General features: G+C 38.9%; 1 protein-coding gene across 2 annotated transcripts; it reads left to right on the top strand.

Annotated features, from left to right (window-relative positions):
* The first annotated feature begins 2230 nt into the window (after window positions 1–2230).
* LOC103104662 (serine protease inhibitor Kazal-type 1) lies at window positions 2231–37720 on the top strand. 2 transcript variants are annotated; one of them, XM_056811625.1, is made up of 6 exons: window positions 2231–2418; window positions 3890–4016; window positions 29244–29332; window positions 32376–32407; window positions 33795–33901; window positions 37600–37720. In XM_056811625.1, exons 3-6 carry the CDS (start codon window positions 29278–29280, stop codon window positions 37643–37645), a joined length of 240 nt encoding a protein of 79 aa, XP_056667603.1. In that variant the 5' UTR covers window positions 2231–2418; window positions 3890–4016; window positions 29244–29277; the 3' UTR covers window positions 37646–37720. The 2 variants fall into 2 exon arrangements, with proteins under 2 accessions (XP_056667603.1, XP_007474144.1); XM_007474082.3 differs by lacking the exon at window positions 2231–2418 and having other exon boundaries at window positions 3843–4016.
* Window positions 37721–60948: the final 23228 nt, after the last annotated feature.

The raw sequence follows: 60948 nt of genomic DNA, 5'->3' as shown, positions 1-60948 counted from the left end.
ACTGTGGTATAATCGAACGTAATGGACTTCTCCATTAATGGCGGTGTAATGTCCCTGAACAATTTGCAGGGATCTAGGAGAAAAAAACACTATTCATAAGCAAAGGATAAACTATGGGAGTGGAAACACCGAGGAAAAGCAACTGCCTGAATACAGCGGTTGAGGGTTGAGGGGACATGACAGAGGAGAGACTCTAAATGAACATTCTAATGCAAATATTATCAACAAAGCAATGGGTTCAAATCAAGAAAACATGTAATGCCCAGTGGATTTACGCGTCGGCTATGGGGGGTGGGGGGAGGAAAAGAAAATGACCTATGTCTTTAACGAATAATGCTTGGAAATGATCAAATAAAATATATTTTTAAAAAAAAAGTGGTCTGAAAGTAGCTCTTATCTACTCCAGTGTTTTTGCCAAAATACCCCCAAATGGATTCATGAAGTATTAGACATACCTGAACAGCAATAACACATCATGGAAATATAATCAACAGGAATTGGCAGATGATTTATTATAGAGTATGATGAAGAGGGAGGGAGAAGAAGGAAAGAATGATTTTAAAGTTTTTTATCTAGTTGTTTTGAAGATAGTGCTGCTCTTTGCTGAAATAGGGAGGTTGGAGAGAAGGGTTATAAACTCATAGTAAGCACTACATTAATTTGTTCAATTGAATTGAATAGAATGTTAGTGTTTCTAGAAGTAGAAATGGGACTGATTGTGGATTCAAAGGATCTTCCAAGAGGAATCAGTCAACCAGTTGAGATTAAGTACATACCACGTGGCAGGAACTATGTTAAGCATTGGGGATATGAAAAGATACAAAAGAAAGTTCTTGCTCTCAAGGAGGTTACAGTGTAATGCAAGAGTTGCAGTTCATTGGATAGTGAGTCAGTCTTAGAGATTGGACATCTAAGGATTCAAATTTGGCCTCAGACACTTTCTAGCCTGGACAAGTAACTTAACCACCATTGTCTAGCTCTTATTACTCTGCCTTGGAGCCAATATTTGGTTTTGATTTTTAAAATAGAAAGTAAGGGAATTAAAAAAAAACAATCTAATGCAGTAGACAACATTTAAACAAATATATACAAACATACTAATCAAGCAATATACAGGATGATTAGGAAAAAAATAAGAAAAAAGGCACTAGGATTAAGAGGAGTAGAGGAAGACTTCCATTTGAGACTCAAAGGAAGCTAAGAATATGAGGGAGAACATTCTAGGCATAGGGGACAGGCAAAGAAAATGGCCAGAACCAAAAGATAGAATATCTTATTCTTGGAACAGCCAGGAGGCCAGTTTCACTGGATTGAAGAGTATGTGTGAGGTATAAGAAGACTGGAAAGGTTGGAGAGGGCCAATTCTGAAGGGCTTTGAATGCCAAATGGAACATTTTGTATTTGCTCCAGGAGGCAACAGGGAGTCATCAGAGTTTCCTTAGTTAGGAATAGGATGATAGGATCAAATCTGGGTTTTAGGGAAATTGCTTTGATGACCAAATGGGGTGTATTGGAATAAAGTGAGACTTGAAGCAGGAAGACTCAGCAGCAGGCTTTTGCTATAATTCAGGCTCTGAGGTGATGATAGCCTGTGGTACTAGGGTGGGTTCAGCCTCAGAGGAGGAAAGGAAGAGAGTGACATGATATGTTGAAAGGGAAATGCAGACTTTGGCAACTGATTGGATATAGGCTATGGTTGATATTGAGGAATGGGTGACTCCTGGGTAGTGAGCTTGAAGGACCAGGGAAATATTGCTCTCTTCAGAAATAAAGATAGTAAGAGGGCTAAGTGTTTAGTGGGAAAGTAACAAGTTCTCTTTTAGGCATGTTGAGATTAAGGTGTCTACTGGACATCTAGTTTGATATATCTCAAAGGCAACTGGAGATGTCAGCAGAGAGGATAAAACAGCAGAGTTTGTGAAGTAATGCTTATTTTGCCACATACTTGATTGTCTTCAGGTTATACCTTCTAAGCCAAAACAAATTTAAGACCATCCCTTATATTAAAGGTAATTATATCAAATTCCTAAGGTTCTTGTTTTATTTCAGGAGATGTCATTATCCATTTGTTTAAGTCTTGTCCAACTCTTTGTGACCTCATTTGAGGTTTTCTTGGCCACTAGAATGTGTCAACCTGGAAAAACACTGAACCACCATATTTAATAGAACAAATCTTTAATCAGAACAAAGGAGATAATAATGCTCAGATGGCCACCACACTAGAATCACACAAACACCACACAGAGTCAAGCTCTTGGACACAAGGAACACTGTCTCTCTGTGAAAAAACACCAGTATTAGGAATTTCCTTGGCCTAAAGAACTTTTCTATTCTGTTTATCCTTTAGGGAATATGAGGCAAAGGAGAACTGATTGATTACATGGAGGCTAGGGGAAATGGTTGGATCCTGAGAATAAGGTAACTGGGAGAGGCTAGGAGGGTACCTGGGAGTTGCCTAAATATAATAAAAAATACTAAGACTAAAAGGGTCCTTACATCCACCACTCCTTCCAGGGTGCTCAATGGTTGCTTGATGATTTATTGTTTAGTTGAGGACAAAAGTCAATGGTCTGGGGATTTCTTAAAGGCAAGTTCCCATGAGACAAGGGTTAATTCAGGGTTTTATGAAACAATTTTGTCATTTATCCCTTTAGGTCATAGTGATTCTGACATTGACCATAATAAGGTACAAAGTGCAGTAAGGGCAGGAGGGTCTGCGTGGCACTCTGTTACCAATAATGAAAGGGAGAGATTGGGCTGACACATTGAGAATTGACTTTTGGGGGCACCACTCCATCAGCAGAGAAGATGAGCATTGCACTTTGCAAGATCTTAATTACAGAAAAAATACCTCATTTCCTGTATTCTATCACATCTTTCCATTTTTGGAGGACTAAAGTAGACTTCAGTGACCACTGTCTTCTTTTGTAGAAATCTCCTTTGCAATAGAGAGGTTCTTACATTATTTCATTGCTGGAAAGGAAAAAATGAGAAATCTATAACCAAATTCTAAAAAAGTAACTGATTGACTCTGGACATTTGCTAATGTGCCTATAGGACTAAATTATGCCAGCATCTGCTGTAAACTTTCAGTATTTTTGGATTTATTGAAGTTTTCAGGCGGTCTTAAAAATTATTTGATATTGTTGCTTAGATCAATATTAAATGGTAACCTCATTGGCTAGCTTTTAACATTTTATTTTACTATTAAAATCCCCTTGTACCAAATAGAAATATATAAGCCATTCTTGTGAAAACCTTTTCCCCTACCTTTGAACACAATGGAAACATCCCCAAAATAACAACCAGTTTCCATATCACCTTTACCACCCTCCATTCTCTCTTGAGTTTCAGATGGCTTGAAAAAAGGGCGTAACTCAGCTTCTTGTCACTCAGGAGAGTAAGCCAGAGTCTGATGGCAGTTTGAGTTCCTGTATCTTGTATCCTTGTATCTTGTATCTAATATATCCTTATTATTCTCTAGTCAGGTCTGACTCTATAACCTTATTTGGGGTTTGATCCTGAAGTGCTTTACCATGTCTTTCTGAGTCTCATTTTACAGATGAGGAACTGAGACAGATGGAATTAAGTAACTTCCCCAAGATCATACAACTAGTGAGTTCAGATCTGAGTTTGTGAATTCTGTTTTTGGCTGGTTTGACTGAAGTCAGGAACCCAGGACTCCTCACATGCTTTTTCTGGACTGGGATCCCTCTAGCAACTTGGGGTTCCTAGGGGACCCCATATCCCTCTATATGAAGATGAATCTTCCTGATTCTAGGATTGGCATTCTATCCATTGTGTCACCTAGCAACCCCAATGTATTCTTGGACTGCATTAATAGAACTATGGTTTCAGAATGATGTGATGTCTCTACTATTTCCTGAAGGATTCTGAAAAGCTGAAGTGTGTCCAGAGGAAGTCAGTGAGGATGCTGAGAAGATTGGAGACTATGACCTATGAGGCTTAGTTGAAAGAAGTGAAAATATTTAGCTGAAATAAAAGAGAAACTCCAGGTAAAATATGGTCACTATCTCCAAACATTTGAAGGGCTATTATGAGATAGTTGAATGAGAGATCTGATTTATTGTGTTTGGCCCCAAGCAGAAGTAGGAAAGTAGGAAAACTTGGCAACCATCTCAGAGGGGCCATTTTCATCTGCATTCAAGGAGAAAATTCCTAGCAATGAGAGTCATACAAAATGTGTCATGAGCTGCAGTAGTAGGTACTAACATTCCCAGAGACAGAACTCTTGAAACAGATTCCTCTGACCACCTCTTAGGGATGCCGAGGAAGGAGTTTCTCCTTAGGGAAAGGTTGGACCAGAGGCTTTGGAAGCTCCCCACAAGTCTGAGATTTAATAGTATGAGGGTTGAATGACTTCTCATTCTACTTTGTCAGTGTCCTTGGTAAAATAAGTAGAAAATAAGACTAAATGGTGTGCTTCTGAAGCTCTATTAAATAAGCTGATTTAGAGAAGGCTCAGAATGTTGATTCCTTCTGTCATAGGGTCTCCAAGCATGTGTGCACTGGTAAGTAAGTATTTAACAACAGGTTTGGGGGAGGCTGAGGCAAGGAGGGAGAGAATAATGCATGTATTCATATACACCTTAAGTCTATAAAATAATAATAATAATAATAATTAACATTTATATAGAGCTTCCTGGGTCCCATGCACTATGCCAAGAGTTTTACAATTATTATCTCATGTGATTGTCACAGCAACCCTGGGAGGTAGGTTGCTATTCTCATTGCCATTTTATGGATGAGGAACCTGAGGTAAATAAAGATTAAGTCTTTATCCAGGGTCACACATTAAGTGTCTAAGGCTGGCTTTGAACCCAGGCCTTTCTGATTCTGGGATAAAAAATATTAACAAAACAAATCAAACCCTGATGTGTAGTGATGTGGGTTTTTTTGAGATTTTTGAGATCTAAATATTCACACTGAAAACTAACAATTGGCAGTTGGTTAGAGCTGGCTCTAACATCGGTAACCCTTAGAGTTAGCTAAGATAGCTTAAAGAAATTTCCTTTCCCAGACTGAACTTTCTGAGCCGTAATAATTAAATATGAATTTGACAAATATAAGAATTTTTAAAAATATTGTGTTCGCCGTTTATAAAAATAGTTAACTTTCTCAGTCAAAATGACTAAAATCAGGGGGCAGCTGGGTAGCTCAGTGGATTCAGAACCAGACCTAGATACAGGAGGTTCTAGGTTCAAATCTGACCTCAGACACTTCCCAGATATGTGACCCTGGGCAAGTCACTTGACTTGCTATGAAGATCAAAATTTTCTGGAGACTGAATATTGTATGTACCTCTAGTTAAAGATTTTTAGAGATATAAGATGGTTATGTCTACTGATTCGTGGGGAAACTAGGCATGCAAATCTGGGAGATTTCTATACGCTTGTTTCCCAATAGAATCACAGGGGAGTTTGTATAATTAGAATGTTTCTCCCCAGGAACTCTCTTTCCCAGCATCCCAGTTACCTATCTACGTAATGTACTAACATGGGGAAGGCATAACTTTTGTGTACCTCTGTCCTCACTCTGTTCTCCCAGGAACATGGCTATGGAGGTGGGGTTAGGTGAGAGGCAGGAGAATATTACTCAAGTGTTTTTTACCCGGGCTTTACTTTTGTTCCCTTTATTTCTTCTACTCCAAGTGATTATTAGTAAACTTTATAAAATATAATTCTTGGAGTTATTGGATATTAATTTTAATCTTATATGAAAGAGATAAAAATAAAAACCAGCTAATACTAAATAAAATTCTAATTGAGTATCCTATTATCAAACCAAAAACACTATAAAAATGCTTGTTAAGGCCAATATCAGATCTCCATTGCAAGATTTAAATACTAGAAGTACTCATATGACAATTTCATTTTCAGAACAATTTTTAAATTAAGTTCAAAATTCTCAAAATGAAAAATTCAAAAATTAAATTCAAACTTCTTACTTCCACTTGTGGATAATAAGATGCTAATATATCTTTTTAATAATCTATCTTTTGGGGGAGAATGTGATGCTGAGGATCTAAAAACAACTCTTTTTATTCACTTTAACTGCTTATTTAACTACTACACAATGCTCAAATGGATTGAACGTTTCATTCACATTAACAACTATTTAAAGAATTTATTTCAGATCCCTTGAGCTCGTGTCCATTTTTCATATACATGTTTTATGTATATACGTGAATGAATCCCAAATTAAAAACTACATCCATGTGATTGAATGTCTGAGGTATAATAACTAAATTGACAAAACCAAAATTCACCTTACTCAAACTTTACTAAGTGGATTTATACCTTGGTCTCACAAAGTAGAGGCCATATTTTCTCATTGTTTTTATACACACATATTTCCAAAGGCATCATAATGAGTAACGGATAGATGATAATCTTACAGTATTCATCTGCTTGATTGTTTGAATGACTAAACCTTTATAGTACCTCTAACTTCAATTCATATGTTTCAGCATTAGCCCAAGACAATATCATCTTTCATGATAGAAAACTTGCCACAAGAGGAAAAACAAGAGAGAAAAAAACTAAGAAAAGGGAGAAGTACTCCCCTAATTTGGAGTATTAATTAATGCCAGCTTGCAGTTAGAAATGATGCACAGTCATGTATAGGACTTGCCTGGTATAAAACTTAAGTTTCATCCTAGGGAAGACAGGCAAGCACCCTTCTCAGATTTCCAATGATTTGGGACTATACCTGCAGTTACTAGAAGATACTGCATTGGACTTCTTACATCAAAAACCATTTTTTCCATAGCATTTCTTCTAATTACATCGCCATATGCCTTTCCCTCAAATGACAGTTTTCTGTAATCATGTTTAGGGTTGAATATAACTATCTCCTGTTGTTACAACATAAAACTCATCAGGCTCCCGTATTCTTTCCTAAATTCTTCTGACATTTCATTGATAATTGATTACATTCTCAAATTCCACATAGATAAGGGACACATGATAATTTACCCGCAGTTAGAAAAGCATTCTGGAAAATTACTGTAAATCTCCAATTTAACAGGTGATATGTTATATTAAATCTTGTAACAAAATAAAATAAAACTGAGTTGAAACTTTTCTATTTTAGTTGTAATCAGCACTCACAAAGTATTTTGCCAAGTACTTCTTGTGCATTTGCAATAAGCAGTCAGTTTTACAGTTTACCAAACCCAAATCAACTTTCCCACACTCCAGAATACATGTGTTAACTAGAAAAGCCCTGTTCTCTAAGAAGAAGAATAGCTTAAAAACATTGAAATCATAGCATTCATGAAAAGAGTTAATAGGAAGAATAAAACTGCATCACATTACTGGCATAATTTCATTGTCATTCATTTTCTTTATTCATTATTTTCCACATTCACCATACCAAGGTCTATAAGGAAAGTCCTAAAATAAAGTGATGAATGCTGGGTCTGTCTTTTGTCTTCTATGAGAGACTCCTATACCTGGATCACGAGTTCTATATTCTCAGCTACTGGAAAATCAACAGTTAGTACAAAATTAAACCTTAGTAGCTAACATTTAGATTAAATACATTTAAGGCTGTTTTAGAGAAACTTCTATCTGAGAAATACAATACAGAGAAAACCTAGAACTTAAGTTCTCAAGCTTCTATAAGAAGCTTTAAAATTTTTTACGAGCATTATCACAAGTCCTCAATTCTAGCATTTCAATTCCTGAGGAACTTTCCTCCATTTTAATTGGTCCAAAGCAGTGTAAAAAGGGAAATAAGTAACCCCTAATGATGCTATTTGCTAGCTGGGCTATCCTTCCCCTTAACCAGAGGGTCTCAAGGGGTTTGTCCCTGTGATGAAAACTGAGTACAGGGAGAGATAGGATCCTGTGTTCAGATAAGAGACATCTATGGGGTAAAGTATGGACAATTTGCCAGGGCTTAGCGAAATGCCTGGCGCCCCTAGCTGACATTTCTGATACAGACCCTGTCAGAGAGGCTGTCAGCTTTATGTTTGAGGTAACTGAAGCCTCTTAGAACTGCCTCCCCAATTGGCCCCTTTCACCCTCTACCTCCCTTTATATCTTCCAAAGATTTATCTGACTACATTGGAATATAATTTATAGATGGTTTATTGATATAACTAGCAAAGGAAAGGTTTAGGAAAGTGGGATTCAGGAGATCCTTAAGCTCTCTGTCCAGGTTGGTCTTAAGTTCCTGGCTTTGGCCACCAGCCAGGACCAGTCTAGAAAGCAATTCTTCCTTTCTCCCCAGCTCTACTAACTTAAACTAAATGTCTATGTATGCGCTTGAGCATTGTGGTTAAGAGGTTACAGAGACAGGTGGTTTCTTCAGGTTAGACACACAGATTGCCCTCCTGGGATTAATCCCTCTTTGGCTAATCGGAAATGTCTGACCACCAAGTTCTTGATAAGATGAGATTTGAGACAATTAATGAACTCCAGAGACATAGCAGTCAATTTGGGACACTCTTGGGAATCAGATGAGATTTGCAATTCAGGGCTCAGGAAAAGTTGTCTCCCTCTTCAAGGCTCGGGACCAAACCCCCTCCTTCGTCACTTGAAAATCCTTCTCAGGCTCCCTCTGCAACATTCCAAACAGACCTTTCAGTCTGTCAGTCATGTCTTTTGCTGTGTTCCATCTGCACTCTGAATGCACACCTCTATTCCTACAGCAGTTTTCCACATTGAGTTTAAGCAATTGGGGTTTAAGAGCCTAGACTCCAACTTTTCAGCCTAACTCCATTCAGTGCTTCAGCCAACCATCCAGTCCGATTCTTTGCATCTCTTATCTGTGTAGCACACCATCCCCTTTCCTACTTCCCCCAGCCCAGCGATAGCAAATATTTTAGAGATGGGCTGCCACCCCCACCCTAACCTCCAGACTGAGTGCCTTAACTTCCCCTCCCCCTCCCCAAACCTGTGTGCCCTGCCCCTCCCCCAAACCAAGTGCCAGGCATGCCCTGTCTGCCCCCTTATCCCACACAGGGAGGGAGGAAGCTCTCCCATTTAGCTGCTGGGCAGAGAGGTGGATGAAATGACAAATGTCCTCAGCCAGTATAGGGGATAAAGTGTCACAAGGGATAAAGATGGCACGTGTGTTCCACCTTCCTGAGACCTGCATATCTCCTGATAAACAGTTTCTCCAATTTCTAGCTCTTCTCCCAAGTCACCTACCCCTGCCACTCACATGTCAACCTCAAACCATTCCCAAAATCATAGATGTCACCACCTCCAGCCCCCCCCCAAAGTAAGCTGTAATCACAAATCTCCTGCCCCCTGGTTTGTCAAGTACAGCTCTCCCATAAAATCAATAAAACCCTATTTTTTTTGTTCATTTAGTCAGGCAGACTCCCATTGGGTAGCTTCCTCTTGGTCATCTATCTCACTAATAAACCCTTTTAGCCTCATTGAAATACCCTTGAGGTGGGAAATCCTGGGAATCAGCACAGCTTTCCACACAACATGCTACCCTTCCTCAGGTACTTGCAGTCTTTATGACTCAGCAAATCTCTTAACCTTTCTGTGCCTCAGTTTTCTCATTTGTAAAAAAAGAGATAGTTGGTGTTGATGGTCTCTTCAAACTCTAAATATATGTCAGACCTGGTTGTCTTCAGGAATGACTAAAGTGAAGCCAAATTGCATTAAAAATCCTTTCATTGTTGTTTTTTTTTTTAATAGAGCAAAAACCAGGATGTTTCATACAGTTAAGTAATTAGGTAATTTAAGCCCCTGAAATTTGAATGTGCATAGCCATGTCTGTATTACATCCTGTATTCACTCTTTTCATTCCTTCTAATCTCTTTTCTTTTCCTGTTCTCTCTGATACTCTTTTTCAGATCTGTTCTAATACTCTTGCTCCTTCCCCATAATATATTCCTATTGAGATCTTTCCAGAAAATATTAACATCATTCCAGATAAAGGGATGCAGATGGGACCTTGAGAGACTCAGGATGTTCCTTCTTCAGCAGTGAGCAGTTTAATGAGAAAGACCATTGACCATTTATTTCCCTCCCTTGGAGTTATATCCCCTTTTCTTTCCTCTTGCTACTATCTCCTACTCCCATTTTTTTCTTTTAAAAAAATCAAAAGATGAAAATGTAATGACCAAAAAGCTCCCTTCTCCCCAATCCCCACCTGAGACCAAAGCCCCCCTTTCCCCTCCCCCCAGCACCTGCCATTACCTGGAACAAAATCTGCCACAATAGTAAAACTGGTAGGACTCCAAGAATTCCCTGGCAGACCCAGACAAATGATCTCCTCCATTACTGACCATCAGACCTGAGAATTTCCATCCTGCAGAGACTGAAGTTCTATACTCCTTTAAGGCCATCCAATCATCTGGATACAAGTACCCAAACTTTGTCCAAAGGAGACAACCCAGATTACTTAATCCCAGACTACCACCCTAAAAATATTTTCCCCTTCCCCACTCCACTGGGGACCCCTAGTCTTCTACAGATTGTGGGGTTCCCCCATGCTCTCACTTCCTCCCCCCTCCCCATTCCACTGCCATCAGTTTCTCATCTCTCTCTGGTCCCTCCTTTACTTCAATAAAACCTTGTTACATTACTCAATTTCTCTATCTCATTAGTCTCTGGTTGGACCCCTGTCAGCCAGGTCTGAAAATATTATCCTTTGATCTCAATTGTACATTATGTCTGGATATCAGTGAATTATAATCAGGTAAATTTCCTTGTGAATACATGAAAGATGATAAAGAAACCTGATTTGGGGGGCAGCTGTGTAGTTCAGTGGATTAAGAACCAAGCCTAGAGATGGTAGGTCCTAGTTTCAAATCTGGCCTCAGACCCTTCCTAGCTGTGTGACCCTAGGCAAGTCACTTAACTTCTATTTCCTAGCCCTTTCCACTCTTCTGCCTTGGAACCAATATGCAGTATTAACTCTAAGTTGGAAGGTAAGGGTATATAAAAAAACCGAAAAAAAACTTTTTTTTAATGGTGTGAGGGAACTTCTGCTATGCTCAATACAGCACTCTGGACTCTGGATAAAGAGATACATACCTTCCTAAGATGACAAAGGGATTTCTTGATTGTCCTATAAGGTTCAGGCATACAAAGATAATTGTAGACTGAAAATCAAGAGGATGGACTCATTCTGGACATTCTGAAACTGTCTGCCTTTGATATATCTCCCACCTCTTGTCAGGGGCAATGGTGGTTTTCAGCCAAAGCACATGGCTGTGGAGACATGTCCATCTTCAGCAGACCTGAAATTGCCCTTTGAGTCTCTGGGCTGCCTTGTTTTGCCTTTCTTCTTCCTTTACTGAGCTCAGATTGGTAGTCAATAATCTTGTGATATAGATATATCAAGTCCTAACAGTCATTTCATGGATCAAGAGGTTCTGAGTTCAGGTTGAGGTGGTAAACGATCAGAGAGAGAATTTACTTAACAACGTATTTTCATTTTTTTTCTTCAGAGTTATTTTCTTTTCTCTATTGTATATAATAACAATTTTCCACATCACTATTAGGGATTTATAAGATCCAAACTGTCTCCCTCCTTACCTTTCCTCCCACCTCCTGGAGATGGTAACAATTTAATCTGAATTATACATGTATTATCATGTGAAAACTATTTCCATATTGTTCATGATAGTAAAAGAATACTTATAAAACTAAAATCCTGAAAATAAAATGCAAATAAAGTAATAAAAGATAGCATGTTTTATATTCTAACTGAAGCAATTCTGTGTGAACTGGTATGATATTCAGGAATTGATACAGAGTGAGAGGAGCAGAACCAGGAGAACATTGTACACAGAGACTGATACACTGTGGTACAATCGAATGTAATGGACTTCTCCATTAGTGGCAATGCAGTGATCCTGAACAACCCAGAGGGATCTATGAGAAAAAAAACTCTATCCACATTCAGAGGAAAAACTGTGGGAGTAGAAACACTGAAGAAAAACAACTGCTTGATTACATGGGTTGAGGGAGATATGATTGGGGATGTAGACTCTAAATGAACATCCTAGTGCAAACTTCAACAACATAGAAATAGGCTCTGATCAAGGACACATGTAATACCCAGTGGAATTGTGTGTCAGCTGTGGGAAGGGAGAGGTGAGGGGAGGAAGGGAAGGAATATGATTCTTGTAACCATGGAATAATGATCTAAATTGACTAAATAAAATTTTAAAAGTAAATAAATAAAGGACTAAAACAATAAAAAAATTCCCTTCTTTTAACTAACCATAGAAACCAGACTATCCCTAATTATATTCCTAGAGTATCCTGCAACTTTGCTAAAGTTGTTGATTATTTCCACTAGCTTTTTAGTTGATTCTCTAGAATTCTTTAAGTAGACCATCATATAGTTATAGTTTAGTTTCCTCATTTCCTATTTTAATTTCTTCATTTTTTTTAAATTTTCTAATTGCTACTGCTAGTGTTTCTGGTATAGTATTAAATAATAGAGGTGATTATGGGCATCCATGCTTCACTCCTGATCTTATTGGGAAGGCTTCTAATTTATCATCATTGCAGATGATGCTGATGGCTTTAAATACATACTGTTCATTATTTTTATGAAAGACCCTTCTATTCTTATACTTTCTAGTGTTTTCAATAGGAACGAGTTGGTATTTTGTTTTTCAAAGGCTTTTTTTTTGCATCTATTGAAATAATAATGTGATTTTTGTTAGTTTGATTGTTGATATGGTCAATTATTTTTTAAACATTATATTATTTGGTCATTTCTGAGCATTATTCATTGGAGACAAAGATCATTTTCTTCCTCCCCTCCCCCCCACTATCCCATAGCGGACGCACGATTCCACTGGGTATCACAAGTGTTCTTGATTCTAACCCATTTGCATGTTGTTGGTGTTTGCACCAGAGTGTTCATTTAGAGTTTCTCCTAAGTTATATCCCCTCAACCCCTATAGTCTAGGAGTTGGTTTTCCTCAATGTTTTTCCATCCACAATTTATCCCCTACTTGTGGATAGTGGTTTTTCTCCTAGATCCCTGCAGATTGTTCAGGGACATTGTATTGACACTAATGGAGAAGTCCATTACCACACTGTGTCAGACTCTGTGTACAATGTTTTCCTGGTTCTGCTCCTTTCGCTCTGCATCACTTCCTGGAGGTTGTTCCAGTCTCCATGGAATTCCTCCACTTTATTATTCCTTTTAGCACAATAGTATTCCATCACCAACATATACCACAATTTGTTCAATTCCCCAATTGAAGGGCATCTTCTCATTTTCCAATTTTTGGCCACCACAAAGAGCGCTGCTATGAATATTCTTGTACAAGTCTTTTTCCTTATTATCTCTTTGGGGTACAAACCCAGCAGTGCTATGGCTGGATCAAAGGGCAGACAGTCTTTTATTGCCCTTTCTGCATAGTTCCAAATTGCCCTCCAGAATGGTTGGATCAGTTCATAACCCCACCAGTAATGAATCAGTGTCACAGCCTTGCCGCATCCCCTCTAGCATTCATTACTTTCCTTTGCTGTCATGTTAGCCAATCTGCTAGGTGTGAGGTGATATCTCAGAGTTGTTTTAATTTGCATCTCTCTGATTATAAGTGATTGAGAACACTTTCTCATGTGCTTATTAATAGTTTTGATTTTGTTATCTGAAAACTGCCTATTCATGTCCCTTGCCCATTTATCAATTGGAGAATGGCTTGATTTTTTGTACAGTTGATTTAGCTCTTTGTAAATTTGAGTAATTAAACCTTTGTCTGAGGTTTTTATGAGGATTGTTTCCCAATTTGTTGCTTTCCTTCTGATTTTGGTTACATTGGTTTTGTTTGTACAAAAGCATTTTAATTTGATGTAGTCCAAATTATTTATTTTGTATTTTGTGATTGTTTCTAAGTCTTGCTTGGTTTTAAAATCTTTCCCTTCCCAAAGGTCTGACATGTATACTATTCTGTTCTCGCCTAATTTTCTTATAGTTTCCTTCTTTATGTTCAAGTCATTCACCCATTTTGAATTTATCTTGGTGTAGGGTGTGAGGTTTGATCTAAACCTAATCTTTCCCACACTGTCCTCCAATTTTCCCAGCAGTTTTTATGAAAAAGTGGATTTTTGTCCCAAAAGCTGGGATCTTTGGGTTTGTCATATACTGTCTTGCTGATGTCACTTACCCCGAGTCTATTCCACTGATCCTCCTTTCTGTCTCATAGCCAGTACCAAATTGTATTGATGACCGCTGCTTTATAATATAGTCTGAGATCTGGGACTGCAAGGACCCCTTCCTTTGTATTTTTTTTTATTATTTCCCTGGATATCCTTGATTCTTTGTTCTTCCAAATGAACTTTGTAATGGATTTTTCTAAATCAGTAAAGAAATTTTTTTGGAAGTTCAATGGGTATGGCACTAAATAGATAAATGAGTTTGGATAGGATGGTAATTTTTATTATATTGGCTCATCCTATCCATGAGCAGTTAATGTTTTTCCAATTGTTCAAGTCTAGTTTTAGTTGTGTGGAAAGTGCTTTGTAGTTGTGTTCATATAGTTCCTGTGTTTGTCTCAGAAGATAGATTCCTAGGTATTTTATTTTGTCTAAGGTGATTTTGAATGGGATTTCATTTTCTAGTTCTTGCTGCTGAGCTGTGATGGAAATATATAGTAATGCTGATGACTTATGTGGGTTTATTTTGTGTCATGCAACTTTGCTAAAGTTGTTGATTATTTCGATTAGCTTTTTGGTTGAATCTCTAGGATTCTTTAAGTAGACCATCATGTCATCCACAAAGAGTGATAACTTGGTCTCCTCCTTGCCTATTTTAATGCCTTCAATTTCTTTTTCTTCTCTAATTGCTACTGCTAGTGTTTCTGGTACAATGTCAAATAATAGAGGTGATAATGGGCATCCTTGTTTGACTCCTTATCTTATTGGGAATGCATCTAGTTTATCCCCATTGCAGATAATATTAGTTGAAGGTTTTAGATATATACTATTTATTATTTTTAGGAATGACCCTTTTATTCCTATGTTTTCTAGTGTTTTTAATAGGAATGGGCAAAGGCTTTTTCTGCATCTATTGAAATAATCATGTGATTTTTGTTAGTTTGCTTGTTGATGTGGTCAATTATGTGGATGGTTTTCCTGATATTGAATCAGCCCTGCATTCCTGGTATAAATCCTACTTGATTGTGGTGAATGACTCTTCTGATCACTTGCTGGAGTCTTTTTACTAGTATCCTATTTAAGATTTTTGCATCTATATTCATTAGGGAGATTAGTCTATAATTTTCTTTCTCTGTTTTTGGCCTGCCTGGCTTTGGAATCAGTACCATGTTTGTGTCATAAAAGGAATTTGGTAGAACTCACTCTTTGCTTATTATGTCAAATTGCTTATATAATATTGGAATTAGCTGTTCTTTGAATGTTTGATAGAATTCACTGGTGAATCCATCAGGTCCTGGGGATTTTTTATTAGGAAGTTCTTTGATGGCCTGTTGGATTTCTTTTTCTGATATGGGATTATTTAAGAATTCTATTTCTTCTTCTTTTAGTCTAGGCAATTTTTATTTTTGTAAATATTCATCCATATCACCTAGGTTGGTATATTTATTGCCATATAGTTGGGCAAAGTATTTTTTAATTATTTCCTTAATTTCCTCTTCATTGTGTAATATTTATTGGGAAAGGAAATGGGAATTTTGGGAAACAGGGGGATAATGGGAGGTTTGTATGGGGTATGGAGGAGATAAGGGGAGAGAGGGTATATATCTTGGTGATGCAAGGGAGGGAGATGCCCCCTGCTGAGAGGAAACAGCAGGAGTCCAATGAGGTCTGTTTGTCTTTGAATCACTGAAACTGAAGTTCAGCTCCCTCTATGACCAGAAATGATAGTCCACTTATCTGACTGCGAATGCAAATAACATAAATTTTAATAACCCATTGGGTTTCAAGTTTTTACTCAGCTTCAGACCTGAGGCCAGGCCCCAGAGGCTGGCAGAGGGTTCTCCCACTCCCGTCTACTCTATATCAATCCAGTTTTTTTCTTTTTAGAATCTTAGTAGTAGACAAAAAGCAACAAGGTCTGATCTTCAGAGATGAATGGGCGTGAATCTTAGGGCTGAACCAAGAAGAGCATGCCACTCCCAACAGGCTGAACAAGCTCCTATCTCCTCCAACACCCAGAAGCTAGTCCCACATGGCAGGAAGAAAATGTTAGTCACAAGACCCAATTGCCACTCCAAGTTGGCTCCTTCCCCCACAAACTGTCAGTCTTGTTTCCTTTCCACAATTAGAGGTGAGGTCCCCCTTTTCATCCTTGATGCTTTTAATTTGCCTTTATTCTTTCCTTTTTTAATTAGATTGACCAGTACTTTGTCTATTTTGTCTGTTTTTTCAAAGTACCAGCTTCTGGTCTTGTTTATTAGTTTAATAGTTCTATCACTTTCAATTTTATTAATTTCTCCCTTAATTTTTAGGATCTCTAGTTTGGTTTTCTTCTGGGGGGTTTTAATTTGTTCACTCTCAAGTTTTTTTTTTATTTGCATTTCCAATTCATTGATATCTGTCCTCCCTAATTTGTTAATATATGCACTCAAGGATATGAATTTTCCTCTAAGTATTGCTTTGGCTGCATCCCATAAGGTTTGAAAAGATGTCTCACCATTGTCATTTTCCTATATGAAATTATTAATTGTTTCTATGATTTCTTCTCTATCCGATTTTGGAGTATCATATTATTTAATTTCCAATTAATTTTTGATTTGGCTCTCCATGTGCCCTGAGTGATCAATATTTTTATTGCCTTATGATCTGAAAAGGTTGCATTTATTATTTCTGCTTTTCTGCTTTGAATGCCATGTTTCTGTGACCTAGTGTATGGTCAATTTTTGTGAATGTGCCATGTGGTGCTGAGAAGAAGGTGTATTCCTTTTGTCCCTATTTATTTTTATCCATATGTCTATTAACTCTAATTTTTCTAAGATTTCATTCACCTCTTTTACCTTTCTTATTTATTTTTTAATTTGATTTATCTAAATTTGATAGTGCTTGGTTCAAGTCTCCCACTAATATGGTTTTACTGTCTATTTCCTCCTTCAGTTCTCCTAGTTTCTCCATTAGAAATTTGGATGCTACACCATTTGGTGCATACATGTTGATTAGTGATATTTCCTCATTGCCTATACTCCCTTTTAACAGAATATATTTACCTTCCCTATCCCTTTTGATCAGGCCTATTTGTGCTTTGACTTTGTCAGATATCATGATTGCTACTCCTGACTTCTTTCTATCAGTTGATGCCCCAAAGGTCTTACTCCATCCTTTAATTCTAACCTTGTGAGTATCAACCCACCTCATGTGTTTCCATAAGACAACAAATGGTAGGGTTTTGTGTTCTAATCCAATCTGCTATTTGTCTATGTTTTATGGGTGAGTTCATCCCATTCATGCTCAAAGTTATGATTGTCACTTGTGGATTTTGATATCTTCTCCTGGCATTTTGATATCTTCCCCTAGTTCTGACCTTTCTTCTTTAGCTATAACCTTTTGAACCAGTGATTTACTTTAAGTCAGTCCCTCTAGTCCCCTCCCTTGATATGCTTCCCTTTCTAGCCCCTCCCTTTTAATGCTCCCTTCCCCTCCCCCCTCTCCTTCCCTCCCTTTTTATACTGCTTCCCCCCTCCCCCTCCTTAATTTTCCTTTCTCTCTTACCCTGTTGGATAAGATAGAATTCAGGATCCCAATGGATCTAGATATTCTTCCCTCTCAGAGCTGATTTCACTGAGAGTAAGATTTAAGTAATACCACTTCACACTCTCTTCCTCTCCTTCTTGTATGAGAGTTCTTCCCCTCCCCTTCCCATGTGTATCTTTGTATGGGAAAGATTATTCTTTTTAGTTCCCCCCTCCATTTTTTGAAGTAAATCTTAGCATCATAGATGATTCCCCCCTTCCTTTTTTCTTTCTCCCCCCTTTACCAAATCTTCTTGATGCCCCAATCTTTCCCTATGTATTATTCTTCTAACTACTCTTATGATGCATACAGTTTTTGAGAATTACACAATACGTTTTCCCTACATATTAATATATATAATTTGATGTAAATGTAGTCCTTATAGAAGAGATTTTGACTTAAAGAAAAAGATAAGATTTATCTCCTTTTCCCTTTCTTTCATATTTACCTTTTCATGTTTCTCTTGCTTTCTGTGATTGGATATCAAAATTTTCACTGAGTTCTGGTCTTTTCTCAGCAAATACATGGAAATCTTCTATTTTGTTGAATGCCCATACTTTCCTGTGGAAGTATATAATCAGTTTTGATGGGTACTTGATTCTTGGTTGGAGACCCAGCTCTCTTGCCTTTCTAAATATCATGTTCCATGCTTTGCTGTCTCTTAGTGTGTTAGCTGCTAAGTTATGTGTGATCCTTATGGGAGGCCCTCTATATCTGAAGCTCCTCTTCTTGTCTTCTTGTAGGATTTTCTCCTTTTCTTGGAAGCTCTTGAATTTGGCGATTTCATTCTGTAAACCTTAAAATTTCTTAGACTTATGAATGTTGGAAATTTCACCATTGGAAAATTTCATACTTGGAAAAAATTTCCTACTGATAGTAAGAACTCTATTGGAAAGTGAACCCCCTTAGCATGGGAGGATCCTTCTCCTCCCTACTTTAGACTACTTTAGGACAGAAATCTTTTGCTAAACAATGGAAAGGGCTTTGACCTATGCTTAAGCATAGAACAGGAAGTTCTTTGAGTCATGATTGATTTTAGAATTGATACAATAGAGATACTTGGAATGACAGAACCAGGTCTTGGAACTCCCAATCTCCACCCTACTCAGAGTAACAGGATTTAGGAAGGGCTGCAGCAAAGGATCAAGATTTAATTATTTGAGAATATGACCTTCAACAGACATGTGCAAAGCCACAGACCTCTGGGTGGTCCTGGGTTAAACTAGAACCACCATTGGCACAGGGGAGACATCGACAGTGATTGGTAGATGTGAGAACTGAGGGAAGGGAACTTAGATGGTTTCCTTAAAGATAGTGGGGTCTGAGGAGAGGGGGAAGAGGTTTTGCTCTGAGGAGGTTGCTCTGAAGGAAGACTGAGGAGGGGTGGATGCTCTGAAGGAGTCTGAGAGGAGAGAGGTCCTGGAGGGAGAGCTCCTGGAGAGGTCTTGAAGGAGGCTGTGGAAGGAGAACTCAGGAGGAGTCAGGAGGAGAAGGCTCTGGAAACATTTCTTGAAAGAAGGCTCTCTTGAAGGTGGAGCCTGAGGTTGGCATGAGAAGCCTTACCTAGAGAGATCTTGGGTGAGTGATAAAACCAACTGACTGATTTATTCATTCTTATTCCTTTCTTACTTTCTCTCTTTTTCTATTGATTAATCAGTGTATTATAAATTAAATTTCTCTATAAAACCCAGTTGGCTTGGGCATATTCATAAAATGGGAATATATTCCCTGGCAACCATCTTATATTTATATAAACCCAAGACACAGTAGTAAACATATTTCAGCGGTCATAATTGTTATATATTTCCCTTGCTCCCAAACATTTTAATTATCACAGTTTATGGCTCCCACTCTCTTATCTACAACTATTTAATGCTCAAAACTATTTTAAATCTAACACTGTTAAGATTCAAATGGTTAAGTACAAACACAGCAAGAGTTAAGATGTGATGGGGGAGGAGGGTGAGACATCGCCATCCTGTAGTTTTTTGATTTGTGCTTTTAAGACCTGGCAGGCTGCTCCATGATCGCTTGACCTTGGGGGGTTGTGGGGGACTCCCGTGCTCTGGGAGATTTGGAAGGTGGCACACAGTTTTGCAAAGGCTTTAGAAGTATATTCCAGGCCATTGTCTGTTTTTAGTGCTTTTGGCATTCCTATATAAGAGAAGCATGCAAACAGGGGTTGTGATACATCTTTGAAGGCCTCCCCTGTGTGTGTGCTGTGGCCACGATCACAAGGGAGAAAGTATCCATGGAGACATGCACATCAGAGAGACAGCAGAGAGAGGGGTATTTCATAGGTAAGGGGTATTGATGAGAGAGGTCATGTAAGGGGGACTGAGTGGGCAATCATATCTTGCCAGGGCCACTCTGGCCTCCTTAGCTACCACATGTGACTGTCAAGGCATCATAGCCTGATGGCTCCCAGCAATGGGCAGATGCCAAGAGCCCCAGAGGAGCCTTCCTCACCCAGGCAGATCAGGTTCCTGTAGTTCTCCAGCATCACCTCCCAGAACAGCTCCTTCTGGGGAGAGTCCAGGAGCCTCCACTCCTCCTGGGTGAAATCCACAGACAAATCCTTCAATGTCACAGAGGCCTGAAACAACATATGACTGGGCTCACCAAAAGGCCCTGAAAAGGGAGGGGAAGTGGGCAGGAAGGACAAGGGCTGATTCAGACCCCAACCTGGGCTCCCAATGATCAAAGACAAACTCTACCAGGATTTGCTCCCACCCTCAGGCTGGCCTGGATTCTGAGTGAGGACACAAAGAATAGTCACTGACCAGTCAGCCAGCACTGAGGGAGAGTCTGTCCTGTGCCAGGCTCTGGGCCAAGCCCAGGGCATACAAAGAAGGGCCAACACAGAGCCTGGCCTCAAGGAGCCCCCAGTCTAATGGGGAGATGCCATGCACATGACTGGTGACAGCCAAGGTCTGGCCAACACTTTTCTCACCACCCCCTTGGGAAGGCAAGTCCTCCTTGTCCCTATTTACAGATGAGCAAACTGAAGCTCAGAAGGGCTGGGGGGATTGTTCATGGTCACATAGATAGGGTCAGAGCTGTGTCCCTCACTGTCTCCAGGTCTCTTCATAGCCCTTCCCAGCAGACTGTGCTGCTTCCCACTCAACAGCTCAGGTTCCCCAGTGGATATCTTCTCCCAAAGGCAGCAGAACCCAGCAATGGGTACTTGTGAGGGGCCAAGCACATTCCAGGCACTGAGGAACTGGATGGGGATACCAAGAAAAAGCCAAACCAGCCTAAGTGGGGAATGGAAAAGGCCTCTTAGAGGAGGTGCCACTTCATCTAAGTCTCAGAGGAAGCCAGAGATGGTGCTAGAGAGGAATTGGGAGTAGGGACTGTTAATGTTAATTTTAGGATTAAAGACTGAATATATCAATTATAGGTCACCAAGGATTTCACTTATAAAATCCTAAATGAAACACTCAAGTCAGAATGGAGTTTTATGGAATTTAATTACAACAGGAGAGAGAGATTATTAGGGGGAGAGAGGGAGAGAGAGAGAAGGAAAGAGGGAGAGAAGAAAAGAGGTTAACTCAACCTTCTGGCTGAACCAGAGGGAGTTCTAGGCCTTGGAGGGCCAAGACAGGGAAGGGAGTAAGTCCTTACCACTCACGTGACCGATCTGAAGGAAAGCTGTCTGCCGGCCTCCTCCAAGCTCCAGCACCAGGATCCAACTGGCATCTAGCCATTTCCACAGGAAGTGAGTGAACTCCAGAGGCTGTTTTCTACCTCACTTCCTGTGTCTCACATGTGCCAATGGTGGCTCAAGCTTGGCTTAGGACAGCCCAGGGGGGCAGTTTAGTTGTTTCTGATTCATCATTAGCTAGTGTGACAAGGAAATCACTTTAAAAGACTGATATATATTCATTTAAGGTCGCCAAGGAATTCAGCTATGTAATTCCTAAATGAAAACTCAAGTCAGCAGTCAACCTTTTATGGAGTTTAATTACAAACAGGAGGAAGAAAGGTATTAGAGATAGAGAGAAGAAGAGAGAGAGAGAGAGAGAGAGAGAGAGAGAGAGAGAGAGAGAGAGAGAGAGAGAGAGAGAGAGAGAGAGAGAGAGAAAGGGGAGAGAAGGGAATAGGGCTTAAATACCCCTTCTGTTTAGACTGGGCCAAAAGGCCCAAGCCCTTAGATAGCTGAGGCAAAGAAAAGAGATCAGTCCCTATCACTCACGTGACCAAAATGGAGAAACAGTCTCAGGGGCCTCCACCTCCAGCTTTCTTCAGAGCAAACTTCTCAAAGCACCACCTCTCAGAGCAAAAACCTCTCCAACCAACCCCCCCCCTCAGTCCTCAGACCCCTCTATCTTTAAGGAAACCATCCAAGTTCCCTCCCCTCAGTTCTCACATCTACCAATCACTGTCCATGTCTTCCCTGTGCCAATGGTGGCTCTAGCCTTGCTCCCAAAAATTTTTAATTATCACAATTCCTGGGAGTTGTCTTTTGGGGATTTAGTATAGAGGGTGTTTTATGAACCCTTTCTATTTCTATTTTGCCCCCTTGCTCCAGAATATGTGGTCATTTTTCTTCTATAATCTCCTGTAGTATAGCATTGAGATTTTTGTTTATCTCTGGTTTTTCGGGCAGACCAATAATTCTCAAGTTTTCTTTCTCTCTTTTCCTGGTCTGTTACCTTGTCAGTGAGATATTTCATGTTTTCTTCTAATTCATTGATTTTTTGGCTTTGCTTTATTAATTCTTGCTGTTTTGCTAGCTCACTGTCTTCCAGTTGCTTAATTCTGGTCTTTAGGGACTTGTTTTGCTTTTCAGCTTGGTCTGCCCTTCTGTTAGATGCTTTCAGCTCTTTCTCCAATTGTGAAGTCTTGTCTATCAGAGTGCTGATCTCTTTCTCCAATTTTTCTTTCCAGAAGGTTTCCATCTTTTGGATAAACTCCAATTTGAGTTCTTCCAGAGCTTGTGGATAATTTCCATTTTGGGAGACATGTTTTGATTTTGTTTGGATTTTATCCTCTTTCTCTTCTTTTCCTTGGGTACTCCTGCCATAAAAATTTTCAATAGTCACTTTTTTCCCTTTCTTCTTGGAGGCTTGATTTTGGTCCATGTGAGCCATTTCTTTGGTGGTTTTAATCCCCTTTCCTTTTTGGTCTGAGGTCTGAGATATGGGCAGGTTTTCTGTGAATTTAGGTTGCCTCAGACTAGTTCTTCCCAGCCTCCGAGGTTTCTTATCGCACCCGCCCCAGTGCTCAGTGTGCAGGCCCCTGTGTTCAGTGCAGAGCTCAGCACGCAGGCCCCTGTGTTCAGCACGCCTGCCCCCATGCTCTGTGATCTCTTCTCGCCCATGTGCAGGAATCTCCTGTAAAACTGCTCTGAGGGGTGGAACTCTGGTATTCCCTGTCAGTTTCCAGGGAGCCTGGCTTGCCCCCCCCCACTACAGTGAGGGGCAACGCTTTGGCCTTAGGCAGTTTTTACAGATTCTTGAGACTCCTCACTGTTTCAAGTTTGCAGGAGACCCTCCATCTGTGTGCTCTCCAGTGATCAGGTTTCTCATGACAAACCGCCCTTAGAGGTCGTTTCCTAGCAGTCTTTATATCCCAAGGACCCTAGTGTGCCCCCCCCCCCCAGACAGAGACATTCCTCACTCACTTGCTGTCCCAGTGAGCACTCTGATACCCTACTCTGGTTTGGGGGGGGGGGAGAAGGCCGGCTCAGTTCACGTTTTTGTGCAAGCTTTTCCTCCTTCTTATAGTGTGGAAATGTTCAAACCCCATGTACCTTCATTTCTGTGGGGTACTGGAGAGTCCCTCTGTTCTTCCAAAGGTGATTTTTATGATCTTTTGAGGTAGTCTATTTTGCTCGATGCTGGGGAGAGGAAGCGATTCACATCTAGATTGCACCGATGTTTACCCAGAAGTCCAATATGATCAATTATGTGGATAATTTTCCTAATAGTGAACCATCCTTGGGTTGTATGAGTGTAATTTCAATTTGCAATATGCCTCTGTCCCAAAATAACAAATAGTGAGGAGGAAGAGAGAGGAGGCAGGTGAGAAGGGATAAAAGAAAAGAGGAAGGGAGAAGTTATATGTAACTTACCTAGTCCCCTCTAGCCAATCCTCAGCTCTCTGAAAATCTATCCATAAATGGGACAACCCATTTTAATAGAGTCATCATAAAAGGGTATCTTTGACCACAACCTATCCAAGTCTAACCATGTCATCCACCATTAGTAGAGAAATGGGTATTTCTATTGCTTTCATAGTGAGGAAAAAGCAAAGTAACCTCCAAAAGGTCCACTTCAAGTTCAACTAGGTGATTCAGTGGATTGAGAGCCAGGCCCAGAAATGAGAAGTCCTGGGTTCAGATCTAGTTTCAGATACTTCCTAGCTATGTCACCTGACTCCCATTGCCCAGCCCTTATCTCACTTTTGCCTTGGAACCAATGTGTAGTATTCGTTCTAAGATGGAGAGTAAGTCGTTAAAAAAAGTGCACTCAACTAGAGAACTTATCACTTTGATATCTGAAGGAGAGTTTCCTGATTAACCCAGGTACATAAAAATCTAGAATCTAAGTGTAACATTTGCCAATCAGGGAGAGATTTAATAAAGAGAAGCTGTCATCTCACTTGAAGTCAACTTGAGCTCAACTAATTCCAGGATGATTGAGCCCCTGGGTAGTGTTTTAGAACAGTTGGATTCTCAACTGTCCCAGAGCCTGGAGTCTTTGGGGTTCAGAGGAAAGGAATGTAGTTAGGAGATAAGAAAGAGTAGGAAAAGGGCATCCATCTGTGACCAGCCCCAGAATCAGAAATAAATAGGAAGCCTGTATACAATTAGGCAGAACATTGTTCTCCTTATTACCTTGGAAAGGAAATTAAGGCTGAATGAATCAGAAACCCTCTGCTTCTAGACCTCGAATCTATTTTTAAAGATGAGGCCAAGACAATCCCGTTGGAAAATTCTAACACAATCTAATATTAATTGCCAAAATGGTGCTTTTAATCTGCTATCTCCATCTGGTGCAAATAAGGCTTTTTCAGATTAAATCAAACAACCAGAACAGAGTGTGATCAGGACTTATGTACCAGCTGGGGTCAGTTTATTATAGGCTGAGTCACTCTTCTCATATCTACTGGAGAAACTTTCTCAGAATGTCACTGTCTCCAAACATTTGAAGGGCTGTTATGAGCTAGTTGAGTGAGAATCTGATTTATTGTGTTTGGTCCCAAGCAGAGGTCAGAAAGTAGGAAAACTTGGCAGTCATCTCAGAGGGGCCATTTTCAGCCATTCAAGGAGAAACTTCTTAGAAATGAAAGTCATGTAAAAAGTGTTGTAAGTTGCATCAGCAGGTACTAACATTCCCTGTGACTCAGTTCTTGAAGCAGAGATTCCTCTGACCATCTTTCAGGGATACTCAGTAAGGGGCTTCTGCTCAGGGAAAGGTTGGACTGGAGGTCTTGGAAGCTCCCTCCAAGTCTGAGATTTAATGGTATGAGGGTTGAGTAACTTCTCTGTCTGCTTTGCTGGTGTTGTCTGTAAAATAAAAAGAAAACAAAACTAGATGGTGTCTGATATCCTTTCACCTATTGAAGCTCTATAAAACAAGCTGATTTAGAGAAGGCTCATTCCTCCTGCCCTGGGGTCTGCAAGCAGGTGTGTGCTGGTAAATAAATGTTTAACAATTGGTTTGGGGGAGGCAGAGGCAAGAGAGGGAGAGGCTGCATGGATACACACACCTTAAGTCTAGAAAATAATATTTGCTAATAATGATAGTTAACATTTATATAAAGTTTACTGTGTGTCAAGCACTATGCCAATGGTTTTATGAATATTCTTTTATTTGATCCTCAAAGCAACCCTGGGAGGTAGGTTGCTATTCTTATCATTTTATGGGGTTAGGAAACTGAGGTAAACAAAGATTAAGAAACTTATCCAGAGCCACACAGCTATTAAGTGTCTGAGGTTGGCTATGAACCCAGGTCTTTCTGAATCTGGTGAAAAAAAATAACTATTAACAAAACAATAAATCAAGCCCTGATATGTAATGATGACACATTTCTGAGATGGAAACACACACTGAAAGCTAACAATTGGTTATCACTGTCTCTAGCACAGGTAACCCTGTCAGGGCAGTATGAAGAAATTTTTCTTTCTCAGATTGAAACTTTCTGAGCAAAAGATTCAAAAGACATTTCCTCTTACCCCCCCCCTTTCTTCTTCTAAAAATACTTTTATTGATATATTTTGGGGTTTGGTTGTTATTGTTGTTGTTCTGTCTTTAAGTCATGTTTAAAATTTTGTGATTTTTTTTTTTTGCTATACATACTGGAGTGGTTTTCTGTTAGCTTCTTAGCTCATTTTACAGATAAGAAAACAGAGGTATATGGAGTTAAATGACTTGCTTAGGGTAACACAACTAGTTTCTGAGGTTAGATTTGAACTCATATTTTTTTGATTCTAGCACCAGTGCTCTAACCACTGCATCATCTACCTGACCCTTTGTTTTTATATCCTCTTTATTTCCAAAACATATGTCTCTCAGCTTCCTGAGGCAGAGGGCTGTTGTTCGACAATAACAATAGCCCACTACCTCTCCATAAAGAAGAAAATAAATTTAGAAGCAAATTAAGCTTCTTTAAGAGGGACTTAGACATTTCATTTGGGGCCAGCCCAATGCTGGAGCATTAAAATTGCCCAATGCCTCTTGTAGCATAAAAGTCTTTTATAGTAGAAATCTATAAAGGTAATAAAGGGACAAAGGGAGTAATAAAAATTATTAGATGGAGAATAAGTAATGGGACTAGATATAGCCTTAGATATAGATATAGATATAGCTCTCCTCATCACATGGGAATTCAGGTACAAGATAAGGACCAAGACTTTTGACAGCAAATGGGTCCAAAAAAGGGGCCTGGTGGTGAGAATCTTTTACCCAGGAAAGGTGAATCAATTCCAACCCAAGGAACAAGTCTTCTCTAGTTAATGCTGATGTGGTCAAACTCCAGGATTGTAGCTTCAAGACTTTCAGCTTTGGTCAAAAAGCAATGGCATCAGAAGGAGCAGCATTTCTTGAGACTGTGAGGATTAAAATTCTCTGAAGACTGAATATTAATTTATAATTATTTATTAGATAGTAAAAATGGGTTGGAGAAAGTAAAGGCACATAATCACATGATCTAGCTAATGTGAGTTTAGTTTGCCTGCTCACCTCATGTCTCTATTCCATGCCTATTGCTTCCTTCCTAACCAAGAGATTACAAACTTCTTTGATCCATCACTTATAAGCCCTGTGAAGTCACATTTTCTGGGTCTTCCTCATTAGATTGGGTCAGAGGCCAGGTTTCTTGAGTCAAATTGAACAAGAGGTGAGCATCTTCCAAGACACCTGGTAACCAGAAGACCTCTAGCTTCTTCAGATAGTATGCATGCACACCCAAATGTTGGGGCTGACCTAGAAATGGGTTTTCAAAACTTTATTTTCTAAGAGGAAAGAGGAGTACAAATTTATTTTAAATTCTCACAAGACCTACTCAGTTTCAGCTTCAAAGAAAGGCAAGAAGGCCTGAATAGACCAGGATCTAGCAATTATCTGCAAGAGAAACTTGCAAAGCTCACAGAATCTCACAACTTATACTTCGAACCAGACACAGTACTTCAGATATTGTCTGACCAGGGAAATGGAAATTCCCTCCTATTTATTTCTAACACGGCATTCCTGTTTGACACGTATGGTTCTGCCACATTTAAGAACATATGGGGGTTCCAGGTGGTACAATTGGGTAGAGTGTTGGCCCAGCAGTCAGTCAGACTCACCTCCCTTAGTTCAAATCTGACCTCAGAATGTTACTACTATGTGACCCTGGGCAAATGCTCAAGCCCAGAGGCTCCCCGCCCACCAAAAAAAAAAAAGGAATGTATAGGTTTTTGTTTTTTTGTTTTTATATTTGGAGAGTTGGTTAATAGTCACTCTCTCTACAGGTGAGACTAAAACCATTAACTCATTTGAGTTTCAAATGTTTCCATTGTGAGATTCATAGTCAGATCTATATGGAAACTGTAGAAATTATCTAGTCCAATTCTGCCTATTGATAGAATAGATCATCACTCTGATTTCCTCTATGAAAGACTGGGAGAAAGAAAGAAGGAAACAAGCATTTATTAAATTTCTACTATGTTCCAGACCAAGTTCAGTGCTTTACAAAAGTTTCCTTTAGTCCTCACAATAACCCTGGGAGGTAAGTACCATTGTTATTCTTATTTTTTAGTTAAGGAAATTGAGGCAGACAGAAGTAGAGGGGTTTACTAGGGTCACATAGCTAGTAATGTCTGCAGTCAGATTTGAATTGAATTTGAATTCAGATCTTCTTGACCCCAAGATCAGCTCTCTATTTACTTCATCACCCAGATGTCACATGTATAAATATACAAATTATATATATATATATATGTACATATATTTATATACACACATAAATATACAGGAGCATACCCAGATAAACTCAGACAAACTGACCACATTCATACACATGCAATGGAGACCTAGAGGATGGGGCCAAGAATGAGGAAGGCTCTGGGGCACAAACAACCCAGGTAAAATCAACACACACAAATTCATAAAGGAGGAAGGCTAAATAATGAGGCATGTCAACTTGAAATCTAGAGACCCCAATTCTGCCCCTGTCCCATGAGACTTGACCCTAATGGAAGTCTCAGACTCACTATTTCAAATGGAACAATAAACTTTTAGATCTAAATCAAATGTTAAGTATCCTTTGGTCTTAGTTTCTCCCATTCTATCAAAGTCCTCTCCCAGGTATCCTAGGCCTTGGCTGGATCATCACTCTGATTCCTTTTTGTATCCATTGAAAAGCATCTGCCTCTCCCTGATGTCTTGGGTTTCCCCTTTCCTTGTAGCCATGGTAAGGCCAATCAGTCATACTTCCCTGTCCTTAGTTCCCCAAAGGTCATAAAACTTCCCCAAGTTCTATTGTTCTTGGGAGAATCATCTAATGTGGGACATTCTCCCAGGGATAAGTCCCCAGAGCCCTAGGCTGTTCACTCTGTGTAGCTTTTGGTGCTTGGCACTGTGATAGGGGCCAATTACTGGACCTATTTCTCTCCTGATTAAAGACTTGTTTTTTTTTTACTACTTTATTAGTTCCATGTTATTTATAGGTTAACAGGCACAAACACAAGAGAGATACAGGGAAAGAGGAATATAAAGGGCAGGGGAAGCTTGGGGGCTAAGGATGGAGACCTGAACAGATCTACTCACTAGATTCCTCTGGTGGGCTGGAAGAGTAAGTCACCCACAATCCTAGATACACACAGAACAGAAGCTGGAACTGAGTGGGGGCAGGGCAGTGAAATTGCTTGGCCATGGACAATGTCTGTCTCAAGGCAAGTCAGATAAGAGGGTGGAGATCTGGTTAGGGCTGGCCTATGGCAATGAATCACCTGAGGGTATGATGTAAGTCAGCAGGTGGAGCCCACAGGCCATGTGGGGACTATATATGGCAGCCTCCCAAGCTTCTCTGAACTCAGGACTTCTACTCTCTGTTGAAACCTTTCAGTTTCAGCCTCAGCTAGAGCTAAAGAAGACTGATCATGAGGCCCGTAGGCATATTCCTGCTGCTCTCCTTGGCTCTGTGCTGCTTTTTAGGTAAGTTTCCCCTTGAGTACACTGCCCATGCCTTGGAGTCAGTAACCACCAGAAACCCCTTCAACCATAATGCAATTAGACTTTAGCTCATCTTATTGGGAGTTTTTTTAAAGCTTAATGTACAGGGACTAAATGCTGGTGAATGGGCTACATAAAGACAGCTTCTGACAACTTTGCTGTGTGAGAGGGAACAATGAGAATTTGATTAGTCCTGCTTTACAAAGGGGAAAACAGACACCAGAGAAGGGAACTAGCCCACCAGCTAGTAAGGGAGAGGATCCATCTTTGACCCCAGGTGCAAGCTGTACCTCTGAGAACCTGGATCTGGGATATGTGGAAAAGACATTGATACCATAACCATATAAATGAAAGGATGTATGTAAATGATGACTTAAAAGAAAAAATGATACAAAGACAGACAGACAGACACATAGAGAGTGAGAAGTCTAGGTGGTACTGTTGGAGTCCGAAAGACCTAAGTTCAAATAGTGCCTGAGACATTCACTAGCTCTGTTATCTCATTCAAGTCACATCATCTTTCAACCAGTTCCCTCATCTATAAAATGTGGATACTTTGTTGTTTTTCATTCATGTCAGTTGTATCTGACTTTTCATGACTCCATTTGGGGTTTTCTTGGCAAAGATCCTGGAGTGATTTGTCATTTCTTTCTCTAGTTCATTTTACACATGAGCAATTGAGAAAAACAAGGTTCAGTGACTTGTCCTGGGTCACAAAGCTAGGTCTTGTCTGAGGCCAATTTTGAAATCTGGAAGATGAATCTTCCTGAGTCCCAGCCTGACACTATCCACCCTGCCACCTAGATGCCCTAAATGTGGACATTAATAACTCCCAACTTACAAAGATGCTGTGAAGATAGAATGAAATCAAGTGTAAAGAATTTTGAAAAACGTAAGGTGCTACATAAATGGTAGCTATTATTCGTTATTATTTACCTGATCTAATTTGATCCTAACAATCCTGTAGCTGAAATTTTTTGTGGAAAAGAAAGTGGAGTTAAGTGAATTGCATAGGCACATTCAGCTGGTGACTAGGTCACAATGTGGACCAAGATTTCCTGTTTTCCAAACCAATACCTTTGCTTTACCTTTGCAATACTCTGTTACTTGTGCTATTTGAAGACAAATTCAAGAAAAAGCTGAGATTGAGTGGAAAGAGTTCTCAACATTAAAGATATGGTACCAAATTTGGAAACTTGGCTGTAATATTTAGCGATGAGACAATAGGTAAGTTAATTAATCTCTCTGATCCTCAGTTTCCTGATCAGTATCTTGGGAATAATAATCATTGGTCTACTTATCTCGTGAGATTGTTGTGAGAAAGGGTTTTATACACACTAACATCAAAATTTCAGGGGTCACCTTCTAACAAGGATTCTAAGAGAATTCTATTCAAAATTTGAATGTACATTGAATGTTAAAGAATCATAGATCCATGTCCTCAGGAGTGATTCCTCTGGTTCCTAAAGGTCAAGGAGATAAGGAGGTAGCATATCCTAATGTTTTTCTTCTTTGAGCTAAGAGGTCTCCCAACTCACTGGGCCTTTAGCAATAACAAAATATCCTCGAGGTCTTATTTTGTAATCCTAAAGGCTTTCATTCCCTAATAGGGTCTAGGATGGATGTCTACCCTAAGAATTATTATTAATTAATTAATTCTCTTCTCTCTACATAGTTATAAATCTACATTCCAGGAAGCATACTGGTACCCTTGATAGAAAGAGGAACAGCTGGAGGCAGGGTTGGTTTGGAGGTGGAGATTAGCTTTTGTTTTGAATATGTCAAGATTACTGATGCCTCTGGGACCTCCGAAATGAAGTGTCCATTGTACAGTCCATGAAGTAGAATTACTCAGGAAAGAGATGAGAGCTAACTTGATATCTCTCTGAGTCATCTTCATAAAGATGACCGTTAAACCAGGGGAGCTAACAAATGGATAAGAGAGAGAAGGGAAGATAGCCCACATATCCATGAAAAGGATTCAGGACATGGAAGACAAGTCAACAAAGTAAATCATGGTAGAGCTGTAAAACAGGATGGAGGAAAGTCAGGTCAGAGCAATGCTATGGAAACCAAGAGAAGAGAGATATTGGAGTGTTCAGTGTTACTGAAAGTTGCAGAGTAAAGTCAAGGTGGATTAGAACTGAGAAAAAGCCACTGAATTTAGCAGTTTGGGGGATTATTAGTAACATTTGAGAGAGTAATGATTATCCAGCACACGGAGCACATTCTCATTACTCTATTTTATTATTAATACTATTCTATTACTGCTTGGTTTCCTTTGCTTGAAATGGCCTGCCTCCCTATCTCTGTCTGTCAAAATACCAGTTTCAAAACCATATTCCTCTAAGAAATCTTGACCTTTCCCATTGTACTTATCAGATTTTGTGATGCATTCTATTATTGTTTTTTTCCTTCTGGGAAGGTGCCTTGTTTTATTAATCTTTTTACCTTATCCCAGCTTCTCCAAAATTATAGGATCTCAATAAAACTTGATTAAATTAAAAGAAGACTATAGGACGTAGAACAAAGGAGGTAAAACAGACCATACATTGAAGAACAAAGGATAAAGAACATGTACTTTTAGAGTGGAAAGTGACCTTAGAACATGAAACAGCAAAGGCAGAAATAGAAGGAAACCTTACATTATTTAATCCAACTGAATCATTTTAAAGCAAAGCAAAGTGAAATGCAATGACAGAAAGAGACTAATTGGAGGTCACAGAGTGATTACATAGGGCAGTTAAGATAAAGTCCCAGGTGTTCTGATTCCCATAGTCAAGGATTTGAAATAATGGATAGAAAAACACCTGTATCTTTGTTTGGTCAATGGAACTTTTACCTCACTTTGCCACATTTCAGGGGCCTCACATTTGGGGAAAGACCAGTGCAGGGCCAGAGGGGTGGGTGGAGAGAGTGGAGATGTAACTGGGCTCCTCTGCCTCCCTTAATTTTGGTTTCCTACTCCCTCACTATCTGTGTTACAGAGAAGGCAATCCTAACCTTTAAAATTTTTCTTTCCTAGATACTGTTCAAGCTCAAGACCAAACTCGAGATGTAAGAAAAGTTTCTGCTTTGTCATTTAACATTTCTCCCATGCCATGAAGAAGGGGACCATTGATTCACACAGTCCATTCAGCATTCAGCACCTAATAGCATTGAGACATCACAATAACACTGTTCTTTGACCTAAGGTCATTAGTGTATTCCTGAACTTTAGACAAGTCACTTCCTTTCTCTAGGCCTCAGGTTCCTTCTCTGTTAAATGAAGAAAATGGAGAAAGATAATCTCTAAACTCTGACATTATATGTATTCTATGTTCTGTGATCTCTTCCCCCTCTAACGTTCTGTGTATTTTTTTTAAACCCTTATCTTCTATCTTAGAATCAATCCTTTGTATCAGTTCTAAGGCAGAAGAGGGGTAAGGGCTGGGCAATGGGGGTTAAGTGACTTGCCCAGGGTCACATAGCTAGGAAGTGTCTGATGCCAGATTTGAACCTAAGACCTTCCATCTGTAGACCTGGTTCTCAACCCACTGAGCCACCCAACTGCTCCTGGTCCCTTCCACTTATACCAATCTGTGCATTTTGATGTCCCTTTCAGCTGCAACATTTTGGATATGTGTGTCTATACATTAAGGTCTCTTCCCACTTTCATCTTTTATGTTCTGTGCTCTGACATTTTCTTTATTCTGGGTTCTCTTCCAGCTGTGCTGTACTCTATGCTCTAACATTCTATGTTCTCTTCCAGCCTTGATATTCTGTGTTCCATATTCTAGGTAGTCTAATAGCTCTTCCATTCTTTGTTCTGCAGTCTCTTGCAGCTCTGATGTTGTGTTCTATATTCTCAGTTCCCTTTCGGCTCTGTGTACTACATTATTTGTTCTAAGATCTCTCTTAGTTCTCCTGTTGTAAGACAATGACATTCTTGTACTAACTCATTTTAGAGATTGTTTTTTCTTATGGACAACAGGAAAGAACATTTTATTGTCTTTTGTGATTGTGCAAATGTGCTTAGTGATTAAAAAAAAAAACCAAAATGCAACAACAACAACAACAACAAATGAAAACAAACAGAAGGCAGGAAAGAATCTTTGAAAGAGAAAGGGGTTCCCAGCCTATAAGACTCACACCATTCCCAGAGGGTATTTGCCATATTTGGTTTAAAAAGAATTAGTTCTATGTTATCTTCCCCATTAGATTATTTATGGCAGTTTCCCAATGAACAGGGTATCTTGTCTCCCCACTCCTTGATGTCAGGAACTGTCTTTTACCTTTCTTTGTATCTTCAGTGCTAAGTACAGTATCTGGCACATAGTAGGTGCTTAATAAATGTTTATAGCCTGATGACCTGAAATGGTTTGTATAGATCCCTCTGGGTTCTGAAGTTCAGAGCATATGAGTTTCTGTGATATATGCTAATTTTATTTTATGACTGTTTTAGGCTAATTGTAATTACGAATTTCCTGGATGCCCAAGAAATTTAGAACCTGTCTGTGGCACTGATGGCAATACCTATAACAATGAATGCCTTCTGTGTATGGAAAATAAGTAAGTACCACCAAAATATTTTTAGAGATGACATTTTAAAGCCTGATTTGAACTAAGAACTTGAGGGGGTCTTAGAGTTCATCCAGTCCAGAAGTTCTTGATCTGTGGTCTACAAACCCTCTACCAATGGGTCAGTGGAAATATTTCAAGGGATTCATGAACTTGGAAGAAGAAAAAAATGACATCTTTATTGTCACTAGTCTTGAATTGAAAATTCTCATTTCCTTCAATTATGAAAGTAGGTAACAAAAATTATTTTGAAATGGGGGCTTCAGGTTTCAATGAACTATCAAAGAGGGGGTACTGATTTACCTGAGATCTCCCAGAAATAAAATGACAGACATGGGATTCAAACCTTCCTCTGCTAGATTTTAATCCAGGATTTTTCCACTTATATAATCTGGCCTCCAAATACATCCACCTAGATTCTAACAAGTCTCATGAGCTAGGTCAAAGTGACAAAGAGAAAGGAGTGGGGAGATGGAAATTAGATGACCACTACAATGATGTCAAGTAAAAGTTCAGGGGACAGTGAAGAGTCTCTCATGAAGAGTTCCCTTGAGTATATTTTATACTCAATAGGAGATAGGGAAACATCCTGATCTTGTAATCAGGAAGCTTGTTATCTAGTCCTGACTATTAAGACTATTAACCCTCTCTGAGCCTTGGATTCCTCCTAGATAAAATGAGCGATTTGGGCTAGATGATCTTGAAGGTCTCTCCCCCATGCAAATTTGTTGGGCTGCACCTTTATGTTCTAAAATCTTCCTAATAGTAGCTCAATGAGTATTAACTAGAGTGAATACTTGGGCATAAGTTAAAAGTACAAGGATGAGGTTAGGGCATGACTTCCAAATCAAAGTCTATGGAGCTCTATTTTGACTCCCCTCTGCCACAGTATCCTCTGATTGAGATTTTTTTCATTCCTTATCTTAGGGGTTCTCACCCCTTTAGCTGGAGATATCAGACACATGTCCTTGAAATAATAGAGAATCAGGAGGGCAAAATAACATGATGAGTATTCAGAGATTCATTGTTAATCTCCTATTTACTCTAAATTCCAGTCAAAATATTTATTTGCTATTTCCTGCATGTGATTCCATTTTCTCCCTTTATGTCTTTGCATAGGAAGTACCCTATGCCTGAAATGTCTTTCCTTCTCATCTCTGTCTCTTGGGCTCCCTAGCTCCATTAGCATTCTTTTCAACTATCACTTATTGCATGAAGTAGGTGATTTTCTCAAATCATCCTAGAAATTGAGTCATTCTCTCCATTTCCCCAACCAATTACTTTGTACCTACTGAGAATACATTTTTATTTCACTAAAATAGATTAAGCTCCTTGAGGGAAAAGGATAATAATTATATTTTGGGTTTTTTTTTTTCCCTAGTGTCTAGCAAACAGAAGGTTCATAATAAATGTCTACAGAGTTAAATTAGATTAAATTTTAAAGACCACTCAAAATAGAATGGAGAGTATCAGATCTGGGGGTAGTGGTCCTAATGAAATCTGCAGGCCAGGCATAGTAGAGGGCTTAGTGGATTAAGATTCAGGTCTAGAGATAAGAGGGCCTCGGTTCAAGTCTAGCTTCAGTTACTTCTTAGCTGCGGGACTCTGGGCAAGTCAACTTAACCTCCATTTCCTAGCCCTTTTTGTTGTTTTTGTTTTTTGAGGGGGTTTGACTTGTATCAAATACTTAACATTGATTAGCAGTTATTATAAAAGAGTTAAAAATAACATTCAGGTCAGATATTTTATTTTAAAGATGAAGAAATTGGATTCCAAGGAGGATGATTTACTTGCCCAAAGTTATACAAATCATTAACAAAAGAGCTATAATGCAAATAAGATCTGTAGTTTCTTATTCACTTTAAAAGTTCAAAGCAGAGAGATGTCTGTGAACTGTGGAGAAGCAAGGGAGGTGGAGTTGATAAGACTTGAAGGATCATTATATTTTGGACCAAACTATCAGAGCAAAGGAACACCTTGATGAAGGGACAAAGGGAGGGCTGTGCCTGGTGACACTGAGGGCTAAATTGGAGAATGAGGTTTAGGATTTAAACTTCTCCTCTGTATAGTACCCAATTCCAATTTATCCTGCATCTCTACCCTAGCTTAGTCCCCCATCAGAGCCCTCTGCCTTGTTGGAGTCTGGCAGATTTGGGAACTACCTAAGCCTGCTACAACATCTTGGTTCCAAGGTTTTTTACCTCTCAATGAGGGATTATAAAGAATTTCCATTTCCTGGGTCTAACTAGGTATCTTGAGACCTTCCAGATGACTGATGGTTTCAGTTCCTTTACTAACCTTACTAAGGTGAATTTGGAATCATTCAGCAATTTTCCCATGGCCTGATCTTTATCAGTATTTAGAGGAAACAAACAGAAATAGGTAAACTTTGATTTTTTGAAATCCACCAGATCTCAAAGTAAAATCATAACTTCATAGAACACAAAATGTCAGGGTGAGAAAAAGCCTTAGAACCCAGAGCATAAAATGCACCTGTACCTTTAATATATATGTTTTATGGATTAGAAACCCTAAGGATGCTCTGTGTAAAAGTCTAGATCAAAAATTCATGAACCTCTTTGACATTGAACTGGAGGGGACAAGAATACTGGCATTCAATGGATTTAATTCCTGTGGGAACTAGGATTGAGAGAGGAAGAGAGGACAGGAAGAATAGAGGGATGCTGAGGTATTTAAAATAATAATTAACATTTATATAGCATTTAAAAGCAGCTAGATTGGCACAATAGATAGAGTACTGGGCCTGGAGTCAGGAAGACCTAAGTTCAAAGTTGGCTCCAGACATTTTCTGGCTGTGTGACCCTGGGCAAGTCACTTAATCCAGCTTGCTTCAATTTCCTTATTTGGAAAATGAATTGGAGAAGGAAATGGCAAACCATTCCAATATCTTTAACAAGAAAACCTCAAATAGGGTACCAAAGAGTTGGGCAATACTAAAACAACTCAAAAACTGGGAAATAGCATTTACAATGTTCCAATTATTAACTCATTTTATTCTCACACAATCCTGGGATAGAGGTGCTATTATTGTTCCCATTTGGCAGATGAGGGAACAGAGGCAAATAGAGATTAAGTGGCATATCCAGAGTCACATAGCTTTTGAGTGTCTGAGGCTAGTTTTGAACTCAGGTTTTCCTGATCTAAGGCTCCCTATCTACTATGCCTCCTAGCTGCACTTGAACTTATTCAAAAGAAAGATCAACCAATAATGATGTTGTTTGAAGGACCAGGAGATGTTTAACCCAAGGAAGAGAAAACTGAAAGAGAAGAACATATTAATCACTGCCTTCAGTATCAGAAGGGCTGTGGAGGTACAGAAGATGTTCCTTGTTCTGCTTGGCCCCAAAGGGCAGAAACAGACCAATGAGCAAAAGTTGTCAAAAAGCTAATTGTGGTCCCAAACAAAAAGTTTTTTTTTAATAAAATCTTCTGGCCATCCACAAAAATAGCTAATCCACAAAATATCTTCTGATGTTCTTTGTTCTAAGCTCCCTTTCAAACTTTTCATTCTTCATTTTATGATTCCTTCCTACTCTCATCTTCTAACTTGTCCTTGTTCTGCAGATGACTTTCTAGGCAGACTTTTTTCCCCTTGTTTGTTTGTTTTTGTTTTTGTTTTTTATAGTAAAGGTGATTCACAGTGCTCTTTATTTTCACTTCTCTTCCAGAAAAAGAGATGTTCCCATCCGCATCCAAAAAGATGGGCCATGCTGAGGACCCAAAATTAGCCCCTATTAGTTTGGTAGCATGACTAGCTTGCCTGAGTTTTAAATAAATGCATGATATTGATTGCTGCTCTTTATGTGATTTCTTGTGAAAAACATGATGGAAAAAGACAGTAGAACTTTGTAGCTAGAATACTAACCTCTGATCAGTTCGAGTCCTTTCCCTGACCCCCAACTGCTCATGTGACACATCATCTGACAGTCCTCTGGGAAATTCTCTAAGATTGTAATTGAAGAGAAAGAGTGACATGACTTGCCCAGAATCATACAATGAGTGAAACTCAAGATTATAATACACCTCTCTTGATTTCCTGTCCATAGCTCTTTACATTGTAACATAGAGTCTTTAAAAAAAACAAATGAACAAAAAACATCTTACTTTTTGTTTTAGTAACAACTCTAAGAGAGGAGGAGATTTAAACCAGATTTAAACCCAAGCATCACAATTCCAGACCTCCTATTGTAACCTGAATTGTCTTTCTTTCTTTTTTTTTAAACCCTTATCCTCCAACTTGGAATGGTTCCAAGGCAGAATAATGGTAAGGCTTAGGTAGTGGGGTCATGCAGCTAGGAAGTATCTGAGGCCAGATTTGAACCCAAAATCTCCTGTCTCTAGGCCTGACTCTCAATCCACTAAGACATCTAGCTGCTCCATCTGCCTTGTTTTTCAAAGTCATGATATACAGAGGGGTGAAATCACAGGATCTCAGTAGTTTAGAATTGGAAGGAACATTATAGGCTTCTGATGGTGAACCTTTTAGAGATGGAGTTGTTGGGCTTTTCTTCCACCCCACAACCCAGGCTGAGTGCCTCCTGGGCCCCCACCCAGAGACCACCTACGGTTCCCCTCCAGTCCCAAGTGCCCTGGCCCCCCTTAACACACACAAGAGAGGGAGGAAGCACTCCCACTAGGCTGATGGGCAGAGGGGTAGTTGAAATGAGGAATATCCTAAGCAAGAGTAGAGAGGGGGAGAGGAGTGGACCAAGCTCTCTGCTCCCCTCCAGCTCTACTGCCTGTGAGCTGCCCACGTTACCCACTCTGTGTTCCCATTGGCTGTTGGGCAGAGGGGTGGGGCATGTGAAAAAATATCATCAGACTCAGTGGACAGGGGGAGAGGAGCAACTCAACTTCTCCCAAACTCCTTTTGCCTTTCTAGTAATTAACTGGGATGGGGGAGGCCAAGTGCCCACAGAGAGCACTCTGTGTTCTATCTTTGGCACCTGTGCCACAGGTTTGTCATCACTGTAATAAACCAAGGCCCTCATTTTATATTAACAGATTGTTATACACATGAAAGATCAGAGAGATTTGTTGACTTGCCAGAGATTACACAGCAAGTCCAAGAGATGAGTTTCAAAAAAATTTAACATGTGTAACACTAAAATGAGAGGAAATACATGATTTCACCACCTTGACTTAAATAAAAGTTGCCTTTTATGATAAAAAAAGAAATACTCATTAGAGGAAATCCCAAATAGAAAGGAGAAAACATCACTGAGAGCCTTCATGTGGGCATATGTGAAGGGAAAAAACAAAACAAAACAACAGATGATATATTGTCAAGGATAAAGAAAAGAGACCACAAAGCCAGAAGATGAAAGAAAGAGTTCAGGAAATAAAACCCAAATATGGCATGTAAGTAATCTCTAATCCTAAATGAAGACACATTGGTGGATTCTCTTAGTTTCCCCTCAAATCATCCCTCCCCCCCAAACAGGAGCTCCTCCTTCCTAATCAAAACAGTGACACATTCTTGACTTTCCTTAATGATTATTTCATTCTAACAAGGTGCAATTCTAAGTTCAAAGCAGAGAGAAATACAGCTCATGCTCTGAGCAATTTGCCTGACTGAAGTTAACTTAGTAGAAAAACAAAGGTCATAGTGATGAGTCTGTGCCAAACTCTTGTGCAGACACCCAGATGTCTCCTGATTTTGCCTTGTAGTAGCCACAGACATGAAATTCAGACAGGTACTTTACAACTCCATCAGAACAGATAGCTAACTGACCACAAGTGCCCACTGCCCCTCTCCCAGGGTACATTTGACACCACATGAAATATTCAGAGGCATTTGGGAAATTTACTAATATGCAAAAAAAATGTCAGTATGAATTTTAACAATCAGAAATTAGCAAGTTAAAGAACACAGAAGTATGCCAAATTTCTTCTGGGCCTACTTAACATCTTGTTCATAAAGTGTCTCTAATCATTCCAATTATTTCTGGAAGCCTGTATTCATCTTCTCCTGTGGATAAAGATCAAATGTGACCAGACTGACTCAGGGGGGAAAAAGGAACAAATGGAACAACCATTCTAGACTTGATTCCACAACATGGAGACACTAGTCACTGAAGGAGTAATGATCAGAACCTTGGGACCAAATTATCACTTCATCATAGAGTTTGTGACTAAGGAAAGAGAATGTGGGTATAGTCTGAAACACATTCTAGTTTTGGGAAGGGAAGATTTAAAAAGATTTAGAGAAAGAATACTTGGTTCCTATGATCTAAAATTTTATGTAGAAATTGACCTAAGAGAGTGGATGGGGATTTTGAAGACTCCAATTTTAAATAAAAACATTGATTCTAATGAAGGCAATGGGAAATGACTTCCTAAAAGAGCAATGTGACAGTTTAAAACAGGGTAAATACATAAAGTTTATAGTATGTAAAATAGAGTAACTACATGAAGAACTTACAGAATGATTTAGATTTTTAAAGTTTTAAATATATAATAATGATAATATGTAACATTAATGTAGGACCTAAAAATTGCCAGGAACTACAACAAGCATTTCCTAAATGTTTTCTCATTTGATCTTCACAACAACCCTAAAAAATAGTTATGATTATCACCTCCATTTAACAGTTGAGGAAACTGAGATAAACAGGGGTCACATGATTTATCCAAGGCCACACATCTTGATATGTATAGTGAAAGAATAAAGCAAAGGTATTTTTAAAAATCCTTACCTTCCTTCTTAGAATTAACATTCTGTATGGGTTCCAAGGCAGAAAAGCAGTAAGGGTTAGGCAATGGTATTAAGTGAATTGGTCAGGATCCCATGATCCTGGCTCTATATTCATATCCTTTAACCTAGCTCTAGAGCTAGGAAGTATAGGTCTCTCATTTCTAGGCCTGGCTCTTAATCTACCAAACTATCTAGCTTTCCCCCAAAGATAGATAATTGAGGATGAATATGAGTGACAGTTTTTTTTGAAGGATAACACTAAATTCTCTAAAATTCAGAATGATCTTAGATTGAGGAAGATTGTCAAAGCCAACAAAAAGGGGTCATTTTAACTATTTTTGGACTAAGAAAACAATCCAAGAACTATGCTCAAAGGGCGCTAAAAGACTGTCTGCTCTTTGATCCAGCCATAGCTGTGTTGGGTTTGTACCCCAAAGAGATAATAAGGAAAAAGACTTGTACAAGAATATTCATAGCTGTGGTGGCAAAAAATTGGAAAATGAGGGGATGCCCTCCAATTGGGGAATGGCTGAACAAATCGGGATATATGTTGGTGATGGAATACTATTGCGCTCAAAGGACTAATGAACTCGAGGAATTCCATTAGAACTGGAATGACCTCCAGGAATTGATACAGAGTGAAAGGAGTAGAACCAGGAGAGCATTGTACTCAGAGTCTGATGCACTGTGGTACAATCAAATATAATGGACTTCTCCATTAGTGGCAATGCAGTGATCCTAAACAACTTAGGGGGATATATAAGGAAAAAAAAAACACTATCCACATTCAGAGGAAAAACTGTGGGAGTAGAAACACAGAAGAAAAACAATGGCTTGAATACATGGGTTGAGGGAATATGATTGGGGAATGTAGACTCTAAATGAATATCCTAATGCAAACACCAACAACATGGAAATAGGTTTTGATCAAGGACACATGTAATACTCAGTAAAATTGCACGTCAGCTACAGGAAGGGCAGGGAAGGGGAGGAAGGGAAATAATATGATTCTTGTAACCAAGGAATAATGTTCTAAATTGACTAAATAAATTAATTTAAATTAAAAAAGAAAACAATCTAAGAAAAAAAATCCTTTATCTTGAGTGGAGGGGCCAGTGATAATGAAGAGGAGGTGTATCTGTGCATTATTATTTTATTCCTCTTTTCCATGCTGAAAATTATTCCAAGATTGAGGACAAAGGGGAAAAATGGGGGAAAAAAGACTCTGGAAACCCAAGATAAGGGAGCAAATGATGAAAATAGGACCTAAATTCCTTCCCTAAGCTTATATTATTTAGACTGTATAAATTGTCCATGACATAGTAAAAGAATTTTGCAGATGAAGCAGTGGGGATGTAGCCAGTGTTGTGAGATAGTGAATTTGATGTGGGAAAGAGAAGACTAGTTGTCACTCAAAGAACTCAAAGCTCATATTACATTCATCTGTAGTTATAAAAGTATTTACTTGAGGATGATGCAAATAGTGTGGCCATGGGGATGGAAATAGCAATAGAAGAAACTAATGTTGCTAGATTTTCTGAGGGTCTGAGATATTGCATCTGTGAAGATTAAATTTAACTCCCTCCCAATTGTGAAAATGAAAACAACTAACTCGCCTCTGAGTGTGAAGATTAAATTTTAACCCCTTCCTATTTTTAGATTGTAATCACCAAAAGTGTAAACATCCTACTTAAAAGTTGAGTATGGAGCTCTCCCCATGTTTAAAGTGTAAACATCCCACTTAATCATTAAGTGGGAGGTCTGTGACCCACATGTGCAATAGTGGGTGACGAATCAGAATTAATCTAACTGCCCATGGTCAGTCAAAGCAAAGCTTCAACTGTGTTTGGGAGACGTAAAATTAGGGGAAGACACAGGAAGTGACTCAAAAGTGGAGTCTTTAAAAGGAGCTGTCACTTCCTGTGAGAGACATCAGATGACAAGTAGGGGGAAGCTAGAAAGTGGAGAAAGGACTTCAGGGATGGGATATTCCAAGGTTGAGGAAGTAGGTGCCAAAGAAGTTATTTTTCTCTGCCTGACACCCATATCTCACCCACTTCCCAACCAAGTCCCTTGCATACTTGGAGTAGGCATTGCTATAGAAATAGGGTGACCCTCAAACCAAAGCCATGCCTTTTGCTTATATAAGGAGTTATAACTTAGCATGGGACAATTCCAGAGCTTGTTCCTTTATCTATGACAGATTTAACCTGGATTAAAGAAAAACTTGGTCATTACTGAGAAAACCTCACCAAGTTTATTGAAGGCTCTAACAGTTTGATTACCCTACAGTTTGACCTCTCCTGGTCATACCTTCATGTTATCATATCTAATGGCTCTACCCCTGATGAAAAGAAGACTCTGGGATTTGGCTATGGGAGTGGGTGATGAGAAGGTGCAAAGTGGCACCTGGGCAGGTGTACCTGAGGGCACTGTAGTACCTGCCCAGGACCTGTGGTTGGGATTTCCAGAATGAGGGACATAGGGAGAGTAGAAATTAGAAGATAGATAGTCTAGTAGAAGCATAAGTATATATTGTTTATGACATGTTAAGCCCTGATCATAATGGAGGGTGAGTTACATATCTCTGAGAATCTAGTGATATTTGAGATGCAAACAGAAGGTACACCTCCATGCTAAAACCTTTATCAGAAAACTCAGAGAAATGCACCTAAAACATAAGAAAATGTATATCTCAGAGAATCCTTTGTTTATGTAGTTTGTCCCTTTAGTTTCATCAGGGTTGGCTTTTCTTTACCACCAGCATTCCTGGGCTCCAAATTGAGGAATTCCTCACATACTCTTTTGGGATTCCTCTAGAGGTATCCAGAGGATCCCATATTCCCATACCAATGGTGAAAACCATAGGCCATAGTGTATAGAAATGAGCATGGGTTAGCTGTAGAAGGTGCATTTAGGAATCATTTAAGGAAAAGCTTCCTAATATTTAGAACTTTTCCAAGGAGGAAGGGGTTGAAATGCATGTAATGGGTTTCTTTCCAAAGAAGTCTTTATGCAGAAACTCTAAGACCATTTGTTAAGGACTTGTGAAAGGGATTCATTCATGTCCTCTTACAGGTTGAACCTGATGACTTCTAAGATCAACTAAATTCTAGGCCAGTCTAGTCAGGTCATCCAAGGGAATCTGCAACCAGAGGGGTTGGGTATGGTTTTGCAGTAACCTGGTTCAGCCTCACCAATCTATACCACCTGTTCTGGGTGATGTGGGAACCAAGTGAATCCCCTGAATAATGACAATTGGATAGAAATTCTTTCTCTTTCTACCAATTTGCCTATGAATCCCAAGTGGTACCTGGAGGAAGTTCTTGAATATTAGGGGAACAGGACTCTCCTGAAATTTAAGTTTGACCACTAGGGGGTAATGTAGTTCCATCTTCTGACCTTCCCTATTCACCAAGTATGGATAGATGCCCACTGATCAGAGCAGGTATAAAGCATAATGGTTTCCAGAAAGGGATATATCCAAATACTGCAAAGTACTGCAAAGCATGAGGTCGTGGTTAGAATTAGATTTGTCGAAACACTCAATGTCCAAATGGGAAGAAAAATTAAAGTGCTTTAAAAGGATTTAAATAGGATTTTGAAGCATCAAATATAATATGCAAGAGTTTAGTTGATCTCAGGACAGAGAACACAGACTGTAACAGCTGGAAAGACTATAAAGCATGGAATGTCTCAGCTGGATACAGCCTTAGAAGCAGAAATTCAGAGGAGATAATGGCATTTGAGCTAGAACCAGTTTATTTTACAGGTTAAAAAAAAAAGGCCTGAAATCCAGAGGGGGAAGTGACATATAAAAGGTCATATAGGTAATTGCAAAGTTTGAATTCAAACTCAGATGTCCTGGTCCAAACCCAAGATTTCATCTACTGCATCTCACTGCTCTCTGCCTGTCTTCAATGGAACCTTCTACAAACTATCCTGTCTTAAGTCTGAATAAGCCTTAACATTCCATATGGAAAGGAGGAAGAAGATTGAAAAAGAAAAAAAAAACGAGTCAAGAGACAGAAATATAGAGCAACCAAGACTGAGTGTAGGGGGAAGGGGAGAGAGAGAGAGAGAGAGAGAGAGAGAGAGAGAGAGAGAGAGAGAGAGAGAGAGAGAGAGAGAGAAAATTTATTACGTTTTGCTAGGTACCAAGGCCGGTGGAAAGGAAATCCTAAACAGTTTTTGAAACCATGGAAGGACACTGTGATCTGGACACAGACATACATATACAAATGTATAATATACTCATGTGAATATATATGTGTGTGTTGTTCACTCATTTCAGTCACATCCGGCTTCATGATTCTATTTTGGATTACTTTAAAAGATATTGGAGAGATTTGCTATTTTGTTTTCTAGCTCATTTCAGAAATGAGGAAATTGAGTTAAACAAAGTTAAGTGACCTGCCCAAAGTCACACAACAGGTTAATTATCTGAAATGAAATTTAAACTCAGGAAGATGAGTCTTTCTGATTTCTGGCCTGACACACTATCTCCTGCACCTCCAAATTGCAAACATGCATGCACATGCACACACATGCACACACACACACACAACACTATACACACATATGTATTTGTCTCTAGAGAGAGATTTACGACCCAAGGCAGTTGTTGATGAGACTGTCCGCAAGATGACTCTCAAGAATGAAGCAGATCATTGGTGGACTCAGAGGAATAGTAAGCTACCTGGAGAGATCCCCAGGGGAAAGGGAAAGGCTCCAAAGATAAAAGGGTTAAAAAACCTCAGGGCATGTATTCTAGTGCAGGTGATAAGGGTAAGGCAGGGGACTGGGAGTGGGATCCCAAGAAGACTGACTCAAGGCAGAGGAAAATGAAAAAGCAGCCCCCAGGCCTCCCAGTCAGCTCCATGACTGTCCTGCTTTGCTTTGGAGCAAAGAAAAAGTGACAATCTGCCAGCCAGGTAACACAGCACTTTTCAGCCTACAAGGACTCAGGTTCATGCACCAGGCCCCAGGGAGTTTCATCTAGCCTGACATGGTTACCCAATGCACTCCCCTCCTTTAGTGGCTCCCCAGCTATGTAGAGGATGAAATAGAAGCTCCTCAGTTTCTCATTCAACTCTCCACAAGGGAAGATCAGGTAGCTTAGACTGAGTGGCTCATTAGAGCCTGTCTCATGAAACTAAAGGCCAAGAGGAAGGAGTTTGTCACTACAGGAATCTGAGTGAGCCTTCTGTTGCTCCTGGTTAGACTGAAATGATTAGAACCCTATGCTCTATGGGCCATTTTGAAACCCAAGGTCCAGTCCCATGGATGGGGTTGCTTCCACTAATTCTCAACATTTATGTTAGCCATGTAAACCAAGAAAGCAGGAAGGAAGTCTTAGAAAAGGGAGAGCATTAGGGAACATTCAGGGAGTAGGAATCCAGTCAAATTTGGTTAGTGGTGTATAAGTTTTAACAGTTTAAAACTGCACTAAGGCTTTGGAGACACCCTATTTTTAATAACCTTTCACATTTATCCTCCTGGATTCTGAAGCATTTAACATTGCTGACTATCCTCTTCCTTGACAATTGCCTATAGAAATTCTATTTCTGGGTTTTCCTGATTCTGCTTTCTCTTGACTCTACTTTTATTTTCCTTTCTTCTCAGTTCCCCATGCTGGATCATCGTCCCTGAGCCAGGAGCTAATATAGGTGTACTCCAAAACTTTCCTGGACTCACTTTGTTCTCCTTTCTATAAACTCTTTCTGTAAGTCACATCAGTTCTCAAGAGTCTAATTATCATCTCTATGGAAATGACCACCATATATACACATCAAGTCATGAAAAAGCATTTATTAAGTACTTACTATGTGTTAGGCAATGTACTAAGTGCGAGGAGAACATGGAATAGGGGAAAAAGGGTTCCTGCCTTCAAGGAACTTACATTGTTATAGGAAGACAAGTCCACAAATGGGTGCAGAAATGATATAGACAATAAAAGGAAGATAACTTTAGAGAGAAAAGTATCAGCAAGTGGCGAGACTGGGGAAGAGGCATCCATCCTATAGAAAATACTTGATCTGGGTACTAAAGGAAACCAAGCATAATGTCCCTATATAGAGTAAGCACTTACATGATTTGCTGAGTTGGTAAAAGTGAATGCCAGCTAAATAGAATCATGAGAGCAAGAGAAATAATAGTCTTGCTTTTCTCTGCTCTACTCTGTCCTATTTGGATCCCATTTAGCAGTAGTTCTAGGTGCCACATTTTGAGGAAATACAATAATTAAGTCCAAATGAAACACACACAAAGGGTTGTAAAAATAGACTTAAATCCATGACTCCAATCCCCAGAATCCTTTTATCCACTTCCCCAGAGTGCTTTGTAATCACACTGAATTCTCGCCTGGGTGAGAACACAAATGATTATTTAAAGGAGTTCTTCACCTACTGAGGGGTCTTTTGGATTTCCGTTTTGGAGCAGACGCATCTCTTCCATGATGTGAGATTATCTTGTCTAGGCCTCTCTGGCCTAGGCAAGTGTTTTCTTATGCTAATCTTTAATAAACCTCATAAAAATATAATACTCCTTGCAGAGAGAAACTAATTTCTACCTGCCTCAGTTTCCCTAAATTTTAATCTTTTCAGGTTATGATATGAATGTTTAAGGAAGTTAGGTGGAAGAGTTAATCCCTGACCAGGGAGGGCTATTAGATATTTTTGAGGACAACTCCTGGTATATATATGTCTACTTTTTTCTAGTGAAATTAAAATTCAAATTAAAGACAACAAAAGGAAGACCAGAATAGTGAATTTGCTCCAATTGTTTGGTGGGTGGTAGAACAGAAGAGAACCACCTTCAGGTTATGGGCACTGAAGGAATGCAAGGAAAAATGAGTTTTTTATGTGCACTCTGACTTGGCATACAATCTGGGGTTTGGGGGTACCTAGGGGAAGCCTGTACCCCCATATCAATACCATCTAGCTGTTGCAGGTGTCCCTCATGATTATGTTCTAGGTCCTCTTCTCATCTCCCCATACACTACTTCACTTGGTGATCTCATCAGTTGTAATGGATCTGAATACTATTTTTGTACTAATGATTATGATTCTCAAATCTCCCTTTCCTGTCCCAGTCTCTCTAGTGCTTTCCAATCTTGCATCTATAACTGCCTCTCAGATATCTTATCTTTACAAATGTCCAGTAGACATTTTTAACTCTGCATATCCAAAAGAAAATTTGTTATCTTTTCCCCTAAACTACTCCCATCTTTTACCTTTCCAATTACTGTAGAAGGTAATGCCATTTTCCTAGTCCCTCAGGTTCACAACCTAGGAATCATCATAGACTCCTTATTATTTCTCAGCCCTGACATCTACACTATTGCCAAGGCCTGCCAATCTGACCATTGCAACATCTCTCTAACAAGCCTCCATCTCTCCTCTGATACTATCACTACTCTGGTGCATGCCCTCATCAGTTCATGCCTTGACTATTGCCTATAGCTTGCTGGGTATTCCGGCCTACCTCAAGCCTTCCTCGATCTAATCCACTCTCCATTCAGCCACCAAAGTGATTTTTCCCAAAACACAAGTCTGATCATGTCATCCTTCCTACTCAATAAAGTCCAGGGGTTTCCTATTGCCTCCACATGCAAATATGAAATGTTCTATTTGGCATTCAAAGCCTTTCAAACTCTAGCCACCCTTCCCACCTTTCTAGTCTTCTTATACCTTTCTTCCTACCACATAATCTTCAATCCAGTCACATTAGTTTCTCGGTTCTTCTATGAATGGTGTTTTCACTTCAGCTCTCTTGCATCTGAGTATCCTCTCTTAGAATCTCCTCTATCTGGAATATTTTCCCTTTTCCATTTCAACTACCAATAACCCTGGCTTCCTTAAAATTCCAATTAAAATCCCACCTCCTATAGGAAGTCTTCTCCAACACATCTTAATTCTGGTGCCTTCTCTGTTAAATATTTCCTATTACTCTTGCATATATCTTATTATGTATATATTTGTGAGCATATTGTCTTCTCTGTTAGATCATAAGCTCCTTCAGGCCAGGGAGTATCTTTTCCCTCTTTTTGTATTCCCTGTGTTTAGCTCAATATCTGGTATGAAATAGGAACTTAATAAATATTTTTGAATTGATGGAATATTAGAATCAGCAATAAAAGGGCAGCTAGGTGGTTCAATGGAAGAGAGCCAGGCCTAAAGATGAAGGGAACAGGGTTTAAATCAGGCCTCAGACACTCCCTAGCTTTGTGACCCTGGACAAGTCACTTAATCCTAATTGCATAGTCTTTATCAGTCTTCTCTCTCATAACTCATATCAATATCAGTTCTAAGATGTAACGTAAATACTTTTATTTTAAAATGAAGACTTAGAAGAAGAAGAATGTGATGATGAAGAAGAAGAGAAGTAAGAGGAAACAAAGAAACAACAAAGAAACAGCAGTAAAGAGATCATTGGCTACTGTGAAGAAAACAGCTTCAGTCAAGTGATAGAGATGGAAGCCAGATTGCAAGGTGTTGAAAAGTAAATAGATAAGAAAGTGGAGGTAATGATTACAGGAAATCCACATACCCAACTCACATCCCAGGAATTTAGACTTTAAATGGAAGAGAAAAATAGAATAATAGGATTACGTGAAATATTTTTTTCTTGTTTTATTTTTTTAAGAACAAGAAAGATCTAAATCTATCCATAGAAAACAGGAAAGAGCCAATGAATGGGTCATTGAAAATGAAGAAAAGAGAAAAGAATATTCCAAGTATCAGAATCTAGGAAAGGAAAGGAGAGGATGGCACCAAACACAAAAACAGGGCAAGATGAGCTTCCATTACATCTAAATTAAAATATAAATTTCTGTTTCCTATTTAAACCTTTTCTGAACCAGACTCCCCTGACTTTTTCAGTCATATATTTTTCTCCCTTCTACAACCTCTATAATATAGCCAACACTTGCTCCTCCTCAAATATGACACTCAGTATACACATTCATATCATGCCATCCTATGACCAAAATGTTCTGCCTCCACAGGACTGCCTCTTGATATTCCTGACTTCCTTTATAACTCATTTGGAGTTCCAACTTTTCAGACAACCTTTTCTTGTCCTTCCTCTCCCCATAGCAACTAGTGTCTTTCCCTCTGAGATTATCTTCCATATAATCTGTATATATCTTACCTAGATCTAGCATTTTACAACTTGTCTTCCTCATTAGAATGGAAGTTCCTGGAGGGCATAACAGTTTTTTTTTAAATTTTCTTTGTATTCCTATTACATAGAGCAGTGCCAAGAACAATTGTTGTTCAGCTGTTCAGTAATTTTCAACTCTTCATGACTCTATAGACTATTCCACACCAAAACTGTTCATGGGATATTCTTGGCAAAGCTACTGGTGTGGTTTGCCATTTCCTTCTCCAGTGGATTAAGGCAAGTAGAAGTTAAGGGCCTTCCTGAAGATCACACAGTTGGTAAGTGTCTGAGACTAGATTTGAACTAAGTTCTTTCTGATTTTCAGACCCAGAATCTAGAACATAGTAGTTTTTTTTAAATAATTTTTATTTGATTATTTCCAAGCATTTTTAGAGACAAAGATCATTTTCTTTTCCTCCCCCCCACCCCCATAGCCAACGCATGATTCCGCTGGGTTTCACATGTGTTCTTGATTCGAACCCATTTCCATGTTGTTGGTATTTGCACTAGAGTGTTCATTTAGAGTCTCTCCTCAGTCATTTCCCCTCAGCCCCTGTAGTCAAGCAGTTGCTTTTTCATCGGTGTTTTTACTCCCACAGTTTATCCTCTTCTTGTGGATAGTGTTTTTTAGATCCCTGCAAGTTGTTCTGGGACATTGCATTGACCCTAATGGAGAAGTCCATTACCTTCGATTGTACCACAGTGTATCTGTCTCTGTGTACAATGTTTTCCTGGTTCTGCTCCTTTCAGTCTGCATCACTTCCTGGAGGTTGTTCCAGTCTCCATGGAATTCCTCCACTTTATTATTCCTTTGAGCACAATAGTATTCCATCACCAACATATACCACAATTTCTTCAGCCATTCCCCAATTGAAGGGCATCCCCTCATTTTCCAATTTTTGGCCACCACAAAGAGCACAGCTATGAATATTCTTGTACAAGTCTTTTTGTCCATTATCTCTTTGGGGTACAGACCCAGCAGTGCTATATCTGGATCAAAGGGCAGACAGTCTTTTATTGCCCTTTCGGCATAGTCCCAAATTGCCCTCCAGAATGGTTGGATCAATTCACAACTCCACCAGCAATGAATTAGTGTCCCTACTTTTCTGCATCCCCTCCAGCATTCATTACTTTCCTTTGCTGTCATGTTAGCCAATCTGCTAGGTGTGAGGTGATAACATAGTAGTTTTTTAATATACATATTGACTAACATGAATATTTAGTCTCCAAAAGTTGGCATTAGCAAGGAGAATCACACTATCCTAAAAGGATTGGAGGAAAAAAGAAAAGAATGAAAAATGATGTTGAGATCATTTGCAATGTGGAATTATGAAAGAAAGGAAGGAAATTATTGGCAAATGAACTCAATTTATTTAGTCAAATGTGAGGCAAGATCTCCCAAAATGGAGAGAAAAAGGGGTGAGGTAGCTGTTATAAAGATAGAGAGCATTTGGAATAGGAGCTATTAGGAGTGCCATTTATACCTAATGTACTTCCATGAAGTTTCCATTGAAATAAGATGGTATATATTTGGAGTGGATCATGTGAAAGCATGAACAAAGGCCTGCCTAACTGCTAACATGGAGAAAACACAAGGAAATGTTTCCTACAGAAAAGAATTTTGTCTCTGGGCAGGATGATGTAAAAGCACCAGGACAACTGGAAATACTTGTTCCTAGGATGTTCCAGGCATAACTGTCATTGTGTCCCAATAATCATACTTTCACCAGTTAATCATTGCACTTCCTTCTTCTAGCATGGTACTATAGCCCTCCCCATTCATCTTTCAACTTTGTACCATCTTTGACTCTACCTGTTTGTCTTCAAACATATCACTTAATATCCATTGGTTTCAGCTTCTTCATTTGTAAAATGGAAAGGATTGGACCACATGGTCCTTTCCACCCTTAGATCCTATCACTCTATAGATGGAGAGCTGAGGCCTACTCTGCTCCATTTCACATCCCTCTCAGACAGAATTCCTTTTCAATCTCATATTTTAAAACTGGGCACTTAAATCAGCTAGGGTACCTGAAATAACATGGATGGATAAAGAAACCACATAAACATTCCCAAGTAATGTGCTCAAATACATAAAAACATTATTGAAGAAATTAATAATTAATACAAGAAAGAAAAATAAAAGCCCCAATTGAATTGAAGAATACAAAAAAAAAAAACAGACTACAGGAGAAAGTCAACCTATATTTTAAATGAGGTAAAAATAATGGAGGAAACAAAGGTGAGGACATAAAAACCTGAAACTATTAAAGCAAATAATGATCTTTTTATAACAAAGAACAATTTTATAGCTCTAATAGATCAACTGGTGAACATAAGTAATGAAAATCACTCCAGAATTAGAAAAGGGAGAAATATGTAATTGGCCTTGATGTAGCAATCTCAGAATTTCATACATCCTATAAAACCAAAGAATTTTAAATCATCAAAGAGCTTTGGCCTATTAAAAAATGATGATACACAAATTAAAAGAATCTACAGGACCCCAACATAAACTCAAGGACATAGAAATCGATCTGTTAAATAAATACATGGCTTAGAAGAGTGGCTTACAAATACTTCTATAATATTTTCAAGAATAGTATATGACTAGACTCCTTCACTCCTGAATATATTGTCCTTGAAGTCAATACAACTCAATTCTCTCAATATCCGCTTCCAAACAACTTTAAAATAACAGCCCAAATAAAATTTTGGATTAGCAGAGCCAACAAAAAATAAAATTGTAACATTTTTATCACATTAAAAACAAAACCCAAAAAACTTGAGAGGACAGCCGTAGAAGTTTGTGACACTGAGTTGGAAGCCTATTAGGATCCTACTCCCATGGCAGTAGTAACAGTAGCAGTTTCAGGAATTCTCAGACAGGAGACATTAAGGGGATCAGATCAAAGGTCAGAAAGAGATTAGTAGAAAAATTCTACTGTCACCAACTTGTAACTCTTTTGCCCATATGCAATTCTGGGTCACAGTTCCAGTGAAGTGGGGAGTTCTGGGGGTTAGTTACAAGGGAGCAGGGCCCTGGTCATATTTCTAAGGCAAAAAGAGTGCTATTTATGACTGCACCGGAACAGGCCCTTCCTGGATAAAGACCAATATGCAGACTAAGAAAGACATATAACTCTTAGGATCACACTAGCTAGGAAGCAACAAAAACTTGTTGACCCTTAGAGGAAAACAACAACAATAAAAACTAGAAGCTTAGAATAGTGCCTTCCCATGTTCAGGTGAGCAGTCCAAATTAAACATAAAATTCAATGTTAAAAAATAGTCAGTACAAAGATTAGGATGGGATCAACACCTCACACCCTACACCAAGATAAACTCAGAATGGGCAAATGACTTGAATATAAAGAAGGAAACTATAAGTAAATTAGGTGAACACAGAATAGTATACATGTCAGACCTTTGGGAAGGGAAATATTTTAAAACCAAGCAAGACTTAGAAACAGTCACTAAATGCAAAATAAATAATTTTGACTACATCAAATTAAAAAGCTTTTGTACAAACAAAACCAATGTAACTAAAATTAGAAGGAAAGCAACAAATTGGGAAACAATCTTCATAACAAAAACCTCTGACAAAGGTCTAATTACTCAAATCTATAAAGAGATAAACCAGTTGTACAAAAAATCAAGCCATTCTCCGATTGAAAAATGGACAAGGGACATGAATAGGCAATTTTCAGTTAAAGAAATCAAGACTATTAATAAACACATGAAAAAGTGTTCTAGATCTCTTATAATCAGAGAGATGCAAATCAAAACAACTCTGAGGTATCACCTCACACCTAGCAGATTGGCTAACATGACAGCTATGGAAAGTAATGAATGCTGGAGGGGATGTGGCAAAGTAGGGACATTAATGCATTGCTGGTGAAGTTGTGAATTGATCCAACCATTCTGGAGGGCAATTTGGAACTATCCCCAAAGGGCGATAAAAGACTGTCTGCCCTTTGATCCAACCATAGCACTGCTGGGTTTGTACCCCAGAGAGATAATAAGGAAAAAGACATGTACAAGAATATTCATAGCTGCGCTCTTTGTGGTGGCCAAAAATTGGAAAATGAGGGGATGCCCTTCAATTGGGGAATGGCTGAACAAATTGTGGTATATGTTGGTGATGGAATACTATTGTGCTAAAAGGAATAATAAAGTGGAGGAATTCCATGGAGACTGGAACAACCTCCAGGAAGTGATGCAGAGTGAGAGGAGCAGAACCAGGAGAACATTGTACACAGAGACTGACACATTATGGTACAAGAGAAAGTAATGGACTTTTCCAGTAATGGTTTTACAATGTCCCTGAACAACCTGCAGCGATCTACAAGAAAAAGAAAAAAAAACTATCCTCAAGCAGAGGACAAACGGAGGGAGTAAAAACACCAAGGAAAAGCAACTGCTTGACTACAGAGGTTGAGAGGACATGATCGAGGAGAGACACTAAATGAGTGCCCTAATGCAAATACCAACAACAAGGAAATGGGTTCAGAGCAAGGACACATGTGATACACAGACGAATCGTGCGTCAGCTAGGGAAGGGGTGGCGGAGGGTTGGGGGGAGGAAAAGAAAATGATCTGTTTCCAATGAACAATGTATGAAAATGACCAAATAAAATAATGTTTTAAAAACTAAAAAAAAAATAGTCAGTACAGAGAAAGAACTATTGGAGTAGGAATACAGCTGAAAGCATATGAAGTATCATTTGTTTATTTGAATATATGTTTGGGGGTTTTGGTTTTGTAAGATTATTCACTTATAAAAATGAATAATATGGAAATGTTTTGAGTGAAAATACATGTATAACTCAGATTGAATTCCTTGCCAACTCAGGAGGGGAGAGAAAAGAAGGGAGGGAAATAATTTAGATCATCTAACTTTGGGAAACATATGGAAATTTGTTATTAAAATTTTTAAATAGTTTTTAAAAAATGGGCTCAAAAATGAGGAAATAAAAAAATTTATTGGACCACAAAAGCTTCTATGTGGCACAAGACCAAAAGGTAAACTCTGAAGACAACAATGTGAAAGCAGCCACAAAAATTTCTCAAAGAAAATACTATGTTAGACCCAAATCCATCAAGAATCCCTGGAAGAGTTGAAGAAAGAAATAAGAATGGTATAGGAAAAATTGGAGAATGATATGAGAGTGATGCAAGAAAATGATGCAAAAAGAATTAGTAGATTCAAAGAGGCAAATTAAAATACTAAAGAAAATAACATCTTAAAAAACAGAATTGGCTTTATGATCAGAAATCCAAGAGAACTCCTTAAAAAGCAGATATGCATAGAAGGCACGGCCTAGAGTCGGGAAGACCAGGGTTAAAATCTGATCTCAAGATACTTATCTGATATGGCATGCTGGGCAAGTCACTTAACCTCAATTGCCTAGCCCTTGATCCTCTTCTGTCATAGAATTCATACTAAGACAAAAGGAAAGGAATTTAAAAAACAGAATTAGTCAAATGGAATAGGAAGTACAAAAATTCACTGAAGAAAAGAACTGCATAAGAAGCCAAATAAATTGATCAAATGGAAATAGGGGTACAAAAGGTCACTGGAGAAAATAATTCTATAAAACTTATAACTGGACAGCTGGAAACTAATGACACCAAGAGACATGAAGAAACAACAAAACAAAATCAAAAGAATAAAAATATAGAAGGAAATATGAAATATTTCTTCTGGAAATGAATTGACCTGGAAATGTATTGAGGAGACATGGTTTATGAATTGTTGGACTCTCTGAAAAGAATGATCAAAGAAAGAGCCTAGATATCAAAACAGTCCTGATATCTTAGATCCAGTGGGTAAAAAGGAAATTCAAAGAGTCCCCTGATTACCTCCTGCAAGAAATCGAAAAATACATCCCACGAGCCCCCAAAGGTCTTATAGTCAAATTCCAGAGCATTGTGGCCTAGAAGAAAACACTGCAAACAGTCATAAAGAAACAATTAAAATATCATGAAGCCACAATCAAGGTCAAATAAGAATCAGTGATTTCCATATTAAAGGAAAAATAGACTTCTAATGTGATATTCCAGAAGGCAAAGGTGCTAGGATTATAATAAAAAAAATAACCTTTGCAGCAAAACTGAGGATAATCATTCAAGGGGAAAAAATGGATACTTCATGAAATTTAGATCATCAGATATCAGTCGAAAATTTCATATACATACAATCAGTAACATCAAACTCTTTATGTCCCTTCATAGAAAAAATAAGATATGTAACTTTTTAGAACTTTAGCATTAACTAGGAGGTAAGTTAGATGGAATCTACAGAGACAGAGGGCATGGAAGTGAATCATTTATGTTGGAATGGTCTCTAAAAAAACAAAACAATAAAGATTTAATAAGGAGAGATGCACTGGAAGAAGGGGGAAAAGAGAGGTAAAATGGGGAAATGTTCTCACATAAAAGAAGCTGCAAGGTAGAACTTTTATAGAGGATGGGGTGGCAGGCAATGTTTGAACCTCACTCTAAATTGGCTCAAGGAAGGAAGAACATAAATACATACTGAGGTATATATAGAAATGTAACTTAGCGAACCAAGTTTTAGATAAGATAAGAAGTTAAAAGAAAGCGACTGAGTGTTAAAAGAGAAGGGAAATTAAGGAAGGAAGTAGCAAGAAACAAAACAGACTTTTAAAGAGCAAAGGATAAAAAGAAGAAACAGAAGAAAATGGGATGGAGGGAAATACGTAGTAATCATAACTGAATATAATGGAATAAACTTACCCATAAAATGAAATTGTATAGCAGAATGGATTGAGAATCAAAAACTGACAATATTAGTTACAAGAGACACATTTGAAACAAAAAGATACACACAGAGTTAAAAAAAAGAGCAGGAAGAGAATCTAATATTTAGCTGAAGTTTTTAAAAAATAAAGGTAGCAATCATGAACTCAAAGTAAAAGCAAAATAAAACCAATTAAAAGGAATGCTCAAGGAAACTACTTTTTCATAAATAGACAATAAAGTAACATCAAATAATTTTGTAAGTTTTTATTATGAAGGCCTCATTTCTCAAATATATACTGCATATAGAACTGAGTCAAATTTTATAAAAAATAAGAAGCATTCTCTATTTCATAAATGGTGAAAGAATATAAATGAAAAGTTTTCAGAAAAAGAAATTAAAGATATCTATAGTAATTTGAAAAAATGTTCTAAATAATTATTGATTAGAAAAAAAGGCAAGTTAAAACAATTCTAAGGTTTTAGAAATCACCTCATATTCATGAGAAATGACAAATTCTTGAGGAGATAAGGACAAAATAGATTTCCAATGAACTGCTAATGGGGCAATGAGTTTATCCAACCATTCTGGACAACAGTTTGGAACTAGATCTAAAGCTATAAAACTGCAAACCCTTTGACCCAGAGATACCACTACTAGGTCCGCATTTTAAAGAAATCAAAGAAAAAAGTAAAGAATATATATGTATAAAAATATTTATAGCAAATCTTAATTTTGGTAATAAGGAACCAAAATAGAAGGGATGTCTATTAAGTGGGGAATGTCTGAAGGAGTTGTGGCATTTGATTGTGATGGAGTACTATTGTGCTGTGGGATATTATGAATAGAATACTTTCAGAAAATCATGGTAAGACCTTAATGAATCAATGCAAAGTGAAGTGAGAACTAGACCATTGTACACAATACCAATAATGTTATAATTCTGATCAACTGTGAAAGACTGGACTACTCTGCAGTGAGCCAAGACAATTCTAAAGGACTCAAGTTGAAAAAATGCTCTCCAGTTACAGAAGGAGAACTGATGGACTCCAAGTAGATGTTGAAGTCTAATTTTCTCCCTTCCTTTATTTTTCTTCCTTTTTTTTGGTAATATGATTAATATGGAATGTTTTGCATCAGTTCATTTTAATAATTGATATCATACTGCTTACCTTCTCAAAAGGTGTGAAAGATATTAGGAGGGAGAGAATTTGGGAACTCAAAATTGAAAAACAAATGAATATTAAAATATATCAATAATAACTTTAAAATGTTTAAATAAAAGAAGTCATCTCTTGAAAAGTTATTGAAAGACTATCCATTTGGAAGAGGCCTTACAAGAGCAACCAAGACTCTGAGCCAAAAAGACAAGTTTTAAAACAACTCATCCTTAAAAAAACACAAACTACGTTTTCCGGTCAAGATGGTGGCTTAGAGAAAGCTAAAGTTCAGATCTCTGAAACCCTTCCTTACCGATCTCAAACTGAATGCTCCTAGGACACTGAAATTCAAAACGATCAACAGCATAGACCCCAGGAGTCCTCTTCCTGGACCTGGACCTGGATCAAAAGGCATGCCCCCCCCCAAAAGCCAGAACCCAAGACCACTTGGACCTAAGGGGTAGGCAGAAGGAAGGTCCTAGGACCCATCCCCCCCAACCCAGAGCGCTGAGTCCGAGTCCGAGGCAGCAGAGGCAACCTTAGAGCCCCACAGCTTGCTATTCTGAAGGCCCCTTCCAGAAAACAACCCAACCCAGTGGAGAGGGCACCCAGACAGCAGGGAAACAGAGAAACGGGGGGATATTGTAACCCCCTGGCTGGATCCCTCCATCCAAGTCTCAAGTCCCTGCATCAGGGCACACTCAATTCAACCCAGGGAAAGCTAATCTTCTTATCAGGAGCCCTCACCCAGAGCTCCAGGAAGCCACGGCCCCTCCCCCTCAGAGAGCAGGGTCTTCGGAAACAACAGTAACCCGCAGGGCTGACAAAAGGGCCTCGGGAGCTGGCTATTCTGAAGGCCACATCCTGAAAGCAATCTAACCCAGTTGAGGGGGCACCCAGACAGCAGGGAAACAGAGAGAGAGGGGGGAGCTTGTAACCCCCTGGCTGGAACCTTCCATCAGAGTCTCATTAAAAAAGTCCCTGCCTCAAGGCATACTAAATTCAACCCAGGGAAAGCTAATCGCATTAGGAGCCATTGGAGCTCCGGGAAGCCACGGCCCCTCCCCGCACAGAGTGCAGGCACTGGCCAGCAAAGGAACAGGAACAAGGGCCAAGCTAGGCTTAGAGCTTAGAAGTGAGGCAACGGAGAAGCATCAGGAGGTGCCGAGGAGAGGAGGGTAGTAACAGGGACACATCAGCAACTCCTGGCTTCCCAGGAAGACAGAACAACAATTGCATAGAACGAACAATCTGCCTAGGGCTAAAACCTCTGAACACCAGACAGAGATAAGAAAAGCTAAACCGCCCCCCCCCCCCCCACTGAGATAGAGATGGCAAACTCCACAGAAGCACAAAAGTCCCAAAATTCAAAAAAAAAAAAAAAAGAAGAAGAAGGGGCGGCTTTGGACATATTTTATGGACCAAAATACAAAACACAGAGGAGATAGAAGAGGAAACACAAGCAAATGCTCCGAAACCTTCCAAAAGAAATGGAAACTCTCCACAAACCCATGAAGAATTTGAATCTGAAATGATCAAAAAGATGGAAGCCTTCTGGGAGGAAAAGTGGGAAATAATGCAAAAGAAATTTACATATCTACAAAACCAGTTTGACCAAAGTGAAAAGGAAAACCAGGCTTTAAAGCAAGAACTACTAAAGCAAAGCCAAAAGAGCAAGAATTAGAAGAGAACATAAAATATCTCACTGACAAAGTGACAGATTTGGAAAATACAGGGAGAAGAGACAATTTAAGAATAATTGGACTTCCAGAAAACCCAGATATAAATAGCAAACTCGACATTGTAATTACAGAGATAATCAAAGAAAATTGCCCAGAGATTCTAGAACAAGGGGGCAATACAGCCACTGACAGAGCTCACAGAACACCCTCTACACTAAACCCCCAAAAGACAACTCCCAGGAATGTAATTGCCAAATTCCAAAACTCTCAAGCAAAAGAAAAAATCTTACAAGAAGCCAGAAAAAGACAATTTAGATATAAAGGGATGCCAATCAGGGTCACACAAGACCTTGCAAGTTCCACTCTGAATGAACGTAAGGCATGGAACATGATCTTCAGAAAAGCAAGAGAGCTAGGTCTTCAACCAAGAATCAGCTATCCATCAAAACTGACTCTATACTTCCCAGGGAAAGTATGGGCATTCAACAAAATAGAAGATTTCCAAGTTTTTGCAAAGAAAAGACCAGAGCTCTGTGGAAAGTTTGATATAGAAAAAGAAAGATCATGGAATACCTGAAAAGGTAAATATGAAGGAAAGGGAAAAGGAGAAAAATGTTATCTTTTTCTTTTACTCAAACTCTCTTCTATAAGGACTACATTTATCAATCTATGTATACTAACATGTGGGGAAAATGTAATGTGTAAATAGGGGGAAAAGAAAGACCAAATAGGATAATAATTCTCACACAAAGATTCACATGGGAAGGGGAGGGGAAGAAAACTCCTATAAGTAGGAGAAGAAGAGAGTTTTTACTTAAACCTTACTCTCAGGGAAATCAACTCAGAGAGGGAAGAACATCCAGATCCATTGGGATCTTGAATTCTATCTTACCCAACAAGGGTAGGGAGAAGGGAAAACCAAGGGGGGGAGGGGGAGAGGGAAAACAAAAGGGGAGAGAAAGAGAGGGGGGAGGGAGAGGGAACAAAAGGGGAGGGACTAAAAAGGGAAACATATCGAGGGAGGGGATAAGGGGGACTGATTTAAAGTAAATCACTGGACTAAAAGGTAGAGCCAAAGGAAAAAAGGTTAGAATTAGGGAAGGTTATCAAAATGCCAGGTAGTCCACAAATGACAGTCATAACTTTGAACGTGAATGGGATGAACTCACCCATAAAATGTAGACGAATAGCAGAATGGATTAGAATCCAAAACCCTACCATATGTTGTCTTCAAGAAACACACATGAGGAGGGTTGACACCCACAAGGTCAGAATTAAAGGATGGAGTAAGACCTTCTGGGCCTCAACTGACAGAAAGAAGGCAAGAGTGGTAATCATTATATCTGATAAAGCCAAAGCAAAAATAGACCTGATCAAAAGGGATAAGGAAGGTAATTATATTTTGTTAAAAGGGACTTTAGATAATGAGGAAATATCACTAATCAACATGTATGTACCAAATAATATAGCACCCAAATTTCTAATGGAGAAACTAGGAGAATTGAAGGAAGAAATAGACAGTAAAACCATATTAGTGGGAGACTTAA

The sequence above is a fragment of the Monodelphis domestica genome, chromosome 1, assembly GCF_027887165.1.
Source record: "Monodelphis domestica isolate mMonDom1 chromosome 1, mMonDom1.pri, whole genome shotgun sequence".
Lineage (NCBI taxonomy): Eukaryota > Metazoa > Chordata > Mammalia > Didelphimorphia > Didelphidae > Monodelphis > Monodelphis domestica.
This window is presented reverse-complemented; position numbering and strand designations above follow the sequence as displayed.

Bases quoted from the DNA above. Each gene is read 5' to 3' on its own strand.
- LOC103104662 (XM_056811625.1), top strand. From the start codon at position 29,278: ATGAGGCCCGTAGGCATATTCCTGCTGCTCTCCTTGGCTCTGTGCTGC. The intron at 32,408-33,794 runs GTAAGAAAAGTT...TGACTGTTTTAG, and splicing joins CTCAAGACCAAACTCGAGAT to GCTAATTGTAATTACGAATT. The intron at 33,902-37,599 runs GTAAGTACCACC...CTTCTCTTCCAG, and splicing joins CTTCTGTGTATGGAAAATAA to AAAAAGAGATGTTCCCATCC.